The sequence below is a fragment of the Manis javanica genome, chromosome 11 (assembly GCF_040802235.1).
Source record: "Manis javanica isolate MJ-LG chromosome 11, MJ_LKY, whole genome shotgun sequence".
NCBI classification, from domain to species: Eukaryota; Metazoa; Chordata; class Mammalia; order Pholidota; family Manidae; genus Manis; species Manis javanica.
In genome coordinates, this window is record NC_133166.1 from 24,443,419 (window position 1) to 24,497,501 (window position 54,083).

The window sequence follows — 54,083 nt, forward strand, 5'->3', positions numbered from 1 at the left end:
TAGAAGAGGAGGGAATACTCCCAAACTCATTCTATGAAGGTAACATCACCCTAATACCAAAACCAGGCAAAGACCCCACCAAAAAAGAAAACTACAGACCAATATCCCAGATGAACGTAGATGCAAAAATACTCAACAAAATATTAGCAAACCGAATTAAAAAATACATCAAAAGGATCGTACACCATGACCAAGTGGGATTCATCCCAGGGATGCAAGGATGGCACAACATTCGAAAGTCCATCAACATCATCCACCACATCAACAAAAAGAAAGACAAAAACCACATGATCATCTTCATAGATGCTGAAAAAGCATTTGACAAAATTCAACATCCATTCATGATACAAACTCTCAGCAAAATGGGAAAAGAGGGCAAGTACCTCAACATAATAAAGGCCATATATGATAAACCCACAGCCAACATTATATTGAACAGAGAGAAGCTGAAAGCTTTTCCTCTGAGATCGGGAACAAGACAGGGATGCCCACTCTCCCCACTGTTATTTAACATAGTACTGGAGGTCCTAGCCACGGTAATCAGACAAAACAAAGAAATACAAGGAATCCAGATTGGTAAAGAAGAAGTTAAACTGTCACTATTTGCAGATGACATGATACTGTACATAAAAAACCCTAAAGACTCCACCACAAAACTACAGGAACTGATATCGGAATACAGCAAAGTTGCAGGATACAAAATCAACACACAGAAATCTGTGGCTTTCCTATACACTAACAATGAACCAACAGAAAGAGAAATCAGGAAAACAACTCCATTCACAATTGCATCAAATAAAATAAAATACCTAGAAATAAACCTAACCAAAGAAGTGAAAGACTTATACTCTGAAAACTACAAGTCACTCTTAAGAGAAATTAAAGTGGACACTAACAGATGGAAACTTACCCCATGCTCGTGGCTAGGAAGAACTAATATCGTCAAAATGGCCATCCTACCCAAAGCAATATACAGATTTGATGCAATCCCTACGAAACTACCAGCAACATTCTTCAATGAACTGGAACAAATAATTCAAAAATTCGTATGGAAACACCAAAGACCCCGAATAGCCAAATCAATCCTGAGAAAGAAGAATAAAGTAAGGGGGATCTCACTCCCCAACTTCAAGCTCTACTATAAAGCCATAGTAATCAAGACAATTTGGCACTGGCACAAGAACAGAGCCACAGACCAATGGAACAGACTAGAGAATCCAGACATTAACCCAGACATATATGGTCAATTAATATTTGATAAAGGAGCCATGGACATACAATGGTGAAATGACAGTCTCTTCAACAGATGGTGCTAGCAAAACTGGACAGCTACATGTAGGAGAATGAAACTGGACCATTGCCTAACCCCATATACAAAAGTAAACTCAAAATGGATCAAAGACCTGAATGTAAGTCATGAAACCATTAAACTCTTGGAAAAAAAATAGGCAAAAAACTCTTAGACATAAACATCAGTGACCTCTTCTTGAACATATCTACCCGTGCAAGGAAAACAACAGCAAAAATGAACAAGTGGGACTATAGGTGCCATCCAAAAGACAAACAACAAATGTTGGCGAGGCTGTGGAGACAGGGGAACCCTCCTACACTGCTGGTAGGAATGTAAATTAGTTCAACCATTGTGGAAAGCAGTATGGAGGTACATCAAAATGCTCAAAACAGATTTACCATTTGACCCAGGAATTCCACTCCTAGGAATTTACCCTAAGAACGCAGCAATCAAGTTTGAGAAAGACAGATGCACCCCTATATTTATCACAGCACTATTTACAATAGCCAAGAATTGGAAGCAACCTAAATGTTCATCGATAGATGAATGGATAAAGAAGATGTGGTACATATACACAATGGAATACTACTCAGCCATAAGAAGTGGAAAAATCCAACCATTTGCAGCAACGTGGATGGAGCTGGAGAGTATTATGCTCAGTGAAACAAGCCAAGCGGAGAAAGAGAAATACCAAATGATTTCACTCATCTGTGGAGTATAAGAAAAAAGGAAAAACTGAAGGAACAAAACAGCAGCAGAATCACAGAACTCAAGAATGGACTAACAGGTACCAAAGGGAAAGGGACTGGGGAGGATGGGTGGGTAGGGAGGGATAAGGGGGGGGAAGAAGAAGGGGGGTATTAAGATTAGCATGCATGGTGGGGTGGGAGAAAGGGGAGGGCTCTACAACACAGAGAAGACAAGTAGTGACTCTACAACACTTTGCTATGCTGATGGACAGTGTCTGTAAAGGGGTTTATAGGGGGGACCTGGTATAGGGGAGAGCCTTGTAAATAAAATATTCATCATGTATGTGTAGATTAATGATAAAAAAAAAAGCAGTTCCTGTGTGGTGACCTCCAATGAGTTCTACACAATGATATAAAGGGCATATAAAAGTGTAGGCAAAGGGCTTCTTTGTGTTTATTCAGAGGATCAAGCCTAATTTGGCTACCCCGAAAATGAACTGAGATATGATATGAAAAAGAACTTCCAACATTAGCACTCTCGGGAAGACTCATGCCAGAAGATGACCATCAAAAAATCCCAACAAAGATCCATGCACTGCTTCAGGTGTAGATGCACTCATCCCACCAGTTCCTGGACTTGCCATGGGAATGAAGAACGAGATACCTAAGCTGGCCTGTGCATACGGCAAAACAACAAATTTGACTGGATCTAAACTGTTGGAACTCAACCAAGAATTAGGAGAAGTGCAAATTGTAGCACTCCAAAATCTTACAACTACAGACTATTTACTGTTAAAAGAACATATGGGATGTGAACAGTCCCCAGGAATGGGTTGTTTTAATTTGTCTGATTTCTCTCAGACTGTTCAAGTTCAGTTGGACAATATCCACCATATCATAGATAAGTTTTCACAAATGCCTAAGGTGCCTAACTGGTTTTCTTGGTTTCACTGGAGATGGCTGGTAATAACAGGTATGCTTTGGTTATGTAACTGTACTCCTATTATGTTAATGTGTGTGTGTAATTTAATAAGTAGTTTAAAACCTATACATGCTGAAGTTACTCTACAAGAAGATATGTCAAAAAAATAATCAATCTTCCCATGTTTTCTTCCGCCTGCTACTTCTATAGCTTTTCTTCTTCCTTCCTAATTATAACCCTTAAGTAGTATTCGTGCCTCATATCGAATTTACTGAGTATCATAATTCTTCCAAGTGGTAAAGACACCTCAAGAGAAATGCTGGGCATAGAAGCCACAGGGCATAAAATATGCAAAGAAGTAAAAAGCTAACCTTTTCAAACAATAAGGCTTCTCTCTCACTTACCAACTTAACATTTCCCTGTATGGCCCCGGAAGATGACTGGTTAGCCAGAGACAGGTAAGATTCCTCAAGGGAGGAACAACCTAAGACAGGCACAGTCGCAGGGAGACCATCAGGTGAGAAAATGGGGATCAACAGAGGTGAGGCTTAGAACCTCCCCCCACTATTCTGAGAGAAATCTTCTGCATCCGTGGATGTTTTATTGCCCTTGTCTAGCTTGGATTAACACACAGTCTACAGGCACACACCTGATCATCTACATTTGCTCTCTTACAACACTAAACTGTGTTTTCTACCTTTATCTTGTATCTACCTACCACTTCAGCATTTTATTAAAAATAATAATAATAAAGAGAGAAATGTGGTATCCACATATAAATCAAGTATAAAAATCAAATGAATATTCATATTTGAACTGACTGTTTTTAGTTCATAATGCATGATCAAAACCAAAAGTTTCTGTGATGACTGCCCTTGTACTGTTCACCATGTAACTTAGTCACTATGTAAGAACTTGTTCGTTATGCTTCAGAAGATTGGAGACTGACGACAATTAGGCTTGGGGTGGATTAATGATTGTGCATTGAGCATTGACCCCCCTATACAGAATTTTATTGTGGTTAACAACCATTTGATCAATAAATATGAGAGATGCCCTCACAAAAAAAAAAAGTACACACTTCCAATTGTAAAATAAATAAGTAACCGGGATGTAATGTATAGGATAAGGAATATAGTCAAAATATTGTAACAACTTGGTATGGTGATAGCTGGTACCCGGAATTATCATGTATATAAATGTTGAATCACTGTGTTGTACACCTGAAACTAATGTAATACTGTGTGTCAACTACCCTTCAATAAAAAATACTTATCTAAAAAAATAAATAAATAAATAAAAATTAAAATTAAAAAAAGGGAATAAAAAATATTAATTGTTGCTCTTTCAATAAGCAATTAGAAGACAAAGGTTTAAGCATGGAACAGGAGTGTGGGGCATCTTTTTCATCATTTTATTATAGTGCAAATAGAAGGTCAAGCTGTCTTTTTTCCCTAGATTTATTGAGAAATATTTGACATACATCACTGTATAAGTTTTAGGTGTACAACTTCATGGTTTTATTTACATAATGTTGTGAAATAATTATACTGGGTTTAGTTAATATTCATCATTTCATGTGGACATAATAAGAAGAAAAGAAAAAAATGTTCTGCTAAAGTTGAGAACACTTAGGATCTCTTCCACTAACAACTTCCTATACATCATACCACAGCTGAACTATATTGATTGTGTTATACATTACATCCCTAGTGTAACTCTAGGGAGGGAGGGGAAATCCCGGGGCAAATTAGCTTTGAAACCGAAATCAAAGGGACAAATGAAGTTTAAAACCTGTTTATTGTTTACAAGCCATCGTTCCATGTCTCTCTCTTTCCTGCTGAAGCAGAAGCAAGCGAAGGCGCCCCCCAACTTCCCAGGTTGAGATAAGCCCTCCTTACCCATGTAATTACCCACTGATATGGAGATGGACTACTTCTCTCCACCCCTTGGAAACACCTGTCCATCAGTGGACACATAGGTTGCTTGCATCTCTTGGCTATGGTGAATAGTGCTGCTTGAACATGGGGGTGCAGATATCTTTTCAGAGGCTCAGATTGTTGAAGTAACTTGATTGAGGTGATACATGAAGCAAATGGGAAAAGGGTTCAAATTGACTTATCTGGAGCTAAAGCCCAAGTTCTTTCTACTGGCCAAAGTTACACTTGGGTGCTCTCCATAAAAATAAGCCCAATTTTCTTTGATTTTTATGTTAATGAGAAGAGCACGTACCTCACATTCTTTGGTTTCATATATGTTGGATTGATTTGCAAGTAGGCTGTGGAGCAATAAACTTCCATAAGACAATATCTATGTTTTAGTCCTACTGCACCCACACTGATTCCTTTTGAATGATCAGGAAATGGATGTTTGCTTATATTTTCTCACTCTCTTGTCCCTCCTCCATTCATCAGAGAATATAGTCTCACAAGTCCTTCCTTTTAATTCTGTGTTTTCTCCAAATGTAAAGTTGAGTCTCAAGAGCAATCTTCCAAAACCAGGAAGTATCTTATTTATGTCCTGAGAGGCACATCAGGAAGGAAATAAAACAAAAGTTCATGATTCTTGGGATATCTTTAAAATTTCTTTTAAATATAAAAACATATAAGAACATTTTGCAACTTCATGTTTGTGTTTCAATGCCATAGCTGTTTGATTTTCCTAGAATCAATGATAAGAAATGTATTGATTTAAAGATAATGAAACTATAGATAGCTTTGCACATTTCTTACTAAAATTTTATTTCTTCAAGAAGAGGAAAATATATGTAATTTTTAACTGTTTTGATGGAAATTTCTAAGGTCCTTTTCAACAAAATATACCAACCTACATTTCTATTAAAAGGATAAAAATAATTTTCACCTCATTACTAGATGGAAGATAACATTCATTTCCTGTCATCACTAATTTGACAGGTGAAGATATTTTTTTACTGTTATCTTCTTCTCATAAACATAGGTGTGCTCAATATTTATTATCAATCACAACTCTCAGGTTGCTCCTGTTCTGGGCTTCCTTAAAATTGCTCCTTTCCCTTCTGGAGAGCTGCTGACCTCTGGGCCAGTGGTTCACAGAGATGACTTTGTGACGATGGTCATGGCAAACTTTCTGCATGTATGTCCCCAGGTCAGAGGGGTAGTTGGTGTGGTTGTGATGCTGTCCCCTGGGTTCAGGGGTCTTTTCCACAACATCCTTGAATAACCTGGTCTCTGATCTGTTTGGTTCTGGCTCCATAGATGATGGGGTTGAGCATGGGAGGTACCAGTAGATAGAGATTAGCCAACATGACATGTACCACTGGGGGCACATGCTGTCCAAAGCGGTGTGTGAGGAAAGTAAAGAGGGCTGGGATATAAAAAGCCAAGATGACACAGATATGGGAAGCACATGTGCCAAAAGCCTTGAGTCGAGCCTCCCCAGAAGGCAACCCCAGAACAGTTCTCAAAATCATCACATAGGACATACTGATGACAATTATATCAAAGCCAACCACAGAGAAGGCTACAAAGAGCCCATATGCACGATTTACTCTAGTATCAGCACACACCAGCTTCAGCACAGCCATGTGCTCACAGTATGACTGGGGGATGACATGGTTGGGGCAGAAGGGCATCTTGGAGACCATAATGCAGAAGGGGCTCACCCACAGAAGCCCTCTCGCCATCACAGCTGCCCCGAGCTTGCCCACTACACATGGCTTCAGGATACTAGAGTGGCGGAGTGGGAAGCAGATAGTCACATAACGGTCCAAGGCCATAGCCATGAGCACCCCAGACTCCACGGAGGAAAAGGCATGGATGAAGAACAGTTGGATGAGACAGGCATGGTATTCAATCTCATGAGCATGAAACCAGAGTATAGCCAGCATTTTAGGCTGGGTGGAAGAGGAGAGGACCAGGTCAGTGATAGCCAGTATGGCCAGAAAAAGGTACATGGGCTCATGCAGGGTGTGGTCAGTTCGGATTATATGAAGGATGGTGATATTGCCCACGATAGCCACAACGTACATGGCACAGAATGGAAGGGCAATCCAAAATTGGGAATTCTCAAGTCCTGGGATGCCAAGCAGGATGAAGGACACAGGATGAGAAGAGCTGTTCCCAGAAGCCAGCACCATGAGATGTTCAACTTGTTCTCCATTTATCTACGTCCTGCAGGGGATACCAGAACAATATTGTTTATAATCTTTTGGAAGGAACAAGTGTATCATAAGCATTTGGGTTTAATGGTAACCTAGAATAATTTCTAATAGTGTTAGTAAATAAAATTTTGCAATGTGAAGTAATGCTATTCCTTATTATTTATTCTTAATTATATCTTTCAAATTGGGGTGAGAACATACTAGGCGCAAGCATGAGTTCTTCATAAGAATCAGTCTTTGTCTTGAAAGTAGAACCCGCTAAGGGAAAACTATCTTGACAAATACTGTCATAGTAATTCTTGCCCTTCGTCCCTTGTTACCAATAACTGATTTGTTTAACCTTTCTATTGGTCCTTTTCATCCCTCTTTCTCAGCCACTTGGGCAGATTTTCAGGGTAGGTAGCAGGCTTGGGGAACCTTTTGGCTGAAGAGCACAGCAATGTATGTAGAGATGTAGAGTTAGCTTTGACTCTAGGACAGTTACCATGGGGATTTGGGCTGGAAGATAACTGACTGATCAGTTGAGCACCTGTAAATAAAACTATTGTCTTTAGTGTATGGCCCCTCCAGGATTAGGGAGTCCTTGAATTTGTTTCTGCAATAGTCAGCTCACAAATATTTTAGACTGTGTGGGCCATATAGTCTCTGTTGCAACTAGTCAGCTTAGACATTATAGTGGGAAAGCAGCCATTGTCAATATTATATGTGTGATTGTAACTATATTCCCCAAAAAACCTTTATTTGCAAAACAGGCTGCAAGCTGGATTTGGTTAGCAGGCTATAATTTTCGACCTTCTGCCCAACATGACCAATTTTCATGAAGTCATGCCTGAACTGTGCACCATTCTTAACATCTCCCAGGCACAAAATGGGAGTTTAATAATCATTTGCTGAAGCAAATAACAGATAAATACCATCATTCAGTACAGTGGACTTATTAACTGTTAACGGTACCTTAAAATGTTCTGATAGAAAGCTCTGAATACTCCTATGGCCCTACACCCACCAGACAGTTGTGTCCATTTCTCATAGTAGAGGTCTCCTTGCTGGTCAGTGAATGACTGTTTTAACTGCACTCTCTACGGCCCAGCAGCACCTGGAAAACCAGATGTAAGCCATCTTTTTTCCTTCACTGGGCCCTGGTGAAGGTGTGCTAAAGATTCCATCTCTCAAACTATGTAATAATCTCTCTGGTTAATTATGAAAAGCATTGCTGTTTTTGCAGATATAACACTATAACTTCTTACATTTTATTGTTTCTAAAGCTCACAAAACCTCTGCAAGCTTATTTTACAGTGAGAAAAATAGAGCTAAAGGTACTTGCACGATTTGCCCAATATCACGTGATAAATTAGTGCCAGGGCACAACTCCACACCACTGTTCTTGGTGGAACACACCACTGCCTCCATTAGATAATGATTGGTTGAGAAGTGGCCCCTGGTTGAGAAATGAAGATTGTTGCCCTATCATGGTTACAGCAGATGTGAACGGGACTTGCCTGAGTTATAGACAGATCTGTTTTTGAACCTGGAGCCCCTGACACTGCTCTGGACTGACTCTAGAATACCCTTCGGGTTGGTCTTCTGGCATCTCTGGGTTTGGGCTGCTTTATTAAGATGGCGTCTTTGTTAGCTCCTGCCCAGGAGCCTTAGTGGAGAGCTCGCCTATTGTACTTACTCCTTTAGGGGTGGTAACTCTTCTCAACCTGAGGGCACAGACTCACATTGTCTGGCCCTTTCAAGAGCCAGGATCTCTCCTTTCCTCCATCTACATCACAGACTCTGATGTTTTCAGAGACTGGAGATCCTCTCTATGTGATGCCTATGAGCTTCCTCACTTCCTTCTTTGTCTCTGATTTTCTGCTCCCAGATGTTCTTTTTTGGGTGGACAGAAGAGGAGTGGAGCTGCCCTGAGACCCAAGTTTGTGGTTGGGGCTGGGGCCCTTGACAAGTGCCTCTTTCCTCTCTGCACTTTCACTGCTGTCCATGGATTCTCATGTCCTCACTTATCAGCAGTTCCCTTGTCCTTTTTAACCCTCAGACTTATGAACTAAACACATGCAAAATTAAGGCCACAAGTCATATGAATTGGATGGGACAGATTGTTAGGCAACCCTCGGTCACTTTTGACAGTGTGTGAGGTTTTCAGTCATCATTCTGAGGGAAAGCACAGGGCGTGAGCTTGCTGGTGGGTTGAGGGATGGAAATGTGCCTTCCTTAAAGGGTAGGGATAGGCAGGTGGTATAATTTCCCTTCTTTCCCACCTTTCCTTCTTCTTTTCCCTGGTTTAAATATGTCTGCACCCCCACCCACCACAGTGAGAACTCCTGTGAGCACAGGACATAGGAAAGAAAAGTTAGGTCACCTTTTGTAAGCATTATGACTGGGGTGATCCCACACCAAACTTCAGATTCAGTTTTTCTATATCCTAAAATACAGTATAACTTGTGAGAACTCAGTGGAGCTTTTGGTTCAGGAAATATGTTCACAAGAACTATGTTTTCACAGTTCTGGAGCTCAGCTTTCATCTGTGAGTATGGGTTTGAGTCAGTGATTGGTATCCACTGGCTCTGTGGGTGCTCACTTAGTTCAGTCGTGATGTGAAAATAGTTTGTCCATCAGTTCAACCATGTTGCTCAAGGCTGAAGGGAGAAATGATGCAGTGGGCTTTGATCTTGCTATGGAAAAGCTTCAGTGAAATGTAGACTGTGTTCTCACTTGGGGGTATCTAAACTAAAGTGTAGCGAGTAATGCTGGAGTTTGGAGGGGTGTTCAGATCCAGCATCCTTCATGGCAGAATTGTGTATGGAGGCTGTGTTCTTACTTCTCTAGAGTTTCCCTGGAGTGCACTGTGAATCTTCTATCCGTCTCAGAAGGAAACTCAGTCATCATGAAGCTCTGGACCTGGACCCCCCGTGAGTCAGGCCACCCCGCAGTGTACTGCCTTTCCTTTCCTCTTTTTGGAGCCCCTATGAGTCCTACTGCTTTCTGGGAAGGGCAGAGATGACTGGGGGACAGGGAACCACTCACCCTGAGCTCTGCTTTATCTTGGACCATACGCAGCTATATGTGGCTCCTGGGATTCTTTTAGCAGAGACTATAGATTAGGACCTATTTAAAGACTTATTCAAATTGACATTCCCTTCTCCCGGTTATTAATTATCCCCCTCCTTCTGAGCTCCACTGCCTCGTACTCTGACTGGTCTCCTCTGAGACTGGAAGCTAAATCTGGAAGCATTAACCTGTTAACTTTCCTCTCTCCTCTATATACATAAACGCTAAAGCCGGGATTTGAATGTTTGTGCAAGAATGTGTGTTGTTGAGATTATATGGTTGTGAGCTTATCCATATGCATGTATATTCTGTTGGTCAAAATTTATTTGTAATTGAAAGGATATTTTATGCCATATGAAAGTGTTTATGTCATGTATCTGAACATATGTATCTGAGAGATATTTTAATAAATATGTGTGTAAGACACTGGATATGCATGTGAATTTGTGTATAATGGTGTGTGTAAGTGCCAATATAAGTAAGAATTTTCATTAAGTATCTTTATTTAATGTGATAGTACTTGCTGTGGGTACAAGGCCATGGGATACGCATGCTTTGTGGAGCTGTTTGCTAGCTCCGGACCTCATCATGTGAGATTACATATCAGCGTGTATACATACATATAAATGTGTATATGAAAGCTGGGTGGGTTTGATGAGGGTTCTGGCAATCCATTTGTTCTTTAATATGTACCAAGGTCGATATGGTTTGGAGGCACTCCCACTTCTAAGTAGTCTGGACAAGGAAAAGGGCTCCAGGATTGGAGTCTTGTCATAGTTTTTTGAAAATCATTGTTAGGCTGGAAGGTCCTCCTCCTCATCCTGACAGCTAAAACCAATGCAGAGTTTCTGCTCTCAGTCCTCATGTAAAGGCCCTACTAGAATTCTCTAATTCATTTTTCCTCAGTATTTCCTGATGTGCGTGATGTCAAGTGAATATTTGAGAGAAAAGCATTTAAATAGAGAAAGTAAAGACTGACTTGCAAAGAGTGCAGAGTGGTCAGACTTCAGAGGCTGTTCCTCACAAATCCAAAACCCAACGTCCATTTACAGGGAACAAATCACATACAAAGAGTCACAAAGCTTATCAGGTTTACATTAATCTGCTTATGGTGGATTGTGATCATCATATTCACAAAGCTCATGGTTAATTTTAAGATATCAGCATAACAAAAATCAGGGAGTTATGTTTACAGGAAATATTTAAGTTTTTTTATTAAGTATCATTGAATCAAGGTTTTATTATTTGAGGATGAGGCTGATATTATAGTTTTGGATTCATCTCAGGTTGCAAATTGATTTTCTGTGTCTGCTTCTAACTGTGGTAGATGAAACACTCAGTATGATCAAAGTAGAAGAGAGTGTCAGGTTCTTCTTTCTCTTCTTCATTTTACTTTTCCTGAGAAAATCTTTTCTCCAAACAAAATGTGACATCTAGGGACAGGACCAAAGTTTCTTCATCTGCGGAATCTTCCACAGCCTCAAATGATATGGTGGCTCCAAGTAGATGTGACACCCAGGCTCTTGTGGAATCTACTTGTAAGGACAACCACAATGTATTTTGAGTTTGGTCACGCATGGCTTGCTGAAATGAGTGTATAATGGAAAGATCGGTTTTTTCCTGTTGGATCTTTTTAAAGGCCCTTCATGATTTGTGTTTTTCACAAGCTAGGCTGTCTGCAGGATGCATTGAGGACATGTTTACCTGGCTCACAGCCCTGCTCTGAACCCTAGTCTCTATGTACAAAGGTTTCAGGGCAGTATGGGGAACCCATTTAAGGTTGGTTACTGTAAAACTTCTAGCCACAGCAATCTGTGAGTTTCATTTCTTAGTATTGCAAAGGCCGAGACAGAGAATAAAGTTTGGAAGGAAAGTTCTGATGGAAGAAAATGTTGAGGATATTGACATGAGCCTCCTGGGCCACCTCAATATAGCTGTGTCCAGGTCCACAGCCTCATAGTTTTTAGATCTTCACTTCGGTTGATCTTTATCTCCACTGTACTTCAATCAATCACATATGGACATGGTCAGGACTTTGTAACAGCTCAGAGCTATTCTATCTCTGAATTCTTGAGCATCTCACTCCTAGCACATCATCTTATCTTTCTCATGCTTTTACTCATTCCATGTTTTCTACATCATCAGTTCCTCTAACATTGTATATTTTTTCTTTCACTCTTCCATAGAAGTTCTTTGCTATAAAATCTAGTCCTCATAGTTCATCATTTCAACCATATTCATATGAATAATCTCAATACCTACTTATTGATCATAGCTACCATTGAAAACATCGAAATGTCATTATGTCCTGCTGCCCCAGTGCCACTGAGCAGCTGAGAGAAACAGTATCACCTATGGTCAGATTGGTGCCATTGCAGGTTTATGGTTACCTGGGCCTTCAGAATAACTCAAACTAGTTTTGTATTTCTCTCTCTTTAATTGTACAGGGCGATGATGTTAGAAAACTGTGATAACAGATCTCTCTAGCAAAGTGTACGGTGCAAATTCTTCCCCCTAAGTTATAGAAACTTTTTTGTTACTTTTTGTATCTGGTCCAGTAGAAGAATTTACAACCATGAAGCTGAAGATTAAACTTCATTTTACTTGACCTGTCAAAGTGTAATCACAGAGGGCTTTTCCCACCTCATTTCTTCTTACTCACCTAAGCATGGTGTTCTCAGCAGTATCCAGGGCTCATTATTACATTCAGTTAAGGAAATCACATCTATCTTGTTAGAGGGGAAATATCAAGGTCTATGTTGTGCCTTCTTTAGTCTTCAGAACCTTGCTGATGTCAGCATTGTAGCAAAGGTCCTAGACACTGTAAAAGGCCAAGAAAATGTTTGTGCACTGATTGGACAATTGGTATGGGTCAAATTGTGTTCTCCTCTAATTCTTTTGTTGTAGTTCTAGCCCCCAGTACCTCAGAATATGACCTCATTTTGAAATAGGGTCATTGAGATATAATTACTTAAGATGAAGTTATACTGAATTAGAGTGGGCCATAATCCAACATGACTGGTGTCTTTGTAAAAAGGGTAAATTTGGACAGAGAAATGTCCATAGGGAGAACACCATGTGGACACGAAGGTGGAGATCAGGATGAATTGTCTACAAGCCGGTTTCCAGCCAGCCACCGCAAGCTCGGAGAGAGGCATGAAATAGATTCTCCTCATAGTCAAGAGAAGAAACCAACCCCGGTGATACCTTCCTCTTGGACTAATAAGTTCCAGAACTATAGTAAGTTTCTGGTGTTTAAGCTACTCATCCCATGGTAACCCTGGAAAACTAGTACAACAATAAATAAATTTCTATCCATTCTTCTAAATAGTCACATATAAATAATTAGACCTCACGTGAGTCAGTGGATTTTTAAATAGTTTTAATGAAATTGTTTATCTAGATGGCAACCCTGTAGTGTCCAATGTATCCTATGGGTGGCCTTGTATTTATGTAAGGATTTATCAAAAATGATAAACCAGAAATAACTCCAAAAACACTTAAGTGATTTTCAGCAGAGAAATCAATGCAATTCAGTGACCGAAAAGTGTCTTTATGTGCTAGAACCCATTATATCTCTATGAAAAGCACCATGAAACTCAATTCCTGCCTCACTGCAAGACACCCTTGATACCATTTAAATGTGAAAAGGCAAACACAGATGGAGAAAATATTCACAATGAAAATATCTAGCAAATCAAGTCCCACAATCAATTAAAGAGCACATCTGCAAGCTAAAAAGAGCATTATTGTTCTTTCAATAACCAATTAGAAGGCAGAAGATTGAGCATGGGCAGGTATATGGGCACCTTTTCATCATTTTGTTACAGTGCAAATGGAAACTCAGAGTTTCTTTTTTCCCACTTTTATTGAGAAATATTTTGCATACATCATTGTATAACTTTAAGGTGTACAGCGTGATGGTTTGATTTAGGTTTATTGTGAATGATTGCCATAGTATTTTAGTTATCATTCATCATCTCATACGGACATAATAAAAAGAAAAGAAAATGTTTCCTTGTGATGAGAACACTTAGGATTCACTCTCTTAACAACTTCCCTCTACATCATCGAGCAGTGTGAACTACATTCATCATGCTACACATTATGGCCCTAGGACTTAATTATCTTACAAATAGAGATTTTTACCTTTAACTACATTTCTCCAATTCACCCTCTTCATAGACCCAGCCTCTCTTTGGTAACCTCAAATCGGATCTCTTTTTCTAAGTCTGGCTTTTTTTTAGGGGGGGTATTCCACATATAAGTGAGATTATACAGTATTTTTCTTTCTGTGATGGACTTATTTCACTGAGCATAATGTCTTCCAGGTCCATCCATGTTGTTACAAATGGTGGAATTTCCTTCTTTTTCACAGCTGAATAATATTTCATTGACCACAATTTCTTTTTCACTCATCCATCAATGGACACTTAGGTTGCTTCCATTGTCTTGCTATTGTGAATTGTGCTGCTATGAGCATGGGGGTGTAGATATATTTTCAGAAGCTCAGATTGTTTAAGTACCTTAACATCTAGCAAATGGGAGAGGAAGCATTTAATTGGCTTATCTGAAGCTAAAGGTCAAGCTCTTTCTGCTGGTCAAAGTTACTTTTGGGTTCTCTCTGTAACAATAAGCCCGATTTTCTTTGATTTCTATGTAATGAGAAGAGCATGCAATCTCACCTTCTTTTGTTTTACATATGCTGGATTGATTTTCAAATAGTCTGTGGAGAAATAAGCTTCCATAAGGCAGGAGCCCTTTTTTGGTCCCACTGCCTGCAACCTGGATTCCTTGTTGGTAATCAGTAAATACATGTTCACTTATATTTTCTCTCTCCTTTGTCCCTCTGCCATTCATCACAGGATATAGTCTTACAAATTCTTCTTTTGATTCCATATTTTCCCCAAATGTAAAGCTGAGCCTTGAGAGCATTCTTGCAATGCCAGGAAGAAACTTATGTCAAGAGAAGCACATGAGAAGGGGGATAAAGTAAAAGTTTATAATTCTTAGAGATAATGTTTAAAATTTGTTATAAATATAAAATAGATGACCATTTTTCTACTTATGTTTATGTTTATTTCAATATCATAGGTACTTGATTTTAAATGCAATTATAGAAACACATTGATTTAATAATGTTTTAGAAAAATAAAAATAGTGCAATGGTTATATATATATTGACTGTGAAATACCTTCTTAATTTATATACTTTAAGTGAAAAATAGATGTGTTAGAATATTAGAAATCTGGACACTATTATTTGATTGTGAGTGAAGAAATGCTCATTTTTATGAATTTTATAGTAACTGCCTTAACACTGGCAGTATAGAATATGTTTAGTAGAATGCAGTCATTAGCATGTAGCATCAGCTGGGAAGCTTGTAACATTATACTGTGCTCACCTCAGACCAATTTAATTAGCCTGGGACTATCGGGCTTGAGTTCCATTTGATTGTGATGTAGAGTAAGGATTGAGAATTACTCTTAAATCTAAGAGTACTAGGGTTGGGATTCTAGGGTTCTCTCAATCTGATTTTTCCAATAGGTACCTACAATTGTTGGAAAATTTGATAACCTCTCTGGATATCTGTTTCCTCAGACATAAAATGAAGGTGGGGAATAGTAATTGTATTTTCTGAGTACCTGTGAGATTTAATTATCTGATTGACTTGATTTTTGATATATTCTGTCTTGTTTGGATACCTCCTTTATAAAATGCCTTTCAAGGTTTTGGTTTTTTAAAGAAATTTAACTTCGTAGAAGAAATACTTGCAAACAATCCAAATTACACAATCAGAATGGTGACAAAAACAAAGAGGTGGTTATAATTGTAACTTATTCTCACAGCAGAAGGTTACTTGTTTCAGCGGTCGTAGACCAAAGCCTGACCTTTCCAAGGGTTCTTCCTATTTTCTCTGGAGCTGTGTTCTTTTACCTCCTCCTCATTCATTCAAAGGTCTCTTTGCCATATGGTTATCTGATAGATCAGGCAACAGTTATTGAAGTAAACGTTCTTTTGCCATTGCTGTGAAATCACTTTAGTTTATGTCAAATGACTGTATGTGGGTTTTTTCCTAAATTTTCTGTTGTTTCCCATTTGTCTGCTGTTCTCTTCTTGCATTGATGCTGTACTGTCTTTATAACATGCTTTTTGATGCCTGATAATTTTAGCCCTTCAATTTTATTCTTCTGTAACAGTACCTTGGCAACTCTATATCCTTCACCTTTCCATATACATTTTAGAATAATTCACACAGGAAAAATTCTAAGAGCTCATTGGAATTGAACAGTACTGGCACATATTGAGTGAAGAAATGCTTGTTTAAGTTGAGTATGAAATACCATCATACTGATGACACCATGTATGGTTCTGTATAGAGTAGATGATACTGATGAGGCGTTCCCTATTTGAAATTACTCTAGAATTGAGGCCTGAGAGCATAGCGTGGCTGTGAGAATGGTTTAAAAATCAAGAGGAACTGACCTTCCAGGGGCTGCTTCTATTAAGTTCTGTCTCGCCTGTCTTAGGTGCTGTGTCACAATAGAGATGCATCTTGAGGGGAGACACATTGTGATAACTGCCCATCTTGCAGATGGGAAGTTGAGTCCCTCACTCAAAGTGCTCACTTGATAGTTATTGGAAATGACTCAGACAAGCTTGAGTTTAGTTGCAAATTCCATATCCTAGAGTCACTGGTTCTTAAAGTTAACATGAAGTAAGTCACCTATTTTCCCTGATTTAGAACACTTCAGTATGCTTTCTAATTATGATAGAGCTGAATGGGTTAAGTAAGTAGCTTTTATATAATTTTATATAGAGCTAGAATTATAAGTATTCAATGTGCTCCTTTTGGTCATCTCATACTAATTAGATGTTGAGATTACCAGCATTTCTTGTTCTCCACCCTATTCCCATCCTCTTTTAGAATGTTTGTTACAGAATAATTGCTTAATAGATATTTCTCCAATAGAAATTTTAAATGTTCAAATATTTGATATTTGTTAATGAAAAGAAGTGAGGGAGGTACACATTATTATTTATACAACAGAGTGTTTGACCAACACATCTTTCAAAATTTCCATGGGAATAATGAGAGGAGCCCTTTCTTAGGACTGAGAAGTCTGGTGGTATCCAGTATCCAAGGAATGAGGCAAAAATGGACCCACAAGTTCCACCTCACTGTCAGTATTATAATTGTTGGGACAATGGTGTTAGACTCTTTTAAAAATTCAATCATTCATGTAACTAGTTCTTTTGTACTGAGCTAGGTTTGGAGATAGAATAGTGAATGACTATGCTCTACTTTTATGGAAGTTATATTCAAGTCACATGAACAGATGGTAAATAAGTAATTAAAATAATTACAATAAATATTGTGCTAAGATAGGGAGGAAATAAAATATTTGTGTTGAAAGAAAATTAGTGGAGACAGGATCTAGTTGGGATGCACAGGTTAAGAAACATCTTGTCGATAAGGTGGTATTAGTTGAGATATGAAGGATGGTGAGTGGAAGATAGAATGTCCTAGAAAAGAACAATTGTGGGAAATGGAAAACTAGGAGCAAAGCCCTAAGACAGGTAAGAGGTGGATGTTTTTGGAAGTAAAGAAGACTAGAAGGGCTGAAGCAAAGAAAAAAGGTAACAACTTACCAGCTGAGGCATTTCAAAAAATAGATTATTCTACTCAGAAATAATAGGAAATGAACTACTCACACATGCAACAGTATGGGTCAATCTGAAAGACTCTATACTGAGCAAAATTCACCAGACTCAAAATAATGTATCATTTATTCTTTTATTTCTATAAAGTTCTAGTGAGAGAAAAGATGATCTATAGTTAAGGAAATTAAATCAGGGGCTGCCTGGTTGGGCTGGAGAGAGGGTCATTGACTACGGAGTCATAGGAGAAATGTTTCTGAAGTGATGGCAATGTTCTATATCTTAACTGGGCTGGTAGCTGCATAGGCATTTTCATTTGTCGGCACTCATCAAACTGGGAATTAAAATATTTGCATTTTATTGGCACAAGTTATACATCAAGAAAGCTAATTTTAAAAAGAAAAAGAGAGAGACTTAAAATAATTAATTGATTTACTGATAAGGGAATCATGGTTCTTTACAACTCTAAAGTTCCTTCAGAATACCCATTCATTTCTGGGGACACTTTTAGGCTCCAATAGCTGTTTCTCCTGAGGGAAGTAAACATCTTCCTGATTCCTCTCAAAGTACTTTCATCTGTTGCTGGTTTTAGTTACATAATAGCCTGAGTTCTAGAAACTTCTTCACTATTGGCTTTGACAGGAGAGTGGTGAATGATGATAAAAATACAAATGCAAACTGTGATGGATGTGTTTATTGCCTTGCATACACCTATTGTATCATAGGTGTATGCAATGTTCAACTCATCAAAATGTATACAAGAAATATGTGCAACTTTTTATATGTTAAGAACACCTCAATAAAATTGAAAAAAAATGAAATTTTCTAAAATACTTTAAAGTTTTAGCTAAAAAGGAAATTGAATATTAACTAACATTATTAAAATTCTCATTACCTTTACTATACATTATGGTTACCTTCAGAAGAGAATCTCCTTAAATCTTTTCTAAAACTTCTTCCTTCTGAAATTCATTGCATCAGGGAATCAAATTTTGCAAAGAGAGACCAACACTCAGCATATTTAATCCTCTTTGTTAGCAATCTCCAGAAGTCATGAATCTGGCAGCAATTTATTTCTAGATTTTGAAGCTCTTCTGGAACTTACTCTACTCTAAAATCCCTCATTCTCTTAGATTGTCAACTCCACTCCCATAAGCTTTGAGATTAAATTAATTTCCTCTGTACACTTTGTTGTTCTTTGACTTACTCTTTTGTCACACTATAAATAAACTTAACCTCAACTGAGGATAATTTAAAAAGCATACATAGAGGTGCACAAAGAAAACACAAAGCCACAATCTCACTGCTCTGAGCAGCTACTAATATCATTTGGAAATATTTACTGAATCTTTTTCTATGCATATGTATTGCTTTTTAGAAGTGGCATCAGCTTATGGGCATTTTTTTGCTTTCTTTCTAATAATAAATCTTGATACTCTTTACATCCTTAGATATACTCTTTGCAAATATAGTGGTTAAATGATACAAGATATTCACTTATTCATTGCTTCATGGGTTTCTTATACATCAAAATTTGTTTATGTGAATAATGAATCTATACATGTCCTTGCATTTTTTTTAAAAGAGTTCTATTTCTATAAAGAGATTCCAATTTGAAGAAAATACATATACCTTTTAACTGTTTGGAAGGAAAATACTAAACTCTTTCTCAACAAAATAGAGCAACCAACAGAATAAAAATAATTTCCACCTCGTTACTAGGTGTAAGATGACATCCACTTCCTATCATCACTAATTTGAAAGGTTAAGATATTTTTTTACTGTTTTCTTCTTCTGATGAACATAGGTAAGCTCAACATTTTTTAATCAATTACAACTTTCATGTTGCTCCTGTTCTGGGCTTCCTTAAAATTGCTCCTTTACTTTCTGGAGAGCTGCTGACCTCCGGGCCAGTGGTTCACAGAGATGACTTTGTGACGATGGTCATGGCAAACTTTCTGCATGTATGTCCCCAGATCAGAGGGGTAGTTGGGGTGGTTGTGATGCTGTCCTCTGGGTTCAGGGGTCTTTTCCACAACATCCTTGAATAACCTGGTCTCTGATCTGTTTGGTTCTGGCTCCATAGATGATGGGGTTGAGCATGGGAGGTACCAGTAGATAGAGATTAGCCAACATGGTATGTACCACTGGGGGCACATGCTGTCCAAAGCGGTGTGTGAGGAAAGTAAAGAGGGCTGGGATGTAAAGAGCCAAGATGACACAGATATGGGAAGCACATGTGCCAAAAGCCTTGAGTCGAGCCTCCCCAGAAGGCAACCTCAGAACAGTTCTCAAAATCATCACATAGGACATACTGATGACAATTATATCAAAGCCAACCACAGAGAAGGCCACAAGGAGCCCATATGCACGATTTACTCTAGTATCAGCACACACCAGCTTCAGCACAGCCATGTGCTCACAGTATGACTGGGGAATGACATGGTTGGGGCAGAAGGGCATCTTGGAGACCATAATGCAGAAGGGGCTCACCCACAGAAGCCCTCTCGCCATCACAGCTGCCCCGAGCTTGCCCACTACACATGACGATAGGATACTAGAGTGGTGGAGCGGGAAGCAGATAGCCACATAACGGTCCAAGGCCATAGCCATGAGCACCCCAGACTCCACGGAGGAAAATGCATGGATGAAGAACAGTTGGATGAGACAGGCATGGTATTCAATCTCATGAGCATGAAACCAGAGTATAGCCAGCATTTTAGGCTGGGTGGAAGAGGAGAGGACCAGGTCAGTGATAGCCAGCATGGCCAGAAAAAGGTACATGGGCTCATGCAGGGTGTGGTCAGTTCGGATTATATGAAGGATGGTGATATTGCCCACGATAGCCACAACGTACATGGCACAGAATGGAAGGGCAATCCAAAATTGGGAATTCTCAAGTCCTGGGATGCCAAGCAGGATGAAGGACACAGGATGAGAAGAGCTGTTCCCAGAAGCCAGCATCATGAGATGTTCAACTTGTTCTCCATTTATCTACTTCCTGCAGGGGATACCAGAACAATATTATTTATAATCTTTTGGAAGGAACAATTGAATCATAGGCATTTGGGGTTAATGATAACCTAGAATAATTTCTAATAGTGTTAGTAAATAAAATTTTGCAATGTGACGTAATGCTATTCCCTATTATTTATTCTTAATTATATCATTCAAATTGGGGTCAAAACATACTAAGGGCAAGCAAGTTCTTCATAAGAATCAATCTTTGTCTTGAAAGTAGAACCGGCTGAGGTTCTGACAAACACTGTCATAGTAATTCTTGCCCTTCGTCCCTTGTTACCAATAACTGATTTGTTTAACCTTTCTATTGGTCCTTTTTATCCCTCTTTCTCAGCCACTTGGGCAGATTTTCAGGGTAGGAAGCAGGCTTGAGAAACCTTTTGGCTGAAGAGCACAGCAATGTATGTAGAGATGTAGAGTTAGCTTTGACTCTAGGACAGTTACCATGGGGATTTGGGCTGGAAGATAACTGGCTGACCAGTTGTGCACCTGTAAATAAAACTATTGTCTTTAGTGTATGGCCCCTCCAGGATTAGGGAGTCCTTGAACTTGTTTCTGCAATAGTCAGCTCACAAATATTTTAGACTGTGTGGGCCATATAGTCTCTGTTGCAACTAGTCAGCTTAGACATTATAGTGGGAAAGCAGCCATTATCAGGATTTGAATGTTTGACTGTGGCTATATTCCCCCAAAAAAAGATTATTTGCAAAACAGGCTGTAAGCTGGATTTGGTCAGCAGGCTATAGCTTTTCACCTTCTGCCCAACATCATTAATTTTCATGAAGTCAGCCCTGAATAGTGCACCATTCTTGGCATCTGTGTGCTAGGCACAGAATGGGAGCTTAATAAACATGTGCTCAAGCAAATAACAAATAAATACCATTATTCAGTAAAGTGGCTTTATTAACTGTTATCCATATCTTAAAATGTTCTGATAGAGTGCTCTGAATGCTCCTATGGCCCTACACCCACCAGACTGTCATGTCTGTTTCTCATAGTAGAGATCTCCTTGCTAGTCAGTGAATGACTATGTGAACTCCACTCTATACCCATAACTTGTATTACATGGGTTGATCCTATATCTGAACCCACTGGTGACCACTACCTACTTCAGAGTCAGTTACAAAAAAGCTTACCTGATTTTTAAGGAACAGCTTTTCACTATTTAATCTCAGGTGATCTGAGCCTTTGTTTGAAAGCTTTAGTTCTTACATCGTCCATAACAGATCCAACTGGGCAGGAAGAGTATCTTTTCCAGTCCTCTGGGAACTAAGACATGTTTCACTCTAATGGTCCTAAAGGCTGTCTTCAAGATCCCAATTAGGTTTGGCCTGTGTCTGACTGTCTTTAGATTTATAACATTATGAGAGAAATGAGGCTCAGTTTTTTAAAAGCCTTGCTCTAAATTGGAGACCTACCTAGATAATAGCTATAGATTGCTCAAAATAAGCACTCACCATGCCTCTCTGAGTGGCAGAGTGGGAAGCAGATAGCCACATAACAGCCCAAGGCCATAGCCATAAGCACCCCAGACTCCATGGATGAAAAGGCATGGATGAAGAATGTAGACTCTCTGAGGCATGGTGAAAATTCAAAAACATCCATATTATCTGGGTCTAAGACTCTGTTTTACCCCCTCTGCCTGGCTAGGTGTTTCCAAACAGTTAGATATTCTTTTGGAGCCAGAATCTTCCTTCCTTCTTTTTGCATCCTGTGTGTCACCGCCTACTTGGGGGGATACAGTACTGAAGTCCAGCAGCACCTGGAAAATCAGACATAAGCCATCATTTTTCCTTCACTGGGCCCTGGTGAAGGTGTGCTAAAGATTCCATCTCTCAAACTATGTAATAATCTTTCTGGTTAATTATGAAAAGCATTGCTGTTTTTGCAGATATAACACTATAGCTTCTTATATTTTATTGTTTCTAAAGCTCACAAAACCTCTGCAAGCTTATTTTACAGTGAGAAAAATACAGCTAAAGGTACTTGCACAACTTGCCCAATATCACGTGATAAATTAGTGCCAGGGCACAACTCCACACCACTGTTCTTGGTGGAACACACCACTGCCTCCATTAGATAATGATTGGTTGCGAAGTGGCCCCTGGTTAAGAAATGAAGATTGTTGCCCTATCATGGTTACAGCAGATGTGAACGGGATTTGCCTGAGTTACAGACAGATCTGTTTTTGAACCTGGAACCCCTGACACTGCTCTGGACTGGCTCTAGAATACCCTTAGGGTTGGTCTTCTGGCATCTCTGGGTTTGGGCTGCTTTATCAAGATGGCGTCTTTGTTAGCTCCTGCCCAGGAGCCTTAGTGGAGAGCTCGCCTATTGTACTTACTCTTTTAGGGGTGGTGACTCTTCTCAACCTGAGAGCGCTGAGTCATATTGCCTGTGGTCCTTTCAAAAGCTAGGGTCTCTCCTGTCCTCCATCTACATCCCAGACTCTCTGATGTTGTTTTCGGAGACTGGAGATCCTCCCTATGTGATGCCTATGAGCTTCCTCGCTCCCTTCTTTGCCTCCGATTTTCTGCTCCCAGATGTTCTTTTTTGGGTGGACAGAGGAGGAGTGGAGCTGCCCTGGAACTCAAGTTTGTAGCTTGATAGGTGCCTCTTTCCTCCCTGCACTTTTACTGCTCTCCATGGATTCTCATGCTCTCACTATCAGCAATTCTGTTGTCCTTTTTACCCTCAGACTTATGAACTCAACAAATGCAACTTTAAGGCCACAAGTCATATGAATTGGATGGGACAGAATGTTAGAGAACCCTCAGTCACTTTTGGCGGTGTGTGAAGTTTTCAGTTGTAGTTCTGAGGGAAAGCATAAGGCGTGAGTTTGCTGGTGAGTTGAGGGATAAAATGTGCCTTACTTAAAGGGTAAGGATAGGCAGGTGGTATAATTTTCCTTCTTCCTTTACCTGCTTTTAAATATGTCTGCACCCCCACCCACCACAGTGAGAACTCCTGTGAGCACAGGGCATAGGAAAACAAAGTTAGGTCACCTTTTGTAAGCATTATGACTGGGGTGATCCCACACTGAACTTCAGATTCAGTTTTTTCTATATCCTAAAATACAGCCTAACTTGTGAGAACTCAGTGCAGCTTTTGGTTCAGGAAATATTTTTACAAGAACTGTGTTTTCACAGTGATGGAGCTTAGCTTTCATCTGTGAGTATGGGTTTGAGTCAGTGATTGGTACCCACTGGCTCTGCGGGTGCTCACTTCCTCCAGTCGTGATGTGGAAATAGTTTGTCCATCAGTTCAACCATGTAAGGCTGAAGGGAGAAAAGATACAATGGGCTTTGATCTTGCTATGGAAAAGCTTCAGAGAGATGTAGACTGTCTTCTCATTTGGAGTATCTAAAACTAAATTATAGCAAGTAATGCTAGATCAGGGGGTTTTCAGATACAGTGTCCTTCATGGCAGGATTGTGTATGAAGGACATGTTCTTACTTCTCTAGAGTTTCCCTGGAGTGTGCCGTGAATCTTCTGTCCATCTCAGAAGGAAACCCAGCCATCATGAAGCTCTGGACCTGGACCCCCCATGAGTCAGGCCACCCCACAGTGTGCTGCCTTGCCTTTCCTCTTCTTGGAGCCCCTGTGAGTCCTACTGCTCTCTGGGAAGGGCAGAGATGACTGGGGGACAGGGAACCACTCACCCTGAGCTCTACTTCATTTTGACCATATGCCACTCAAATTGGCTCCTGGGTTTCAGCTTTTAGCAGAGGCTGTAGGTTAGGGCCTATTTAAAGACCTATTAAAGTCTGGCTTTTCCCTTCTCCCACACATTAATTCCCCCCCTTTCTCCAGAGTCCTCCTACTTTCTAGTCACACTGGCCTCCTCTGAGACTGGAGATTAAAGCTGGAAGCATTAACCTCTTAGTTTCCTCTCTCCTCTGTACACACAAAGGCCAAAGTAGGAGATTTGAATACATGTGTTAAAATGTGTGTTTTGAGATTACCTGAGTGTGAGTTTATCTGTATTCATGTATTTTTGTTGGTCTGTATATGTATATTTACCATTGAAGGGCTATTTTGTGCAATGTGAAATTGTGTTAATCTTACATATGTTGATGTGTTTATCTGAACAATATGTCAATAAATTATTTGTTAATAAATATATAAATATATTTGTTAGGGACTAGATCTGCATGTGAATATGTGTGTGTAACTGTGCAAGTAGGAATAATCATTTGCATTAAGTATACATATTTTGTGTGACAACATGGCTCTGTGAATACAAGGCCACTGAACACACGTGCTTTGTGAAGGCGTATGGTAGGTCCAAACCTGACACTGTGAGATTACATATTAGTGTATATATATATGAATATGTATATGCACGGTGGATGGGTTTGATGAGGGTTCTGACAACCTATTTGTTGTCAGAAGTTTGACAAGGTCGATGTGGTTTGGAGGTACCCCCACTTCTGCATAGGTGCTTATCTGGACAGCAAAAGGGCTTCTGCCAGGAGGCCTCCCCATAGTTATTCTTGAAACTGTGAGGCTGGAAGGTCCTCTTCACTCAGCCTACCATTAAAAGCAATGCAGTTTCCTCTTTCAATCCCTCTATAAGCCTCTACTAGTATTCTCTTTTTCATTTTTTCTCAGTTCTTCCTGTTGTGCAAGATGTCAAATGAAGATTTGAGAAAAAATATATGAGTAGAGAAAGTAAGGATTTACTTTCAAAGAGTGCAGAGCAGTCAGACTCCAGAAGCTGTGTCTGGCAATATCCAAAACCCGATGCTCATTTATAGGGACAAATCACACAAAGAGTTACCAAGCTTACCAGGTTTAGATTAATCTGCTTTTGGTGTATTGTGATCCATACTCACAAAGCTCTTGGTTTATATTAAGATATCAGCATAACAGAAATTAGAGATTCAACTCTTTTTGTTAGGGAGTTATGTTTACAGGAATTATTTAAGCTTTAATTATTTGGGGAATGAGGCTGACATTGTAATTTTGGATTTATCTCAGGTTGTAAATTGATTTTCTTTGTCTGTTTCTAACTGCGGAAGATGAAACACTCTGTATAACCAAAGTAGAAGAAGGGATCAGTTCTTTTTCTTCTTCATTTTTCTTTTTCTGGAGAAAATCTGCATTAACCTAGACCAAAATGTGACATTTGGGACAGGACTTGAGTTTCCTCATCTGTTGCATCTTCCACAGCCCCAAATGGTATGGTGGCTCCAGGTGATGTGACACCAGGCTCTTGTGGAATCTGCTTGTTAGGACAGCCACAATGATTTTCAAGTCTGGTCAGTCATGGCTTGCTGAAATGAGTGTATAACGGAAAGATCAGTCTTTGCTTGTTGGATCTTTTAAAGGTCCTTTGTGGTTTGTGTCTTTCACAAGCTAGGATGGCTGCAGGCTGTATTGAGGACTTGTTTAGCTGGCTCACAGCCCTGCTCTGAACCCTAGTCTCTATGTGTAAAAGTTTCTGGGCAGTATGGAGAATCCAGTTAAGGTTGGTTACTGTAAACTTCTCGCCACACCATTCTGTGAGTTTCATTTCTTAGGGTTGCAAAGGCTGAGACAGAGAATGAAGTTTGGAAAGAAAGTTCTGATGGAAGAAAATGTTATTGAGGATATTGACATGAGCCTCCTGGGTCAGCTCAGTATAGTTGTGTCCAGGTCCACAGCCTCATAGTTCTTATATCCTCACTTCAGTTGACGTTTATATCCACTGTACTTCAATCAATCATTTATGGACACAGGCTGGACTTTGTTACAGCTCAGAGCTACTCCATCTCTGAAGTCTTGAGCACCTCATTCCCAGTCCAGAATGTTACCTTTCTTGTTTTTTCATTCCATGTTTTCTACACCATCAGTTCCTTTAACTCCACATATTTTTCTAATCCTTTCAATACTTTTTTCTGTTAAAGTTCTTTTCTATAAAATCCCATCCTCACAGTTCATTATTTCAACCATATTCATATGAATAATCTGAACACCTAGTGATCACAGCTTCATTGAGAAGATCATGTCCTGCTACCCCAGTACCACTAAGCAACTATTAGACTAATAGCTAATGTACATTAGAAAAGGTGCTCTACATTATTACTTATAGGGAACAATAAATAAAACCACAATAAGATGCCAACACAAACTCATTAAAATAACTAAAATTAAATACATTGACAACACTACGTATTGGCAAAAATGTGGGGCAGTTGGAGCACTCATGCACTGAGTACAGCACATCAGGAATCATTTTGGCAATTTCTAATAGAGATAAGCATCTTTTGACCATAAATTCTACTTGTAGTTCACACCCCAATTAAGAGGTTTATATATACACCCAAAATGTCTAAGAATGTTTATAGTAGCTTTATATATAACAACTAAAATATGGAACCAACCCAAATATCTGTCAATCAGAGATTAAACAAATTTGGGTCATTTATCCAGTAGCATAATATGCAGTAAAAACAGAAAAGAATAAAGAACTGGGAAAAAAGTAAATGTAGAAAATATCGTGGAATTTCAAACACAAAAGATAAAGAGTAAAGCCTAATGCCTTAAAATAGGAAACACATGACTCACAAAGAAAGACCAGTAATTTTAATTTTAGTCTACACAAGTTTAGCAATCAATGGCTGAGATTTGTTCAGTAGTTTCTACATGCCAGGTTATGTTCTAAAGGTTTTAAAACTGCATAGCTACATATTCTCTACAACAACCAAATGAAATAAGTAATAGCGTCCTCATTTTACAGGTAGAGAAACTAAGGCATAGAGAAGTTAAGTTTTTACACTGTCGACATATACAACCAGAATGTTATCTCTAGTCTTACTCACTGCATTAACCTAGACCTTAAAAATATTCAGAGAGAATTACTGAAACAATTTCATATAGCCAATCTATCAATGAAGTATAAGAGCAAACAAAAATTTTAGATGAATAGGAACACATAAAATTCAATATTTTCTTTATCTGCATTTTTTCTTATTAAAACTGGAATACATGTCCAGAAAAATGAAATAAATATCCAATAAAGTTCAACAACTGGTAAGCAAGCTTGAGAGGAAATTACTCAGGGGTGCCATAGGAAGTAATCCAAGGAAATTTGACATGCTTTAAAAAATGCAGTATGTATTAAGGCTGTGAGCAAAATATGACCTCAGAATAGAAATGGTGTGAGAAATTCAGAGCAAAGGCCCCATCCTAGACCTAATGAATTGAAATATTTATTTTAACATGATCTTGAAGTTATTTGTATGGTAATTAATTTTGTAAGCATCTAATTACCATTTATGAGTAAATAGCAGGAAGTCATTAGTGAGATGATGAAGAAAGCCTGTCTTTATCCTGCGTGCAGGCAAAATGGAAGATAGTTTACAGTCCAGAGAAAACTGAAAGTTGTCCTACAAAACTATAGTTCAATATAAATTAAACATAAATTTGACATAATTATAGGAAATTAAATTAGTGTAAAATGAATGGATGCCTCCTCTTACAGTGGTATTTGTTTAGCAATACAGTCTGACATGTCATTCTTTTTGTCATAATACATATTCTAGATTCTATGTTGAATCATGTTTAGTTAATCATAGTTCAGTCAAAATGTATTTTCTTTGAGGTTCAAATGACTGAAATACAAATATGTACAATTTAGTCATAGCAGTAAGACTGTATGTAGTTCTATTACATCTTATCCAGGGAAATATGCTGTAGTGACTAAATTTGGGAACAGAAAAAGAAGAGAAGGAGGGAATTATAAGTGTATTTCTTGCCTGCTTCTTACAGAGCCGCATATAGAATCTAAAGTTAATGGAGGAAAAAAATAGACTGTTTATATTCATTGAAAAATATTATAAAGATAAATAAAGGAAGATGGGAAATATTTAACCTGCTTTGGTCTAGTGTGGTGAGCCTCCTGAGAAATTCTAGTCCTCATACCTAGGATCACATTGCTCATCTCCAAACCCCAAGAGACCCTTGCAGCAGCCCTGTGTTACGTGCTGGGCTCCTTGTAGAAGACCGGGTCCAAGAGCTGTGCACATACATGCTCAGCTGGGCAGTGAGTGGGAAGGGCAGCTCTCCCTCTGTTGGGAGCCAGGTAAGATGCGAGCACCACAAAGAGCAGACCGAGAAGAGGGACTGTTAGAGCTCCCCTGGCAGGCAAGGGATAGAACAGAGAAAGGGATTGTTTGTGGGGCTGCAGGTACTTAGAGTCAAAGGACTGCAAATCAGAGAGGCTCAGAGGGACAGGCTGAAGTTGCAGGAATTAGGTGAGAATTCCTCAAGAGGTTTTCAAACAAATTTTCTTTCCAGGAGAAAAACATCAAGTCACTTATATCAAGGAAATGGAGCAAATTGTGATTCTCTATGGCCCCAATTTAACATTTATTGTATACTCTTTTTGTTGTTTCACTTAGGCTTTGAATTTGACTGATTTCTGTATCCCTATTTGTTCAAAAATAAGGTTTTTGAGTTTTCATTTAGCACCAACTCCACATTTTTACAGGATCCTTATAGTCTGAGCTTTCTAATAGCTCTCTTAATAGAAACCATTTATATTCAGAAAGAAGTACTTCACATGCATTTTGGCATCTGACCTTCAAAAAACCACTGGAAAGAGGCAAATCAGGGATATTTTTAAACCCAAGGTTTACAGATGAGGAATCTTAAATGGGAATTTGTTACCCAAATCCTACTCCTGTCAGTGTTGGGGCAAAAACTTTTATCTTCATCTTTATTATGCTATTGGACCAGAATAATACATCCCAATGTCCACCATTTCCTTCATGACCAAAACCTCTGGACACAGAAATCTATTTAATGTTATTGTTTCCTGTTCCCAACTCCCTCACCATCAATCAAACCACAGGCTGTCACCAAAGAAACAGATGCACAATCTGGTTTACAGCAGATACAGCAATATTCTTTGTTCTTGGCCTTTTAATGTATGTATGACATACTGTACTTCTTGTTTTGTTTACAGATACCTTTTGTAATCAGTAGTATTTAATTTTTTATATCAATATTTTAATTTCACCCTATTTAAGAAGGCATTCCTTAAAAAAGTCATAAATGCATTTTCTCTTGTGTGTTTTGTTACTATCAAAGTTTTGTTTTGCCTTGAAATTCTTAATACAAATAGAGTGATCTGTGTAAAAAAAGAATATTTTATAAATTGTCAGCCAATTGACCAAACATCATTTATTACACATTATAGTGTGATGTATCACACATCTTAGTGATAAAAGATGCCATTGTCATTATATTCTATCCTCATTCATACTTTTTTTGAAATGATATTCTTTTAGTGGGTATGTATATTTAAATCTTTAGCAATATTGTACTTTGTTAATTATAACATCTTTATATTATATTTTGAAAGGACACGTCCCCTCTGTTGTTTTCAATATGTACTGAATATATTTGCACATTTTAGGGTACCAAATACATTTTAGGATCCATCTGTCACTATCCATTAAAAACCTTTGTATGTTATTGATTGATAATGCTGTAATTTATGAGAGCATTTATTTAATTTTTGAGAGTATAATGGGAAAATTCACATCTTTACCCTTTTGAAAAGTCTTACATTTAGGAAAGTAATAAAGGACTTTATTTATATTCTTCAATAAATGTTTGCAGACTTTTCTCCCTGACAATCACAGACTTTTTGTTATACCAATACATTTTACAGTTTTATGGCAATTGTAAATAAATCCTTATTTTTATAAAATTTTCTCAGTGGTTAATTCCAGGAAGTTATTAATGTATGATATTGATCTTTTATCTGGTCACTTTGATAAATTCTGTTTTAAGAGATTGCAGTCTGTTCTTTTGGATTTTATAGGGAAAATCAATCAAAATATATATAGAGACTTTTTTACTCCTTTCCAAAAGCAGCACTCTCCCCTTTTATTTGCTGGTCTTTTTCCATTTACTAAGACTTTCCATTAAGTGTTGAATAGTAGTTGTGATAGCAGTTACCTTTATTTTGTTCCTGATTTTAATAGAAATGCTTTTAATTTGTCATCAGTAAATATGTTTGTTTTAAATTTCTAGAAAATATCTTTCATTCAGAAACTTATTTTCTTCCTAAATATTAAAAATTTTATCATGAATTACCATTGAATTTTCTGATTTTTCATCTCTTGATCATTTTCCCATCTTTAATCTATATTTCTTAAACTGAATTATTTTTTTCATTCATAAGAAATGAAATTCATATTTAGAATGGAGTGCTTCACATACATCGTGGCATCTAACCTTCACAGAAACAAGCAGAAAGAAGCAGATCGGGGCTATTTTCAAACTCCAAAATTTACAGATGAGGAATCTTAGGTGGAAATTCAGGGATATTTGTTAGACTAGTTTAGAGATTCCTCCTATGCATTCCTCAGCCTTATGAATGAAAGTATTGGGGTCATATATGCAGGTTCCAACTCCAGCTTTTCTACTGCTTACCTGCATAATTTGGGGCAAATTATTTGATCACTTCAAACATCCTATATTAAGGATAACAATTTTTTGGACTTCATTGTATAGTTGTGATGATTGGATGAGATTATGGATATGAGTATTATTGTGTCAGGTACATAGTATGTATTCAAGAAATGCTGGCCATTATGGTGTTTTGTGTTTCAGGACTAATTTGTGCTACTGTTTATCAAAATGTAGGGCTTACTGCACTGGGTTAAAATAATGGCAAGGTTTACCTTTTTTTTCTTTTTCTCTCTTCTCCTTCCTTCTTCCCTCCCTGGCCTCTGTCTCTCAGTTTTTTCTTCCCTCCATCCCTCTTTCTCTCCCTCTTCTTCCCTCCCTCCCTTTCTTTCCTTCCTTTCTTCCTTCCTTCTTTCTCCCTATCTTTGTTATATATGTGGTTTCTCTCAACAATTAATGCAGTGCATTATAAAGATTAACTTGGGGGATTATTTGTTGAATCTTAATTTTTTTCATATGAAAAATGTGTATACTTCTACCCACCTCCTGGAGTTGATGTGTGAATAAAATTATATAATGCATGTAGAATGTCAGTAACAAAAGGAACTCTCAATAAGTGGGAGCTATACTTAGTTTTCTTAGGATGGCTGTTTGGACCATCCTGTCATCACATATATAAATGTGTGTCTTGGTGATGTCTTTGACATTTCTGGATGTTTCCCAGAAATACTTAATAATATCTGCATTTCCAATGTGACTTGAATTTTCAGGGCTTTACTTCAGAATCAATAATTTATTTTAAAAGTACTGGAATGAAATTTTTCATATTGTTCAGGTATTCTGGGAAATTTTATAGGCAGGGATGACTTAATTGTGATTTTTCTTGCCACCAAAGAGAATTAAGGATGTAAGAAAATTTGATCTGAAATAATTCAGGGAATTCTGTCTTCTCAATAAATGAGATATACTGAGAGGCAGGGAGAGAGGTTTCCAGAACTAGAAAACTCAGAAAACACTAAAGTTCTTGGAGGATCATCAACAGTAATTCAGCAAATGACAGAGTGCCAGAAAGATGTTCTAAGTTATTAGCTATATATATTTATTACATGTTATAGTCAATTATTCAAACATTCCTGTCTTCTCAGTCCCTCACTATGTTGGTCCTCAATAATACCAATGCTCAGCCTGTGACCTTCCTCCTGATGGGAATCCCAGGCCTGAGAGCAGCCCAGGTCTGGATCTCCATTCCTTTTTGTCTTCTGTACATCATCGCCCTCTCTGGGAACAGCATGATCCTGTTTGTAGTCCTCCGTGAGCAGAGCCTCCATGAGCCCATGTATTATTTTCTCTCTATGCTTTCAGCCACAGACCTGAGCTTGTCCCTGTGCACACTTTCTACTACCCTTGGTGTCTTCTGGTTTGAAGCCCGGGAAATTAACTTAAATGCCTGCATTGCCCAGATGTTCTTTCTCCATGGATTTACTTTCATGGAGTCTGGGATTCTGCTGGCCATGGCCTTTGATCGTTTTGTGGCCATCTGTGATCCACTGAGATACAGCACCATCCTCACCAATGCCAGGATTACACAGATTGGAATGAGCATGCTGACGAGGAATGTTGCTGTCATGTTGCCAGTTGTGCTGTTTGTCAAGAGGCTGTCCTTCTGCAGGTCTACAGTCCTTTCGCATTCTTATTGCTACCATGTTGATCTCATTCAGCTCTCTTGCACAGACAACAGAATCAACAGCATCCTTGGCCTCTTTGCACTCTTCTCCACAACTGGGTTTGACTGCCCTTGCATCTTGCTCTCCTATATTCTGATTATCCAATCTGTCCTCAGCATTGCTTCCTCGGAGGGGCGGCAGAAAGCCTTCAGCACCTGCATATCTCACATCAGTGCTGTTGCCATCTTCTACATCCCTCTCATCAGCCTGTCTCTTGTTCATCGCTATGGCCATTCAGCACCTCCATTTGTCCACACCATCATGGCCAATGTCTTCTTGCTTATCCCTCCTGTGCTCAATCCTATCATTTACAGTGTGAAGACTAAGAAGATTCGAAAGACTATTGCCAAGATCTTAATTCAGAAGCAGCTCCACATCTAATCCTTAGTTATCTCAGAGTAGAGATAAAGCCAATTAGGAATGAGTGTTTTGGTTGAATGGGATAATTGTCTCTGGAGTGCCTAGATATGCCTCCAATAGTCCAAACTATGCAACTTATATATTGTATAATATTTGCTTAGTTTCCTTATCAGTAAGTCATATTAGTACCACCTAAATTATGGTTTTGTTTTCAAGGTAAAGTGAGATAATGTATGTCAACAACTCAACTATTCATATTTGCAAGTAGTATGAGACCTCAATAAAATACTCATTCAGAATCTGCATGAAATTCTAAAAGTAGGAAATTCTAAAATGTAGGAAACATTGTTAATAAACCACTTGTTCTTTTCTGAATGCTTTGCAAAAAGTGTTCCAATTAATTGGAATTTTTTTCTTCTTAAAACTCTTGACTTGAGTTTTAAAACTTCTCTACATGACTCCAAAATAGCAGTACTGTAGAGTGAATCCTAAAAAAATGATGTAATTCAACAGAGGATCTTATGTAGGTAGAATTATTTTGTCTTTTATTATGTATAGGGGCTACAAAATGGCATATCAAGTGCTCAGGATCAGTTATTGTTGCTGTTAGCTGAACATTAAAAGTTGATAATTACTAACAACCCATGACTGAGGATCACAGACTTCCCAATATTTTCCTAAGAGTAACCTTGGTAAAAGCAAACTCATACTTTCAGCTCATGTTTCATCTCTGTCTCTGCCGTTGTGATTGCATCTGTGGACCTGCTGGGTCAGCTCTGATGGAGCCAAGGCTGGCTGATATTTACATGTAGACTCTTTCTCCCTGGTTATTAAGTTCCTTCTCTGAGGTGGGCATTGTTTGGTGGGTATTAGCATGAAATACAAAGATTTTCACCCTCTATGTCCACTTCAATATGTACTTCACATACATCTTCTATAGACTTCTTTATCCCTCTTTTTCCAAGGTTGCTACTTCCATCCACTGACCAACTATCCAGGCCTTTTAGCAAAGTACTAAAGTCCAGATATACTCACATAGCTCAAACAGCCTTTCATTCTACATAAAGTTAACAACAAAGGGCACTGCCAATTATGAGAATTTTCCTTCACTATTCTTTTTTTTATGGAAACCCATTATGTGGGGCTCTGTACCCTGTATTCTATTTTTGGTTAGCACCAACTTGGCCACCAATCTGTCCATGAACCAAGCCTGAATATTTTCCACCTTTTCCAGCAACTTATCGGGAACCCCCAGTGAGGTTATGGATGTGAATTAGTGAAGAGACATCAATATAACAGTGATAGGTGTTATGGGATTTGGGGACAACAATTCACATAATTTATTTATGCTTTTTTTGAACTTGTACTTTGTTCTTCCTAATTTAATTGTTCAAACTTCATAGATGTGATAACAACATGAGAGTTTTCCTAGCTTATAAGTGTAATATTGCCAATTACATACTTAGGCTTCTGTGGGATAATCACAGGTAGAGCTGAAAATCATTGTATTCACTATGGCATAAACTTTGTCCAGAATTACATGAATTACATCTGGCCTCAATAATCTCATAATTTAACCAAAAAAATAACATAATGGTATGTTTGGTTGCCTATTATCAGTGAGAGATTATATTTTATGTCACATAGTCCTCAAAGAATCTGGATATTCTCCTTTCCCCAATGAATGAGTGCATTTGTAAATGGACATACGTCCATTTTGGGGAAGATCTGCATAATTTTATTCCATATTTACGTTGGCATTGCAGATTATTTCATCAAGGCACCAAGACTCATGCTCAGTTAATGGTCTCTGGATATGTACAATGACTTAAATATTTAAAGAGACCGAGGGACCATAATTTCCCATTTGGGTGCTGGATGTCAGTCTGATGCTCAGAAGTTCTTGATTTTAAATGTATTTCACACTGTCTACATAGCTTGTCTCCAAGAACATTTCCATTTATCATGACAGATCGCTGTGGCGCCTCTCACACTGATGGCCATTCTGGCCTTGCTGCTCTCCACAGTATTACATATGCCTTACTTTTTTCTTAAGTGCAGCCATGTGGTCTCAGGATCCCACCATCCTCCCTGTTAATAGGGAGTCCAGTTCAATAGAAGCAGATTTCATTGTCAAGTTCAGCCTGCAGAGCACAGCAACTACTGAACCATTCAAAGATACCAGGTACCCTGTTACAAATGCATTGTTTATTGCCTCAGTGAAGAAGGGTCCTCACTTTCCTCCCAGAGAAGATAGTCATGCGATAAATTCTCTGATCCTAAACAATAAATCCAAATAATTATGTCTTGACATGTCCATCTCCTTGAGATTTCTATAGGCTATAGTATGCCTAGTGGATCTGGCATCTCCATCTAATTTGCTATAGGTCATTATTATGTTCAATTGTCAAGCACCTCTCACAGCTGTGCATTATCACAGTTTCCAGGTATCCTTGATACAATGGTGAACCCCAAATTATGGATAAGTGTTCTCTCAAAAATATTTCTTCTCTATGCCGATTCATATTCATACTGCCAGCCACTTCTGCTGCTGTCCCAGATCTAACACCTTTGAGATCCACTCCTGCATGCATTTATTTGGTTCTAGTTAGTACAATTAGGTAGGTTCTGTGATGACTTCAGTGGTTAAGCTGTTTTATTCCCAAAATGCTAATAGCATTTCTCTTCTTGGGCTTTGCTGAGATCTGACTACTTATTGACTTGGTTATAGTGAGAAGTGACGGAAACAGATCTCCCAGAGGAAAAACATCATCTTATAAGGCATTTCCTTCAGGTTTGTATTTGTAAAGTCTCCAGACCAGATAAAAAAAAATACCCTTTGTAAAATGAGAAAAGAGCTCCTGCAGCTTTGGGATATTCAAAAGTTTCAAGATTTTTCGGCTTATTCATGCAAATGTCAACATCCCATGAGTGAAGATCGTACCACTCCCCCATTTTTTATTCCTGGTGTTTTTCACTGTTCTGCCTTTATAAAAAAAGATCTGTCAAAATTGAGCATTCAGTCTGCCATGCAGCTCTGTTACTTTTCCAGTCAAATTGTTTGCTGAATTTTTAGAACTATATGATCTTTGGCTGAATAAGATAAAGGTACATAGGGGCCCTCTGACTTTCACAGCATAGCCCGAGTTGTCAGTTGTCTATCTTAATCTTATCATTTTCTGTTTTAAGTTTTCCAATACAAACAACAGTTAGCTCATCCCATAGTCTTTACAGTTAGTGTTTTAAGTACAAATGGGAGACGAAATTCGAGATCTCCAGTCATCATATAACCTAACATCTCACCTTCCACCTGAATCCCATCCAATCAACCATAAGTGAGACTCTTACTAACAGTGATGCCATTACATTTTAGGAATCATTGTTAGCACACTGACAACTGGCAACAAGCTCTTAGTTGTCAAATGACCATGTTATTGATAATGCGATTCCAGGGAGTAGGAGGGAGGTCCAGCTGGAATCAAAGAGGAAAGGATGGTAGAATGATACAAAATTTTCCAATCTATTTGGACAGTGTTATTGGTATCTGATCAGGAGACAGAAACCACACAATGATTTGAAAAGGAGAAGTTTAATGTAAATAGTTACATTAACAGGAAAGTAGACTAGTGTGGAAATTGGCTAGTAAGAGTTAAAAGATAATTATAAAGAATCTATAAGAAGCAGATATAAGGAGCAACCATTACTCTTAAGGCAGAATATCCAGTGAAGAGCATTTCTCACCCTCTTCTAAGTCTGTGAAGCTACAAAGGTTCCTTATGGGTGAGGCTTGCCAAAAATCTGCCCCCTGGAAGTGCCTTGGAAGGGATCCCACTGGAAGGTGCCAAGTCTCTGAACTCTTAGGTGCCAGAGAAGCTTATGGCTTCTGGGCACTGCTGGAACTGAGATATGGAGAGGCTGCGCTCTGTAGGACTGTATTACATTTCCACGGTGAGGCTCAGGATAGGGTAGCTCCAGGCTGTGCTTTTGGGATGAAGGCTGGGTGGCCAGTTTGCCCAGTGAGGTTCCAGCTATCTCTTGTCCTACAGAAAAGCCATCCTTGCTCTCTTTTTATTGCTCCTTTGGGTGCAAGCTCTATTTCCCCATCTAATACCATTAGTCAATTAGGGTGACATACTTATCAACTTCTGTTTCTTTATGTTTTGGTTTGTTTTTTAAAACCTCAACTAGAGAAGATAAATGGTTCAGAAAAAGGTTTTCATGGGCCAAGTGTTTTAAGAATAGAGGTATCTCCAGGGCAATGGGAATGTGCTATAAGTATATAAAGCATATAGACGTCGTCTTAGAGAGGGGTTTATTTATAGAGAAAATTTGTCATGATTAAATTCATAGCTTTTTCTGTTAAAATTATAATGTTAACCATCAATAAATAAGGAGAAGGGGCTGGGGCAGCGATTTCAATTGGAGAAAGAAAAATAGGAGAAAGATGATCACTTTATTTCATCTTTTGCCTAAAATTACTTAGGTAAATTTACCTTTTAAGATCAAAATGAATTTAAAGGTCTCTTTTCTGAAATTTTTCATCTGACCTATTTTGCTGACTGTAGCCTTCAACGTCCAGCACAAGCCCTTTTGTGTTAACCTGTAGAGTCAACATCCTTGGCTTAGGTAAACTGGTTCATCAATCTATTGTTACTTCGTTTCCAGCCTAAGGTGTTTTGCTAGATCTTATTTTCTATTCTCTTTCTGAAAATCATATGTCTCTCTATAATGTTACCTCCAGAATTTTCCTTTTATTTATTTCCAATTTTCAAAGTTGAGGGTTAAATTAAAATTGATACCTCTTCTGAACTTCAGGGTCCACAATATCAGGAATGCTTGTGCCCCGGCTTTCTTTACTCCTCTCTGAGTTTAAAAGCCTTTAGTGGCCAAAAAATGTAGAAGACCTGGATATCAGACAATGAAGAAAAGAGGAGTTTTTGATAAATCTGAGAGCTTGTAACCTCCCTGAATCCACTCAAATTTAAAATAAAATTAGGCATTGTGATGACAAATTGAATATATCTGTCTGCAGAATTCCATACAAAATTTGTGATAGTCTTAGGTTGATTCTACTTAATGTACACTTAATCTTAGAGCTGCAACTGGATATAGGCTGCCTCCCCAGTATCTAAGACAGGCTCTCCTCAAAGACTGCCCCTGATGTGGGGACAGGATCTCAGGAGTTAAATCTGTGACTGTGAATCAGAATCTGCTCTCTGCATTTTCTTAGGAGATCCCATTACTGACAGTGATGAGGCTAGGGAGTCATTTAAAAACCACATAGAAATAAATTTAAAACAAGTAATTTTATTGAAATATATTAAGAAGGTGTTAATAAGTCAATCATATATTCTTGGATGTGAAAACTTACACCACAAATGTTGATTCTCTTACATTTAATCTATAAAAATAATGTAATTCATGTTAGAATTACAAAGCTCTTGTTTGTTTTGTAAGAAGGTGTCACTTTATACCACATATTAGGTACATCAAAATGTGAAGCTACTTCAATAGATCAGGGATATGTGATTATTTGTATGATATATATACATATATCAAAATCTGTAAAAAGATCTGTAAAGCTATGTACACATACACAATTTCAATACCCCTTACCAGGAAATAGCTGAATAAATTGCATTTCATCTATGCCATGAAATATTATGAATATTCAAATAAATTATATTCATACTTATTTACTTGGAGGGATTTCTACCACCATAAGAAAAACAACATGCAAAAAGGCATATAGAATGTATTTAACTTTTGTGTTATACACAAAGCAAGCTCCTGGTATATGTGTTAATAATTGTAAGAACATAAAAAGAAAAAGCATTAGGATATTAACCATGTTGATAGAATAAAACTGTAATTATATTGTGTTACTCTCCTTTTGCTGCACACGAACCCCCCACTCTCATTGCTTACAGCTACAGAATTTACTGTAATGCTCCCTAATCATCAGGTTGACAGAGGTCCTCTTGATCTAGGTTGCTCTGACTTGATGGCCCTGCTTCAGGTCTCCAGTCAGGTAGGACTGGCTCCAGGCTGTATGTTTGGCTCAGGACTGCACCCTGTGTCTCTTCCTGGGGACTGGGTTGAAGAGACTGAGCTGTACATTACTGATAGCACAAGAACCCCACTGCAGAATCCCACTCAGGCCACTGCTCTTATCATATCCACTAACATCCTATTGACCAAAGCAAATGATATGAATTAAGTTGACAGTGAAAATCATGTGTCTAAGCTCAAAAGGAAATGAAGGAGTGAGTGTTCAGTCTGCCTTCTCTGACCCTCATGATTTCGGTGCACATGTATAATAATACTACTAGCAGGAAGTAAAGAATTAAGACCAATAATTTAATTTACTATGTGTAAGCTTCCATTTACATAAAACTTCACATTTGTTAGTGTTCACTAAAAAACAATTATGTTTTCTTAAACAAATTCTTTAAAAATGTAAAAAATCAAATATTTGATATGATTTAAGATAATTTTTATTCTTTTTCTGAATTATTTAAAATTTTAATTGTAAATATGCATATGTATTCAAAAATCATAGTAACATTTCCAAACTTAGTGAAGAGTGAAAAAAATTTTCTTTCCATCTTCTTTTTCCTCACCTGACCAGAGTTATACAGTGCATCTCTTGGTATGAAAAACTTAAATAAGATACTTACTGGTTTACTCATTCATCCAATTTCTATGAATAGGTCAGAGTCTCCACTTGCAAAGGTCCAACACTATTTGAAAGTCCTCCATCTAGATAAGTGAAATGTTTCTGTCTTCTCTTTCTTTTGCCATGTAGCTGCTTAACTCCTCCAGTTTCCTCAGTTAGTAGGGGTTAGATGTGGTGGTAGATAAACAAAACAAAGCAATGGACACACACTCGGATGGTTGTGACAAGTCCTTAGATTCTGGCCCATTTTTTGCCATGGATCTGCAGTGGAACAGTGGGTAGAGCACTGCCACCCTCTGGGAGCTCCAGTCAGTACACACATGCACACTTCCAGGGACAGGCAGATACGTCCATGCAGTTGTGCTCATGCACACCTGCATGACCATTTCATGTACTGTGAACTGAGTTCTCAGGCATGGAAACCTTTGTATCAGTAGCCTTGAGCCACCAAATGTGGAGGGACATCATTCTCACTGAGCACAACCCACCTTCCTGGGCTGTAACCTCTTGAGTATTTTCTCTCTAATCTCCTTCATCTTGATACTATAGAGAATAGGATTTATCAGTGGAGGAAGCAGGAAGTGGACATAGGAAAGAAGAGAATGGGCGGACTGAGGGATTGGCACCCTAAGATGGCCAATGAGTGCCAAGAGGATCATGGGCACATAGAAGAGGAACACAGCAGAGAGGTGGGTGGCACAGGTTTGGCCAGCTTTCCAGCGATCCTCAGATGCCAAAGCTTGCAATACCCTGCCAATTAGGCCATAGGAGAAGAAAATAAGCAGAGGGTCCAATCCCATGGCTGACAGGACCACAAAGAGGCTATAGACTGTACCCCATGCTCCTGGGCAAGCCAAACGGGCCATATCTGGATGCAAGCAATATGAATGGGTCAGAACCTGTGGGTGGCAGTAGGGCATGTGGGCCAGGAGAAATGGCAGGGGTAGATGGAGACCCAGGCATCGGAAGGCAATGACCAGGCCAATCTTGCTAATTACATCACTGGTGAGGAGTGTTGGGTAGTGGAGAGGACGGCAGATGGCTAGTACCCGATCCAAGGCCATGGCAAGCAAGGCAGAGGACTCCAATACAGAAAAGATGTGAACAAAGAACATCTGGAGGAGGCAGGCTGAGGCAGGGACAGTGTGAGCATCAGCAAGGGCAAGACCCAGCAGAGTGGGCATCAGGGCTGTGGCCAAGCCAACATCAGACACACTAAGCAGGAAGAGGAAGAAGTACATTGGGCGGTGCAGGGTGGGCTCCAGGGCAATGATCCAGAGGATAGTACTGTTGCCCAGGGTAGAGAGAAGGTAAATAGTGATGAGGGGTATCGTCCACCAGGAGGGCACAGACGACAGGCCTGGCATGCCCACCAGTAGGAACGTGGGGGCCATTGAAGTGCTGCTATTGAGAGCTGCCTGGAATGTTGGCATGGTTCGGGATTCCACTTTGAGGTCTGGAACCTGAAAACTGATTAGAAGGTTTATGTTTACTTAATCTTATGACACATTTGTATGATTCTTTCTAAAACAACCTGCTTCCTCCCTCCCCCGCTCTTTGCATATATGCACATACACATTCCCTTCCTACATACACATATATTCTAGTGTCTGTGCTATAGTCATCTCTTGTCTTGGAGCTTTTTCTTAGCTATCCTCAAAGCTGTTCCTCTCCCTAAATTGTTTTCTCTTTTCCTTTTACCTTGCCTTTCCCTGTAGTTTTTTCCCAAATTATCTCCCTCTCTTAATGGCAAACATCTGGGCGAAGGTATATACTTTTCTCAGTCCCAGATATTCCAACTTCTGTGCTGCTTTAATATACTCACATTTCAATTCATTTTAACTGCATTCATATAACTCACCAGTTATAACTTTATTACTAAATCAAGGGGCACTCATTTTTGCTAAACTGACATCTATCAATCAGCTTTGACTGTTATGAATCTGTTTTCTCCTTTTCTTTTTAATTCTGCTTCTCAGAATTAACTTCTTAGCTCACCTTGCTATATACCTCATCCAAGTTATGGGACCCTGAAAGACACCAAATAACCGAAGCAATGTTGGGAAGGAATGAAGCTGGATACATCACACTTCCTAGTTTCAAATCACATTACAAAAATGTAGTAGTTAAAACAATATAGTTCTGGAATAAAATCAGACATATAGACCAATGGAAAATAATGGAATGCCACAAATTAACTCATACATATATGGTCAACTGCTCTTCAACAAGAATGCTAAGAATACTTAATAGGAAAAGGACAGTCCATAACAAACTGGAACTGGGAAAACTGGATATCCACATGCAAAAGAATTAAATTGTACTTGTACCTTACACCATAAACAAAAATCAATTCAACATGAATTAAAGATTCAGATATAAACCCTGGAAGTGTAAAATTGCTAGAGGGAAACGTAGGAAAAGAGGTTCAAGATACTGGAATTGGCAATGATTTCTTGTATATGGTACCAAAAGTACAAGCAACAAAAGCATGATTGGACTAGTGACACTACATCAAACTAAAAACTGCACAGCAAAAGAAACAATCAACAGAGTGAAAAGGCAACCTGCAAAATAGGGGAAAGTATTTGCAAAGTATGTAGCTGGAAATCTAATGTCCAAAATATAAGGTATTTCTGCAACTCAATACCAAAAAACAAATAACTCATTTATTAAAAGGGCAATGGAACTGAATAGAAATTTCTCCAAAAACATACAAATGACCAACAGGTTTAAAAAAGATGCTTAATGTCACTAATCATCAGGGAAACGCAAATCAAAACCATAATTAGGTATCACCTCACACCTGTTAGGATGGCTATTATAAAAAATAGAGCTGACAAGGATGTGGAAAAATTGTAACCTTCATGCACTGTTGGTGGGAATATTAAGTGGTACAGCTACTATGGTAAAATAGTATGGTGGTTCCTCAAAAAATTAAAAATAGAATCAGTATATGATCCAGCAATCTGGCTTCTGGGTGTATATCCAGAAACATTAAAATCAAGATCTCAAAGGATATCTGCAGTCCCATGTTCACTGCAGCTTTATCCACAATAGCCAAGATATAGAAACAACTTAAATGTCAACCATGGGTAAATGGTTAAGGAAAATATTATATATATATTATGTTATATGTATAATATTCAAAAATATTATTTATCAAACATAATATATACATGTTATATATAATACATATACATATATATATAAATATACACCTACACATTTATATATGTATACACATACACACAAGGAATTGTATTCACTTTAAAAAAAATGGTCGATTTCCTACTATGTGCAACAACATGGAGGGACCTGGAGGACAGTACACTAAGTGAAGTAAGCCTGTCACAGAATGACGAATGCATAATTCCACTTGTATGAAGTATATAAATAGTCAAACTCACAGGAACATAGAGGAGATTGTTGGTTGCCAGGGTCTAGGGGAGGAGGAAGCAGTGTATTTCTGCTTGACAAGTATAATGTTACAGTTATGCAAGATCAAGAAGTTCTAGAGACCTTCTATACAACACTGTGCCTGGAGTTACTAACTTAAAAATCTATTAAGAGATTAGATCTTATCCTAAATGTTCCTACAACAATAAAAAGAAAAAAGTCAAAGCTAAAAAAAACTAATATAATCATGGTACCATATATGAAGTTAAAAGATAAGGGAAAGAATGGGACAGTGTCCCAGAATAAGACAATATTTGCAGCTTACATTATTTTAAACAGATTAGAATTCTACGTATACGAAGAACTATAAATAAATATGAGATTTGTAGTCTAATATAAAATCTGGCAAAATTTGTTCTTTTCATATGAGAATAAGTACAAATGCTAAACAAATGTATAAGAAAATTGATCTCAGTAGTTATTAAAAGAATACATATTTTTAAAATGATAAAACATTTTCTACTATCATATGGGATAAAGTCAGAAAATTTGATAAAATTATATGCTGGAAAAGACAGTGAAAGACTGCTTTTAATCAAGGCTGTCAAGATTATAAAACTGTAGCCCTTTTGAGAGTAATTTGGGGAAACCCATGAAAACAGGAAATTTACTTGATTTGGCAATTCTAGTTTTTGATATATTGATGAGAGAGAAAGACTCTCATATGCACACAGAGGGATAAAAAAGACTTTTTTTGGAAGAGGAAAAAAAGTAGAGTTCTTTATAATTTTTAGTATTCTGATAACTAAGTGGAGAGATTGTCATGATGCATAATAGTCTCAACAGTTAAAATGAAGATACATTGTTGAGTTTAAAAATACATAATTATTTATGCGTCTTGGTATCATATATGTTTTTAAATCCTCCTAAAGTGTCCTGTCTCCCAGAAAACTGTGTTTGTATGTAATTGCTTAGAAGACCTGGAAGGATTTGCATTAAATGGATCTGATTAATGTAGCAAAGTCCAGTAGAAGGAGACTAATATTGAATTGAGGACAGGATTCAAGGATGATTTTGGCCTTAACTCTAATACTTTATTTTTTCTTGGAAAGATATATTCTCATATCAAATGAGTAACTCTCAATTATTCAGTAAACTCCATTGGCTCATCTCAGTTTTTTCTCCTGTATACCCACCAACAGTACCACGGTCTTTGCTGAGGCTTTCATTTGTGTTGTCTGGATTGGTTTCCCTGCTGCCAATTCTTCTGCCTTCCAATCCTTTTTTTCCATACAGACCCCACAGTGTTATTTCTAATTTAAAATCTAATAATGTGGCTGTGGTATAATTCCTTAAAACCGTCTGATTTTCCACTGCTTTAAAATAAAGTTTATACCATTGTTTGTCATGGAACTGTCTTTACCATCTGGCCCCAAACAACCTTTCTTGCTTAACCCATTTCTACTGTATTTCTAACTATGCATTTTAGTCTTCCAGAACTACTGTGACTCCTCAGACTTTTACACTTTCAAAAAATATATTTAATTTTGGAATTTCTTTCTCCATCTCTGTACCATCATACCTCACTTATGTCAGGAAGTTACAACTCAGTTCTTCTCATCTCTGAACACTTATTAATATTCCTTTTTGTGCCTTCCTTCTCAATGGACTGTTATTTCCTCAAGAGATGGTTCTTTATTTTATTTTATTTTATTCATTGTTCTGAGTCCAGTTCCTGGTTTATATTAAGGTTCAAATAAATACATTTCACAAATCTTTTACACTTCCATTTTGTACTTTTGCACTTGTATTTATCTAAATTCTCTGCTGGATTTGATCCATCTTTCTGAAATCCCACTTAGTTTTATTATTCAATAATGACCATGTTTCTCAAAACTTTCCCATCCACCCCTTAAGCACATCTCATATAAGTTTCTCCAAAGTGTTATTCTTTCCTCTAGTGAAATCTTTTCTTCCCAACATATTTCTGTCCCCACCCTCTTTTCCTATGACTCTCAAAGTCTCCATCTCTCCACCTGAAGTGTCTCCTAGGGGGAGCTTCTTCTGAGTGCTCGGGCTTGCCATCCAGAGGAGAGAGTTTCTTGGTATATACCCAACACTCCACAGAACACTCCTGTGCGTTAAAGACAGTGAGGTAGCAGGTATGCTTAATAGAAGGTAAAGCAGAAAGAGATTTGGAACAGGTGCCTGTTGAAAAAAGCCTGTGAGGCTTTTGTGGGGTATTTAAGCCGCTCCATGGAAACTCATATCTGACAGGCTCACTCCTCCCCAGGATTGTGGAAGTGATCTTATACATACCTAACTAGCACATATATCATCTCTCTTTTACACTATTCACACACAAAAGGATACTCAGGTTTTGTAATCAATGTGCATGCCCACCTATAACATAGACATCTATGCGTGCTCTCACACACATGAATACACACACACACACACACTTATCCATATTAATACACAGAAACACGTATGCATTCATACACTCATGTAAAGAAGGTTTCTATTTCTGAACAGAAATATTTGAGGCAGATGCTTATTAAATTAACAAGTATTCAAACAAAAATGTAACTCAGTCACACATGCATTCAAGGATATAGAAATATTCAAACTCTCATTCCCAAAGGTATGAGCAATTATGAATATATACTAATATATATGCTTATATACATGAAAAGGAAGGTGAAGACAAAAGCACCTGTATGCACACTTATGTTGTTTTCATATATACACATCCCCACAAATTGTGAATGGAAAATGCTCTTAACCAATCTTTTACCACCTCATACAATCACAGGCAGGTAAATTCAAAAATGGATTCATTTTTCCAAAGCTGACATATTCAGTCAATGAGTAACTCTTTTCTCTTCATACATACACATATTCATCAGATGTTCACCAACATCCCTTCAATATGCAGCACATGGATCGTAAACACACATCTCATAACACTCATTTAAGCAGTTTCTTATTTTACTTCAAATATTCAGCTCCCTTTTCCTCAAACTGAAATCTTGCTTTCTACGGATTTAATTCTGCAATTCAAAACCAAAAGTGGAAGTATTGTCACCAAAAGACATTTATGAATACTGAATGATATTTCCTAGGAGAGGACAAAAATTTCATTCATTATCAGATTAGTTCCCTGCCATCTGAAAGACAAACAGCTAAGGTTACTAAAGGGATGGAACATGGGATATTTGTTTACAGGGGAGATTTGATGTTGGTATAGTGGAGAGATCTGAGCAGCCACAATAGAGAGGACAGAGTACTCTGAACAAATTTTCTCACTGTACATTTGCGTTCAGACCTGGTCCTGGCTATTGGGACCCTCACCACAATTATCCCTGCTACTTACCAGACCAGCACTGAAGAGTGTGTGTCAGACAGGACCTTTGGTTGCAGATGACTGTGGCTTCAAGAAGTGACTGATGTAAGAAAATTTGTAGCAGCAATGCTGCAGGAGTTGGACCATAGGGGATAAACCAGACTAGGAAGAAATTGCTAAGAGAGTGAACTTATCTCCAAGGCAATGATTGTCCCTCATACCCTGAGAGACCCCCATCTGTCTCAACTTTAACCCTGGCTGTACTGAAAGCACAGTGCTGAGCACCAAGCAATCCGCTGGAGACAGGTAGTGTGAGATCAAATCAGGTACCTTATTAAATGTGGATATTTTAAGAGACTGATACATATAGGAATCATAAAAATCAACAAGCATAGCATATGGGATGGAGGAATAATGCAATCTAGAGAAGAGAAATGATTAGGTAAGTCATAGAGCCTAAATTTAGATCATAACCTCCCATATTCTTAGTCTCAAATATTTGTGGCAATAATCAGTTCTGCTCCCTACATTCAGATTATTTCTCGTGCTTTATCTTTATTTGGGATGCCAATGGGATTTAGCCTGGCCCTGGGGAACCTAGGGACAAGAACCCCAGCAGATTATCACTGGGCAAGATAGGCAGAAAGCCAGCCGACATGAAGGGGACAGAAGATGCACCACTGGGGTTTCAAGGTCCCTACATTCCACCCTCCGGAGGTTTTGGTCACTGGTAAACTTAGAATAGCACTCTACAGCTTTAAGAAATCCTCAGTGATATATTCGGTTATCAAAGTCTTCCACGTGACTTCCTAGTGCTGAAGTCTTGATGTTAATTGTTGGGTCCCAACTCCAAATACTACACACTTGGTCATAATTAATCCTTGCCTTAGTGCCTGCAGTTATCTCTGCCTTCTCTCCATTTTCCCTCACAGGAGACATTCACCCTTACTAGAACTCAGACGCTGCCAGCTCCCATAGTCTTTCTAATATATTACTCCCTTTAAAGAATCTCTTCCTTTTTTTGAACCTCTCTGCATCCCTTTAGCATAACTGGTACATTATTATTATTACTCTTCCCATGCCTTTCTACTACTCTGTGAGCTATTTGAAGGCAAAGACTATCTTTTATATTTTTTCCTCCTACAACAGTATCTTTCAATTACACATGAAATGAGTTTGATGAATTTCTTGAGCTGCCTTGAAGAGTCAGCTTGTATAAAAATTTCTCTCATCCAGTTTCTGAGCGCCGTGCTCCCTGTGCTCTACAAAAGGCATGGCACCTTTCTGATCTCTCCACTCTCGCAGCCCGTATCCCCAGTCCCAATCTCATATTCAACTCTTCCAAAATTGAAATGACTTTCTGAGAATGGTCAAATTCTCTGCCCTATTTCTTTTCTGTCCTTCCAGAAAGAAACAGTAACTTCCACCCCTATTTCTCCTCCTTTTTCCTCTCTTCCTTGTTTCCTCTCCCCACTTACTCTACTCTCCCTATTTCCCTTATCACTCTTACCCTTGTCTTATGGTGCCTTCCTCCCACACCTGCTCCTCCCTTGCTGTGGCTCACTCACCACCCTTGGTGCTCCCAGTGACCCTTACACACTTTGGTGTTCTAGTGCAGTACCTCAAGCGTATTTTTTATGCAGCCTGTTGAACCCCATCTGGGGGAGTGGGTGGGGTGTGGGTACAGGAAAGGTGAGCACAGGTGTCCAGCCCCTTGTTGCCACAGCCCCATAGGGAGTCTCAGTGAGAATGCTGTGGTTAGTTGAGGGCTGTTGTTCTGCCCAGAGGAAGCACCATGATGACCTTTGAACCACAGCAGGAAAGGAAGAATCCCTCCATTCCTGTCACCCGTCCTTTTGCTCACAGCCCATGAAGCAAGTCCTCTCTAGCCACACTGATCCTGGGTTCAGAGCCAGATAGTTCCTGATGTCCTGGCTCGTCCTGGCCTGTCTGCTCTTTGGTCCTTACCACGACCTCTCCCCAGCCTTTTCTTCCAGAGAGCAGATAATGAGCCCCAGAGAGTGCCCTAGGCTCAGTCCACAGGGACGCCTTCTCTCTGTTGCTGTCTTTGTTTTGTGTAATTGCCTTCAGCTAGGTGGAGTACCACATGGTGCTAATGGCTCTGAGGTCATGTGTCCCATCTCTGCAGAGATCACCTGTCATTTTGCTTTGCATCCTCATGCTAAGGCTTGAACGAATTCAGAGATTACCTGGACTGTAGGATGGTCTGTTATCCTTGTGGTCTGCTCCCCGCCCTTGGCCGCACACACACACTGTCGGAGCTCCCTGAATGACAACAGCCAGCTTGATGAGACCCCTGCTGCTCTGGCCCAGTCATTGTGGCTCACTCCTTAATTCTTTCTTCCCTGTACTTTGTATATTTGTCATTCTCCCTGCCATTTCTTGTTCTTTATAGATGCCCTGTTTTCTGATGGATCAAGTATCATCAGGCACCCCTAATCCCCATGCCAGCTTGTGGCTTTTCCTTCACATGCAAGCAGCCCAAATCCTGGTAAACAGCCTGTGCACTCATTGTGTGCCAGGCCATCTCTTGCCCCTCCCCTCCCTGAGATCGTTCAGTGGTGTTTTTGTTCCTGTAATCCCTGCAGCAGACCTGCGTAACCAGATCCCAATTTGGGGTTATCCTGGCTCATCCCTGTAACTTCTACTCTCTTGCAGGAGATGGTGCATTAATCTCTATCCCCAGGGTCCAGCTAAACTTCTCCTGCACTCAGGTTACTGCATCCCTCCTCTCATTGCCTTCCATACAATTCTAGCTCATGTGATCCATTGGACCTGGAAGCTTTCCTCAAACTCTCCAGCTGAAGTTTGACCCCTTGGTGAAGGGAGCTGAGGACAATGACTAAGGGAGCTCTGGCTCCTCAGACCACCCACAACCCGAAATCGAGGTCCTGTCTCAGGCCCGCTGTTGAACTGTGTGCGCCATCCCCTCTCCTCTCATCACCTGGGCCCACAGCTTTCTCTCCCATGACCTCTAAACCACAGAATAGGCTGCACAGCTCTTTGCACTCATCTCCTTTATGTTCAGTATAGCGATTTTTTAATGTGATGGGTGAATATGGACTAAATAAGTTGTAGGGAGGGACAGAATTAAACCTTCCTTGGGTCCCTCCTTTCCTCAGATCAACATGTGTGTCATAGGACATTATATTTCGGGAGCCCACAGGATGGTGCTGTGGTTTTCAGATTTAGGCCATGCAGGGAAAGATCCTCACTCTGCCACTTTCTAGGTGTAAGGCTGTGGACAAGCTCCTTTACATCTCTGAGCTTCAGTTTCCTTACTAGTAGAAAGAGTTTAGATACAAGGCGAGTGAAGTGCCCAGAACAATGCCTAACTCCTATTGTGCACTGTATTTGTGCATCAGTCTCAGCTCTCTAATCTCCCCATTTTGTTGTCTAAAGAGGCTTTCTCGAAACAGATAATTTTGAGCACCTGACTTATGCCAGGTATTCTAGGCTACAGTCATAAATAAGGGAGGTAAGACCCCTTCTTCTCCCCATCTTACCTTCCAGTAGGGAATGATAGACAATACAGGAGTAAACAATTATAACAATTCTAGATGGCTATATAGCAGATCTATGAATCAAGCAGAAAATGGTCATGGGATAATAAATGGAGAGTGGCTGAATACCATAGAAAAGGTAACATTTCTGAAGGTGATATATAAGCTAAGACCTAAATATTGAGAATGACCAGCCTGTGGAGATAGGGAGGAAATGTGTCCTAGGCAGGTATACTCAGGCGATGAGGCAGGGCTAAGCTTGGCACTGCCAAAGAGCATGAAGGTGGCCAGTATACATGGCATAGAAGGAGAAGGAGATTAAAAAAGGAAGATGTCGGAGATACTTACAGGGTTATGTCCTATAGTGTCATGGTTACATGACACCCAAACATGGTTAAGAGTTTTTATTCTAAGTGCAGGTAAAGACCCTAAGATGTTTTAAAAGTAGAGAATATAAAGATGCAAATAGTGATTTTAAAAAGTTCCTTCCACTTATCATTTGGAGTAAGAATGGACTTCAGAAGATTAACGTGGAAGCAGGAAGAACATAACATGGAAGACCATTTAAGGGACAACTTTCAATACAGGTCTGAGTAGAGGAAAAGTGATTTAATATGCTTTTCAAGATGTATAGTTCTACATTTGTATGTACAATTATACACTTAAATAAGGTTTAGATTCTTCTTTCAGTCAGAAAAGAACTTAAAAAATTATTTTCATACTCCCTGACAAATATGTATCCATTTTCAGCTTTGAAGTTGTTAAAAAAGAGAGAGATGGTAACATCTGTTTAGTTCTGTATTTGTGCTGGCAGTATATGACAGAAAATTAATATAAAAGAAATTAGAATATATGTGAGATACAAAACATCAACCTGTGCAAACTACAAAAATAAATGGAAGTTGAGAGATTGAAATAAAATTATAGTGATTCAACTAACTCAAAAACCTGATTTGTCAGTGTAGAAAAAAAATGTGAAGTAGAGCACAGCTGTGCTGCAAAATGACACATTTATAGTAAGTAGTGGAATATAGGGGTTAAGATACTGCAAGTTGAGCAATTCCACATGGTGATTTCTTCAAACAGTATTAAAAACTGTTTATATGAAATAGAGATGAATTTTATTTGAGAAAAGGAATTTTCACACTCTGACAGTCTATGGTTTTGGAAGAGTAGGACGATCATGTAGATAAATGGCAGGTGAATTATAGTGCTTTAGTGTATCAGCCTCATTCTACATGAGCATTTCTTCTTTACCTAGTCAAGGTGATCTTCAAGACCCAGAAGTCCAAAGCACACCTGGGACAGGAAGGAGCCCCTGCTCTATTATTTCCATCCTGAGTAATGTCTACAGTTATATTCTTATAATTACACCAAGAATCTGGGCCACTTCCCAATGTGGTCCTCTTTTCTCTTTGGAATATGAAGGTGATAATTTTCAACAATATCCAGTTCACAGGAGTATTAAAATCATGAGAATTTGCAAGGGTTATAATGGTTTAAGTACAAATGAAGTGAGGTAAGTCAGATAACTGATAAAGCTCAGAATTAATATTAGATATTATTGTTATTATTTATGTTGCTGCTGGTGTTATTCTTCAGAGGCCAAGTAGGGACAGCATTATCTGAAGGTGGTAATTGGATATTGTGGAATATTCACTGGCCTCTGATTGATTGGTGCATTTATTAAGGACTCTCTGAAGGGCCTCTTGTTTTCCTTTTGCTCAGAACATGATTCAGTGTATTAGTATGATATTGAAAACTGAAAAATCCAGGTGAAATATAAGGAAAAAGTCATTAGGGAATCATTTCAACTTTGTAATCCTTTTTAAATTGAAAAAATCATGGAGTCACTTTTCCTTGGGACATTTTTGATAGTTTTGCTGTGTTTTGAGAAAAATAAAGACCAGTATTGTTCATTTCAGGGCATGAAAAGAGTGAGGTGGCTAGGATGGCCTCGAGAGACTGGGATTAAGCACTAACAAGCCTTTGAAACTCCCTGCCTCCCAAACACTTACACATAAACAAGCCCACCTTTTCCTAATGGTCTCTCCAATACTATCTCATTTCCCAGATGTGAGAATCTCAAGAGTGATTCTGCAGCCCTGCAGAGAGAGCTCCTCTGCCTGGGAAGCTCTTGAGAAATACTGTTCATTGGTCTGTGAAGCTCTCCATGGGGAGTGTTTCGCAGCAATTCAGCAAATAAAGTCCTCATGTGGGCACTAGCAATGGTTTTGGCAGGCTGCTTAAGAACTGTCTTCCAGCTAGGGATATTCTAGTAACCAGGTAAGTTTTAGAGCAAAACCAGAGGATAAGGTTGGCCTAGCAACAGAATATTTTAGGATATTGTCACTGAAGTTGCTGATTGTCTCCCAGTCACTTCTCTCTGATTTGCCTTATCTTTCCTTTGTCCTTCATTCTCCAACCCCCACACTCCAAGGCCTTGTGTTCCTGCCGTCTTTCCACTCACACCTCATTCTCATTCACACCCATTAGAGAAGGACAAGTCTCTGACTTTACAGTGAATAGATCACCTTTTCTAAGAGATGGATACATATCAGATCCTCCAGGGTAAATTAATTGTCTTAGAAAGTAGGGACCTCCTAGTCACTGGAAGTGATGTAGGCAGACAATTAAGTGTTACCTTCGGAACACTGCATGGGTGTTTCTGTATTGGTTAGGCATTGTACTTTTAAAATTCCTTTCATCTAAAACCCTAGAAGGATTGGAGTTTGAGAATTTTACCCTTGAGAAAGGGATCTGTGGCTCTCCTATCAGGTGAGGGGTGGTCACAATTAATGTCTACATCAGGAGGGGTTTTCTTCCTGTTTCCTCAGGCCTTCCTTGCCTATCTTACATCCTGATATGATGAAGAGTAAACTTCTCCTTTTAAGGCCAGTCCCAATCTTTTTCTATCATCTACAAATACCCTAGAATACCTAGAAATCTGGAAGCCTCTGTAGTACTCACAGCAAATGGAAGAATGGTTTTCACTTGTCTGCTTGCTGCTGCCCACATAATAGAGAAATGTAATTTAAAAAAATTTTTCACTTGCTCTTACAATTGAGGATCTATAATGAAACTATATAGTTTGTGATGGTCTGGGGACAGATACAGAACACTTACTCTGTTTTGTCATAAATGTAGCAGTAGGGACAGCAGATGGTCAGGACTAGATGAAAGTTTCAAAAGAAGAATTTGGGATCTAACTGCCTAATCTTCAGGGGTAGACTGGAACTCCTCCAGTTTTCTAGATCTTGGACAATATAGATAAAGAATACAATCTAAGGACACATATTAGGGAGTAAGCCTCTTGGCTGCAGGATGCAATTTTACTTGGTTTTCTCTAAATGAACCCTTAAGTTCCCACTGCACTTACTTGTAATTTTCCTCAGCAAGGCTGTTCCTTCTCCCTGTAATGATGTGTTTTGCTACTAACTATGCATTATTTCATGGCAAGTTATTTTCTTTATGGAGGCTTTAGTTTCTGTATTAGTAAAATGTGAAATAGATCAGCTTTTACTTCTGCTGGTCTTTGGATCTTGTTTTTCTCTTCTTCTCCTTCTCCCTGCCCCCACCTCATTTTCTTCTTCCCTCTTATTTGTCTACCTCTTAAACTTCTTCTTATTTACACTTTTTATTACAATTATTCAAAAAACTAAATAAACTCTTTCTCAAAAATCAATACAACTCACAAAAACTAAAACAACAGTTTACTGGAAAGAAATGTATGCTGGCAATCTAATAGGCCAGATATTTGAACCAACACTTGGCTGTTTTTTATAATGCCACGGGGAAAAAAATGGATATTTTACAGAAATAGAGAAAATAGGCTAATGTTGGGGAAATATAAATCAGAAAT

The 54,083-nt window shown here is 38.6% G+C and overlaps 4 protein-coding genes across 4 annotated transcripts; 1 reads left to right on the top strand and 3 right to left on the bottom strand.

The window, feature by feature from the left end:
• Positions 1–6,071: 6,071 nt before the first annotated feature.
• LOC108408891 (olfactory receptor 52R1) lies at positions 6,072–7,025 on the bottom strand. Its single transcript, XM_017679165.3, has one exon. The coding sequence runs from the start codon at positions 7,017–7,019 to the stop codon at positions 6,072–6,074; it is 948 nt and encodes a 315-aa protein (XP_017534654.3). The 5' UTR covers positions 7,020–7,025.
• A 12,754-nt stretch (positions 7,026–19,779) lies between these two features.
• Positions 19,780–20,727, bottom strand: LOC118967026 (olfactory receptor 52R1). Its single transcript, XM_036990913.2, has one exon. It carries the CDS (start codon positions 20,725–20,727, stop codon positions 19,780–19,782), a length of 948 nt encoding a protein of 315 aa, XP_036846808.2.
• Positions 20,728–32,343: 11,616 nt separating this feature from the next.
• Positions 32,344–33,294, top strand: LOC108408890 (olfactory receptor 51F2). Its single transcript, XM_017679164.3, has one exon. It carries the CDS (start codon positions 32,344–32,346, stop codon positions 33,292–33,294), a length of 951 nt encoding a protein of 316 aa, XP_017534653.1.
• A 7,128-nt stretch (positions 33,295–40,422) lies between these two features.
• OR51S1 (olfactory receptor family 51 subfamily S member 1) lies at positions 40,423–41,385 on the bottom strand. The gene has a single exon (XM_017679173.3). It carries the CDS (start codon positions 41,383–41,385, stop codon positions 40,423–40,425), a length of 963 nt encoding a protein of 320 aa, XP_017534662.3.
• Positions 41,386–54,083: the final 12,698 nt, after the last annotated feature.

Bases quoted from the DNA above. Each gene is read 5' to 3' on its own strand.
- LOC108408891 (XM_017679165.3), bottom strand. From the start codon at position 7,019: ATGGTGCTGGCTTCTGGGAACAGCTCTTCTCATCCTGTGTCCTTCATC.
- LOC118967026 (XM_036990913.2), bottom strand. From the start codon at position 20,727: ATGATGCTGGCTTCTGGGAACAGCTCTTCTCATCCTGTGTCCTTCATC.
- LOC108408890 (XM_017679164.3), top strand. From the start codon at position 32,344: ATGTTGGTCCTCAATAATACCAATGCTCAGCCTGTGACCTTCCTCCTG.
- OR51S1 (XM_017679173.3), bottom strand. From the start codon at position 41,385: ATGCCAACATTCCAGGCAGCTCTCAATAGCAGCACTTCAATGGCCCCC.